This window comes from Malus sylvestris, chromosome 5 (genome assembly GCF_916048215.2).
Source record: "Malus sylvestris chromosome 5, drMalSylv7.2, whole genome shotgun sequence".
In the NCBI taxonomy this organism is placed as follows: Eukaryota; Viridiplantae; Streptophyta; class Magnoliopsida; order Rosales; family Rosaceae; genus Malus; species Malus sylvestris.
Window position 1 is genome coordinate 13,411,555 of NC_062264.1, and position 72,089 is coordinate 13,483,643.

The 72,089-nt window shown below is 37.5% G+C and overlaps 1 protein-coding gene and 4 long non-coding RNA genes across 35 annotated transcripts in view; 1 reads left to right on the plus strand and 4 right to left on the minus strand.

Annotated features, from left to right (window-relative positions):
- Positions 1 to 19,005: 19,005 nt before the first annotated feature.
- LOC126621614 (putative polyol transporter 1) lies at positions 19,006 to 21,708 on the minus strand. Its single transcript, XM_050290153.1, has 3 exons — positions 21,439 to 21,708; positions 20,834 to 21,180; positions 19,006 to 20,309 (listed from the first exon to the last, which is right to left on the minus strand). Exons 1-3 carry the CDS (start codon positions 21,599 to 21,601, stop codon positions 19,230 to 19,232), a joined length of 1,590 nt encoding a protein of 529 aa, XP_050146110.1. The 5' UTR covers positions 21,602 to 21,708; the 3' UTR covers positions 19,006 to 19,229.
- A 3,566-nt stretch (positions 21,709 to 25,274) lies between these two features.
- On the minus strand, positions 25,275 to 27,773 carry LOC126620867 (uncharacterized). The gene is made up of 4 exons (XR_007622704.1): positions 27,541 to 27,773; positions 27,164 to 27,457; positions 26,405 to 26,463; positions 25,275 to 25,517 (listed from the first exon to the last, which is right to left on the minus strand). It is a non-coding gene; the product is annotated as an uncharacterized LOC126620867 (long non-coding RNA).
- Positions 27,774 to 41,322: 13,549 nt separating this feature from the next.
- LOC126620866 (uncharacterized) lies at positions 41,323 to 43,735 on the minus strand. Its single transcript, XR_007622703.1, has 2 exons — positions 43,341 to 43,735; positions 41,323 to 41,856 (listed from the first exon to the last, which is right to left on the minus strand). It is a non-coding gene; the product is annotated as an uncharacterized LOC126620866 (long non-coding RNA).
- Positions 43,736 to 44,149: 414 nt separating this feature from the next.
- On the plus strand, positions 44,150 to 54,494 carry LOC126620748 (uncharacterized). 26 transcript variants are annotated; one of them, XR_007622640.1, is made up of 16 exons: positions 44,150 to 44,449; positions 45,112 to 45,267; positions 45,340 to 45,484; positions 45,636 to 45,758; positions 46,618 to 47,860; positions 47,970 to 48,092; positions 48,738 to 48,766; positions 49,068 to 49,179; positions 49,268 to 49,332; positions 49,426 to 49,498; positions 49,742 to 49,963; positions 50,706 to 50,775; positions 50,856 to 51,271; positions 51,667 to 51,724; positions 51,934 to 52,259; positions 54,007 to 54,494. It is a non-coding gene; the product is annotated as an uncharacterized LOC126620748 (long non-coding RNA). The 26 variants fall into 26 exon arrangements; XR_007622644.1 differs by having other exon boundaries at positions 49,268 to 49,320; XR_007622628.1 differs by adding an exon at positions 48,498 to 48,526 and having other exon boundaries at positions 49,268 to 49,963.
- Positions 54,495 to 69,944: 15,450 nt separating this feature from the next.
- LOC126620751 (uncharacterized) overlaps positions 69,945 to 72,089 on the minus strand; it is a 3,198-nt gene continuing 1,053 nt past the window's right edge. The window contains exons 2-5 of one of the 6 annotated variants that reach the window (XR_007622653.1): positions 71,875 to 71,953; positions 71,495 to 71,573; positions 71,007 to 71,038; positions 69,945 to 70,321 (exon numbers count right to left, since the gene is read on the minus strand). This is a non-coding gene — a long non-coding RNA (uncharacterized LOC126620751). Of the gene's footprint in view, positions 71,574 to 71,874; positions 71,954 to 72,089 lie in introns of all 6 variants that reach the window. The other 5 variants (XR_007622651.1, XR_007622652.1, XR_007622649.1 and 2 more) reach the window with 5 other exon arrangements.

A 72,089-nucleotide genomic window follows, 5' to 3' on the forward strand; every position in this document is an offset into this window, starting at 1 on the left:
GAGATGGAGATTTATGAAAGAAAGCTCCAGTGGTACATGACTCCACTTAAGACCCTCTTGTCCTACAGCTTCTTAAGGAAGTAAACAAGTTGAAGGCCGAACGCCAAGTTGAGATACCTGATTGGAACCAACCTAGGCCTGGCCCTTTTACAAGAAGGATCCTCAACACCCCCTCCAAGCAAAAACAAAGCAGAAGCTTGGCTTGCAACTCTATACTGGAAATGAAGACCCGATTGAACACCTTAACCTTTTTGAGTCCACCATGGCATATCGGATGCACACCGATGAAGAGTGATGTCTTCTCTTCCCCTCTACCCTCTCTGGTGGAGCTCTAAACTGGTATTGCCGTCTTCCACCTGAGACGCTAGACTCATTTGAGGAATTAAGGAAACTGTTTGTTTCTCAACACATTTTCCAGACCGATCGCTTGCACTCTGTGGATAACTTGTACACTATTTACCAGAAGCCAGACGAGTCATTACGTATGTATGTTGGCCGCTTAGCCATAAGTATTCTCGTTATGCCGAGGCAGACGACAAGACTGCCCTCAAAGCTTTCACGACAGGCTTACGTGACTGCTTCTTTAAGTACATGATCAATGCCAACACTTGGAAGACTTACTCTGAGGTGATGGCCCAGGCTTATAACCATGCCTCCGCCTAGGCAAGGACATATCAAGGGAAACCCTCCACAGCCACCCTTTATTAGCAAGTAAGGAGTGGAAGCCAGATCCAACCAAATAAGAAGACCTCGACCTTCTAAACGGCAGCGGTGCTTCATCCTGCCTTACTTAATACTTCGCTAAGTCAACAGACATATCAATCTCAGGGCAAAAGGAAAGATTTCCATCCTTACCAGTTCCATTTTAGTAAAAGGAGTAAGGGACACTATCGCGATAACCAAGGGTATCGCCACGATAATGCCCGCCCCCAGGCAGTTAACATAGTGGGCCAAGCACGTTTTAGGACAGGCCCTACCCCGAGGTATGAGACATACACACCTTTGAACGCCACATGCGTGGCCATTTACCCTAGCATAACATACCTGATACCGAAGCTAATGCTGAGGCAGTCGGGTTACAAGCCCATAAAGAGCATGGGCACGACGAGCATAACGGCCATGACAGCGAGAAGTGTATCACCCTTCGTGATCATATTGAAGCGTTAGCACGTGAACGAAAAATCGATCAATTTCTCCTTCACCCTCCAAGAGGTAACCATAACTAATGCCAGGTGAATGTGATATATTCCATAAATGATGGCATACCCATATCTAAATCTTTCAACAGTGCTATGAAAAATAGTGAACGAGCTTTAAGGTCTTGCCACCAAGTGTTTCAAGTGGAAGACATCAGGGAAGGCAAGTATCAAAAGCCTAACTAAGATCCAATATGTTTCTACCTTGAGGAAGAAAGAGGTATCATCTACCCTCACAATGACCCACTAATCGTGGAAGCTCACATAGCCAACTTTGAAGTACGACGAATCCTAGTAGACACGTGGGCTTCGGTCAATATCATGTTTGATGAAGCTTTCAGGGCACTTAATGTAGATGAACACTTGCTCGATCGATCGATTTCTCCTCTGATAAGTTTCTCCGGTGATATCGTGCAACATTTGGGGAGCATACACTTACCTTTCACCATTGGTACAGGCCCTTACATAACTACCATTACCACTAACTTCCTGGTGGTTGATTGTCCAACGACATACAATGTCATCTTCGGACGCACAGGCATCAATGATCTCAAGGCCATGGTATCCACAAATATGTTGTTGATGAAATTTCCAACCCCCTATGGAAATGGTTACATCATAGGAGATCAACTTAGTGCACGATCATGTTACAACACTTCGGTCAAGCAACAGCACTTGGCTGTTCCTAAGGAAACCCTTTCTATACATGACCAAGTCATAAAAACCAGCTTAGATAAAGCCAACTTGGATCTTCATGGTGGCAATAGTCAACCTAATGATCCTCGATATGACTCTTTCACCCAGCAAGCACAACCCGCTGAAGAGTTGGAGAAGGTCTCTATCTCAAAAGATTATCCGGATCGCATGGTGAAGAATGGCACCACCTTGTCACCACTTATTCGGTTGGCATTGATCTTTTTTTTGCAAGAGAACACTAAGGTCTTTGCCTGGTCATACGAGGACATGCCAGGCATCTTTCCCGATATCATCTATCATCGCTTAAGTATTGACCCCAAGACCAAGCCAGTGAGACAAAAGTGAAGATCTTATGACGCTGAACGATACGATGCAATGAAGGCAGAAGTTGAAAAACTCAAAGGCATAAGCTTCGTCCGTGAAGTCAATTATCCAACGTGGGTAGCAAATGTTGTCATTGTTAAGAAGAATCTGACCAAAGAAAGTCTCCTGCTCCAAAAGGTCTTGTGGAGAATGTGTGTCGATTACACCGACCTAAATAAGTATGCCCTAAGGATAGCTTTCCTCTTCCTCTCATAGACAGACTTATAGATTCTACGGCAGGGTGTAAACTATTGAGCTTCATGGATGCTTACTTAAGACACAACCAAATCCTCATGAACCCTCCAGACCAAGAACACATAGCCTTCACCACTGACAATGGACTATATTGCTATAAAGTCATGCCCTTCGGCCTAAAGAATGTAGGAGCGAGTTATCAGAGACTGGTCAATTCAATGTTCGCCGAACAGATTGGGAAAAGCATGGAAGTTTACGTTGATGATATGCTAATCAAAAGCAAACATGCTGACTAACACATCACCAACCTATCTGAAACTTTCACCATTCTGAAGAGGTATCGAATGAGGTTGAACCCCAATAAATGTGCCTTCGACATAGGCTCTGGCAAATTCTTAGGCTTCATGATAAGCCAACGAGGCATTGAGGCTAATCCTGAGAAGATCAAAGTAATCCTCGACATGAAAGAACCGGTAACTTCAAAATACATCCAAAACCTTACTGGCAAGGTGGCAGCCTTAACTAGGTTCATCTCTAAGGCCACAGACAAATGTGCTCATTTCTTCAAAGCACTTAAGGGAAGTAAGAAGTACATTACATGGACTGATGAATGTGTCGAGGCATTCAAGAACCTTAAAGACTACATGAGTAAAGCCCTTCTGCTCTCCAAACTTGAGGTTGGTGACACTCTCATTATCTATCTGTCGGTATCGGCTTTAGCAGTAAGTTCCGTTCTCATTTGAAATGATAATAATGTCAAACGGCCTGTCTACTACGCTAGCAAGTCCTTACAATATGCGGAGACACGATACTTAAACATTGAGAAATTGGCTCTAGCATTGGTCATGTCTGCTCGAAAACTTCGCCCTTATTTCCAAGCACACTCTATCATCGTTCTTACCAATCATCCTCTTCGACAGATACTCCAAAGTCCTGACACTTTCGGATGAATGATCAAATGGGCGATAGCATTGGGTGAGTTTAACATCTCTTACCAACCAAAGCCAGCTGAGAAGGGCCAAGCAGTGGCAGACTTCATTGCCGACTTCACATATCCTGTTGACATTGTTTCTACGCCTAAAGAAGTGGTTTCATTACCTTCGGAAGCTCAGAAAATAGAACCAATAGCCCCAGCATGGAGTCTATATGTTGATGGCTCGTCCAACTAATAGGGTTGTGGAGCAGGACTTATCCTCACGACCCCTAACAAAGTGGCGATGGAGTATGCTCTTCGTTTTAAATTTAAGGCATCGAACAATGAGGTCGAATATGAAACCCTTCTAGCAGGCTTACGTTTGGCCAAACTCCTTAGGGTTAAACGAATTAATATCTTCAGTAACTCCTAATTGGTGGTTAACCAGGTCACCAACAACTTTGACGCTAAAGATAGCTCCATGGTAGCATATCTGGCACAAACACAATTGTTGTTCAAGCATTTCCACTACCAGATCACCCAAATTCCTAGAGCGACAAACAGTCATGCAGATGTTTTGGCTCGCCTCTCCTCAGCAATGGAAGACAAGATTGGGAGAAAAATTCAGGTCGAATTGTTGGCAGCACCAAGCACCATGGCTGCGGAAGTGTGCAACTTACAACAGGGGGATAGTTGGATTACCCAGATTTATAGATTCCTTGCTCATGGCACCCTTCCAAATGACAAAGTCCAAGCTAAGCAGATTCGATACAAGGCTACCCGTTACTTGATCATTAATGATCAACTCTACAAGCGGGGTTTTAACCTACCATACCTAAGATGCCTTACACCCGCAGAGGTGGAAATTGTCATTCGGGAAATACATGAAAGAGTCTGCGGAGATCATGCTGGATCTCGATCCCTAACACACAAAGCTTTTCGCCAAGGATATTACTGGCCAACACTTTACCAAGATGCCATCAAAGTATCTCGCTCATGTGATAAGTGTCAACGCTACGTAACTATTCCTCACTCCCCTCCCAAGCCGTTCACTCTTACGATCAGCCTTTGGCCCTTCGCCTAATAGGGACTTGATTTGATCGGCCCAATGCTTGCAGGGAAGGGTAAGGTCCACTATGCAATCGTTGCAGTTAACTACTTCACAAAGTGGGCTAAAGTAGAAGACTTCGTATGGAAGAACATCCTTTGTAGATTCGCCTACAAGCAGCACATCTCCAACTAGTATGACTCAAGGATCAAACCTCGTTCTTTCAAAGTGGGGGACTGGGTATTGAAGAAAATATTACTCTGCAACAGAGTCCCGAGTGAAGGAACACTTAGTCCAAACTGGGATGGACCGTTTGAAGTTGTTGCCATCAGTCGCCCTGGCTTCTAGAAGCTTAGAAGCTCCGATGGCAAGACCCTTGGCCATCCATGAAACGCTGATCACTTGAAGTACTATTACAAGTAAACTCACATTATACAAGTGTTAAGCTTCAGCCGTTCGGCATCCTATGTAACGAAGACTATTTGGCATGAATTCAATAAAGAGGTGATTTAGATAACTCGGTCCTAATCCGCTTACATTCCTAGCAATGAAACACTTGGGTTCAAAGCTTCAACATCAATGCTTCCAACAGGAAACAAAGTCTAAGTATATGTCAACAAGACTATACAAATAAACGAACAGCTTCACAGTATATTCATTCAATCATACATTCTAACACATTCATACATACGCCAACTATGCTTCGAAATGGTTCAACATACTTTGTGTCATTTGACACTTGCTACAATGTGCCTCGACACCTTGCCCTTATTCTCACCAACAGGTGATGAAATGTGAAGAAGGAACTCATCTTCATGCCACTAACTAGGTGATGAAATTGTACAACCCGTACTCTCCTTCATGCCACCAACCAGGTGATGAAATGTACAACCCGTAGTCTAATATCATTTGGCAACTTGCCACTCATGCCACCAACCAGGTGAAAAATGAACTCATCTTCATGCCACTAACCCAAGTGATGAAATGTACAACCCGTACTCTCCTTCGTGCCACCAACCAGGTGATGAAATGTACAACCCGTACTATAATATCATTTGGCAACATGCCACTATGCCACCAACCAGGTGAAGAAGGAACTCATGTTTATGCCACCAACCAGGTGATGAAATGTACAACCCGTACTCTAATATCATTTGGCAACTTGCCATTCATGCCACCAACCAGGTGAAGATGGAACTCATCTTCGTGCCACCAACCAGGTGATGAAATGTGATGAAAGGTGATGAAGGAACTCACCTTCGTACCACCAACCAAGTAATGAAAGCAACTTACCATTCATTCCACCTCCCAGAAGACAAGTGGTACAACTTGTACATGTGAACTCCTAACATTCACAAACAATCAAAAACCTTTAAGCTTGATAACTCAACTAGGGGAGCACTTATGCCCAACAAGAGTTATAGTCACCAACAAAGTCTTATTGCAAGCTAACAACAACTTTTGTGCATGGCATACGAAGATTAAGCTATTCAGCCATCTTGCATCCTCTGTAACAATGCAAACACTACAACTCGTAGAAAGCTTCACACACTCTTGATCAAGACAGTGTAAAACAAAACCAATTTATGGTGCCAACAAGAGCTTCATCAAAGGAGTTCAACCACAATTCTCAAAAACTTCACACACTCTTGATCAAGACAGTGTGAACCAAAACCAATTTATGGTGCCAACAAGAGCTTCATCAAAGGAGTTCAACCACAATTCTCAAAAGCTTCACACATTCTTTATCAATATAGTGTGAAGCAAAACCAATTTATGATGCCAACAAGAGCTTCATCAATGGAGGGCAACCACAATTCTCAGAAGCTTCACACACTCTTAATCAAGACAGTGTGAAGCAAAACCAATTTATGGAGCCAACAAGAGCTTCATCAATAGAGTTCAACCATAATTCTCAAAAGCTTCACACACTCTTGATCAAGACAGTGTGTAGCAAAACCAATTTATGGTGCCAACAATAGCTTCATCAATGGAGGGCAACCACAATTCTCAAAAGCTTCACACACTCTTGATCAATACAGTGTAAAGCAAAACCAATTTATGGTGCCAACAAGAAATTCATCAAAGGAGTTCAACCATAATTCTCAAAAGCTTCACACACTCTTGATTAAGACAGTGTGAAGCAAAACCAATTTATGATGCCAACAAGAGCTTCATCAATGGAGGGCAACCATAATTCTCAAAAGCTTCACACACTCTTGATCAATACAGTGTGAAGCAAAACCAATTTATGGTGCCAACAAGAGCTTCATCAATGGAGTTCAACCACAATTCTCAAAAGCTTCACACACTCTTGATCAAGATAGTGTGAAGCAAAACCAATTTATGGTGCCAACAAGAGGCTTCATCAATGAAGGGCAACCACAATTCTCAAAAGCTTCACACACTCTTAATTAAGACAGTGTGAAGCAAAACCAATTTATAATGCTAATAAGAGTTTCATCAAAAGAGTTCAACCACAATTCTCAAAAGCTTCACACACTCTTGATTAAGACAGTGTGAAGCAAAACCAATTTATGGTGCCAACAAGAGCTTCATCAAAGGGGTTCAACCACAATTCTCAAAAGCTTCACACACTCTTGATCAATACAGTGTGAAGCAAAACCAATTTATGGTGCCAACAAGAGCTTTATCAATGGAGTTCAACCACAATTCTCAAAAGCTTCACCCATTCTTGATCAAGATAGTGTGAAGCAAAACCAATTTATGGTGCCAACAAGTGCTTCATCAATAGAGGGCAACCACAATTCTCAAAAGCTTCACACACTCTTGATCAAGACAGTGTGAAGCAAAACCAATTTATGGTGCCAACAAGAGCTTCATCAAAGGAGTTCAACCACAATCCTCAAAAGCTTCATACACTCTTGATCAAGACAGTGTGAAAAAAAACCAATTTATGGTGCCAACAAAAGCTTCATCAATGAAGGGCAACTACAACTCGTAGAAAGCTTCACACACTCTTGATCAAGACTGTTCGAAGCAAATTCATTTTATATGGTTCATCCAAACCTTCGACAACTACAAGGTGTGGCTTGCATCACAATCGCTTGCTCAACAGTGTAGAAGCAGAATTTGTATATGTTGTCTCTCCCACATTTTCAAATTTCTAGATTCCCACAAAAAAAAATTGAGAAATTCAACAAAGCTTTATCAATGGAGGACAACTATAAATTCTTAAAAGCTTCACACTATCTTGATCAAGATAGTGTGAAGCAAAATCAATTCATGATACCCAACAAAGATTCACCACAAAAACTTCACCAATAAAAGCTTCATCAATAGAGGACAACTACAAATTCTCAAAAGCTTCACACTATCTTGATCAAGATAGTGTGAAGCAAAATCAATTCATGGCACCCAACAAAAGCTTCAACTCCAAAGCTTCACCTACAAAGCTTCACCTACAAAGCTTCAACACAAAAGCTTCACCCACAAAAGCTTCACCCACAATAGCTTCACCCACAATAGCTTCACCTACAAAAGCTTCACCCACAAAAGCTTCACCCACCACAAAAGCTTCACCTACAAAACCTTCACCCATAAAAGCTTCACCCACCATAAAATCTTCACCTACAAAAGTTTCACCCATAAAAGCTTCACCAACAAAGGCTTCACCCACCACAAAAGCTTCATTTACAAAAGCTTCACTCATAAAAGCTTCACCAACAAAAGCTTCAAAGCTTCACCCACCACAAAAGCTTCACCTACAAAGCTTCAACACAAAAGCTTCACCTACAAAAGCTTCACACTATCTTAATCAAGATAGTGTGAAGCAAAATCAATTCATGGTACCCAACAAAGCTTCACCTACAAAGCTTAACCTATAAAGCTTAAATATATATATATATATATATATTCGAAAATTCGAAAATTCGAAAAAAAAAATTCAAAAAAAAAAAAATTGCCTAGGCCTCCTCTTCTTTGGGTCTAACAACTTTCATAACAAATATATGTGAAGAAGGAGTTTTAGGCTACCACTTAGAAAGGAAATGCCTCATTCGTCAACTCCCTCGACCGGAGACTTGGGGGACTCCTACCATATGCTACTGCACGTTGATACTCGGAAGTCTCATGACCACTCGGTGACTTGGATTTTTCAAGTCTCCAACCGAGAAGTTTTCCTCACTCGAGAAATTAAGGGAGCACTACCTCAACATATATGCTTCACTCTCAAAGCTTCAACATACAAGCTTCAACAAAAGAAAAAAATTCAAAAAACTTAGTGATGAAGGCCTTGGTGTATTTAACACAATACGTTGAAATGAAGCAAAGCTTGTTTATTAATATCTCCGATAAGTTAAAAATATGTACATATACATGAATCAAAATAAACAAACAAGATGGAGCCTTCACAAAGGTTGCTCAGGAGAAGTCTCAGCAGTCGGCAGAGCCCCAGAAAGAGGAGGCATCGGAGGGTGATTATTCGGAGCCTCAGTACTAAGCAGAACCCCATAAGGAGGAGGCACCGAAGGGTGACCATCAGATTCCTGCAGCTGGTCGAGCTTCCTCTTCATGTTTGTAGCATAGTCATGTGCGAGCCTGTGCAACTGTTTATTCTCATGCTTGAGCCTTCTGATCTCCTGTTTGAGACTTATCACTTCAGCCGCCAATGATTCAACTTGGCGGGTTCGAGCAAATAGGCGTTGGGCCATATTAGACACAGAACCTGTAGACTAAACCCTGAGAGCCAGAGAATCCTTAACAGCCAACTCATCAGACCGTTTGGAAAGTAGTCTGTTATCTTTGAAAGTGAGAAGGTTCATGGCCACCACCGCATTAGTCATATCATTCTTCATCACAGAGTCCCCAACGGTAAGATGACCAGTAAGGGAAAAGAAGGATGGGCGCCATATGTTGTCTTGAGAAGGCATGGCTGCCTCTTCACCAAAGTTCAAGTTAAAACGACGGTCGGATGGGCCAGACATTCTCAAAAATGATGAAGGAGAAATGAGGTGCAATAAATCTCTGAAGTACAAAAATAAGAGGAATATTCCTGCAAGCAATAACTTTCCAAGCGTACTTTTTGCGCATAATTGGTGCCCCTATAAAAGAAAGGGCAACAGGGTCGTTGGTTCAAAAATCAAAGTGGCACCACTCTCCGGATTTCGAGAAGTAGATTTTCCTGAGTAAAATATGTCAACAATCCCCACACGCAACATTAGCTCCTCAGGTACCACAGATAACTTTGCCAAAGATCTCTGACAAAGTTTATACACATAAATTTTGAAGGTCCAGCTACCCTACCATTACCCACAAGGGTAAAGGAACAACACCACTGCTTGATAACTGGAAAGTCCCTGTATGTGTCAACCTCCATGCTCCGTGGCAAAGAAGACTGGCAAAAATGCCCAACCTTTACTGACATCGAGAAAACACACCCAACAGGATTACTTGCTTAAAAGTCGAAGAGGCACCGCTCCCCGAATATCGTGAGCCAAACTCCCACTATGATTGATTTCTCAAAAATCGAAGAGACACCGCTATCCGACTCTCGAGAGCCAGACTCACAACAGGATTGTTTTCTCAAAAATCGAAGAGGCATCGCTCTTCGAATCTCGAAAGCCAGACTCCCAATAGGATTTCTTTCTCGAAAATCGAAGAGGCATTGTTCTCTGAATCTCGAAAGCCAGGTCCCCGACAGGATTGCTTGTTCAAAAATCGAAGAGGCACCGCTCTCTGAACTTCGAAAGCCAGATTTCCTTGGATAAAGCTTATCTACAATTTTCACATGCAACATCAGCTTTCCAGATACCATAGACCACTATTTCAAAGTGCTCTGACAAAGTTAAAACACGTGAATCTTGCAGCTCCTACTACATTGCTATGACCGAGAAGGTAAAGGAACATCGTTACTACTCTCTGTTGGGACAATTCCTATATATGTCGGCCTTCATCCTCCACAGCCAAGCAAACCTGTAAATAAAAAAATGCTCAACTTTTCTTCACATCCGAGAGGGCACTCTCAGCAGAGTCTCTCAAAATACTCAGATTATTTTCCCCCGATAATACCTCTGCAAACAAGCCACAATAGAGCCAGAGTATCTCATATCATCAGGGTTAAAAGCAAGAGTATCCCATATCATGCTTTTTCCTTGTCTTTTCCTTTGGCATTGTTCTTACCTGCAAGACAAGGAGAAAGAGAGCAATTAGTCAGCACTTGGAATCAAGCTTCGAGTCAGGAACTCCTTGCCTAATTACTTACCTGGCATTGCTCTCGAGTACTCATCTTCAACATATTATGCTTCTAGAAAAGATACCACATCTGCCTGAGGAACAGATAGGGCAAGTGAGAAGGATACAAGGAAGCATGTGAAGACAAACGCAACAGAACACGTGCCGATTCATCTATTACTTTGTCAACAGCAAAAGTATTCCATATCATCAAGGTCGAAAGCACTCTTGAATTGATGGACTTGTTTTGACCTTCAAATTCTTGAGTCGACCTTATACTCTAGAGGAAACCAGAAAACCCTCCAGCCCAGTTCAATAATAAGCCTGTGGAAAGTTACTTCTTCAAAAGCAAAAGTATCTCATATCATCTATTCTCCTTTTTCTTCTCTTTATCCTTCCTGTTGCCTGCAAGATAGGGAGAATGAGAATAATCGGTCAGAACTCAAAATCAAACTTCTGATCTAGGACTGGTTGTTGGGAGCTCTGATTGCTTACCTTGTCTGTCACCTCTTTCGGTGAATCTCCTAGTTCGGTGACTTAAGGGACTCCTACTACATGGTTTGTATCGCACTTGACCAAGCCTGAAACTACAAGTAAGCTTCAAGTGAAATTGATACATTACCTTATGCATCTCCACCAGTTAAGGATACTACCCATGGATTGAGGAAAAGTACTTTTAGAAAAGATGCCACATCTACCTATGAAATAGATAAGGCAAGTGAAAACAATACCACACTTCAGTACTTAGAAGTTTCGTGATTACTCAGCGGCTTGGATCTTGAAAGTCCCCAACCGAAGAGCTTCCCTCACTCAGGAACTTAGGGGAGCACTGTTTGTACCATACTTGACCAATCTCGAAACTACTAAGCACTGGTCAACGTTATACCGTCAAGGACCCAGAAGAGTTTCCCTCCAACTAGGAGGCCAATCACAGTGTGACACGTGTTGACATCAGACGTCAATCACAGCGCGACACGTGTCAAAATCAGAAGCCAATCACAACATGACACGTGTCAATGTTAGAACAAAGCTAGAAACTCTTCTATAAAATGAGATCATTCTCCCACAATATTTCCTAATGTCATTTGTACTAAATCATTCACTAGTACTCACTAAAGAAGAGTTTGAACCTATGTACTTGTGTAAACCCTTCACAATTAATGAGAACTCCTCTACTCCATGGACGTAGCCAATCTGGGTGAACCACGTACATCTTGTGTTTACTTCCCTATCCCTATCCATTTACATACTTATCCACACTAGTGACCGAAGCAATCTAGCGAAGGTCACAAACTTAACACTTTCTGTTGTACCAAAGTCGTCACTGATTTTGTGCATCAACAACATTCAAAGACGCAAGAACATGCTTGTAACCATTACAATATTCAAATCATAAACTATGAACAACAAAACCCAAAATGATTCATTAACTACTAGACCTAGGCTCTGATACCACTTGAAGGAAAATTTTGATTTTACTAAGTTCATTTGAGCAACATCCACACATGCAATTAACAACTAAAGGCGAAATAATACTTGTATGTAATCAAAAACAAAACTTTGCCCATTAAAATTCAAAGCCTAATAGTTGTGAACCAAGACTCAACTCAAATAAAAGAGAAAGGAGTTGAGATTTCTTATACCTTTGTTGAATAATCTTTGCATAAGCAAAGGTTAATCACCTGAGAAAGAGGGCCTTCATTCCTTACTTCTTGGCTCCATGGATTTTTTAGAGGAAGATGGAAGAATGAATTCTCCAAATTCCCAAGAAAGGGAACCTCTAAGTTTCCACACCAAGGAGAGACTTGAAGAAGAAATAAGTGACTTGGGGAGGATTTGATGCTAGTGAAATCCTCTCTAAGGGCCGGCCTCCAAGAGAAAATAGAGCCTTTTGTGTTTCTCTTTCCTCTCTTGAAAACCCTAATGAGGGATTGCGTTATCAGTTCCTTTTTATAGCCATTCACATTGAGTAGCATAATTGAAATTAAAACTAACTCTCCCTTACTCTCTATGGCCAGCCATGTGGGTTCATTGAGCTTTCATGCCCTTTCTGTTTTCAAGTTGTCATACAACTTGAGTTATTAGACTTGGCATTCGAAGCCCATTGGGCCTTGAGGCCCAAAACTAACCCGAGGTCTAAAACGAAGTTATTCGTTTGATTAATTAACATATTAATTAATCCTACTCATAAACAATTAAACCATTTAATTATCCTTACTCATCTCCGTTGTTTCTTCAATTTCTACCTTACACGATGTACGATCCATTAGGTTCTAATTAGCGAGGCAATTAGCGATTAGAACTCTTACTAATCGATTGTGAGTTGAAACTTACTTTCAATTCTCCCTTTAAAAAAGATTAGTGATTGCTAATATTCAGGGCTTCCACAAACCATGAGTGACACTTAGCAATATGTCATGGCTACCCAAGCTAAACAGAAGAGGTGGAGATCCTAATCAGTTTGGGATTACAATGCAATACGGTCATTCTCTAAACCAATACTCTTGATCACATTGTTTGGATGATAGTTTATTCATGTCTACTATCCAATGTCATCATCTTGTTATATGATTACCTTGAATATGATTTGGAACATACTTATCGTATTCATATGTTATGGCCATAGACTCTTAATCATATCATAGAGTATTCTCCTTCAATTGTTTGAATGTTAGAGATCCCTTATTGCACAATCACATGTCTCTACGATTAGGTAGCTTAACCCGAATGATGTCGTGGACACTGTCAACGAAATACCTTTAACCTAATCAAAGATTAAGTTCTTAACCATAAGACAACTATGGTGTCTTAGGTCAAATGATTACTTTGGATTATCCCAATCATGGGTTCTCATGTGACATGAGTATAAAAACTCTTCGTTGATCCTGTTCAATTGACTCATTCTCTATTGAGCACCTAGATACTTGTCTTGGTATCAATCACACCAATGACTCGAGACCAGTCATTCTCTCAGCAATAAGACATAACATGTACTGATTTTAATGGATCGTCAGTACCCAATTGGCAATCCTATGATCAAGAACATTTAGGATATATGTATGAAAGAGAATGGTCTCATAAATCTAACTTCTTTAGATCACATTCTCCTAATTACATATTCCTCGGACTTATTGTTTAAGCGTATAACATTTATATGAGATGACTTTAAACAATAATCTTTACCCTTATATTAAATTAGTTTAGTTTAACATGTGAAATTTCTGTAAAGTAACATCATATGATTAGATTTAGGGCACATTTCTAACAGGTCATTTGAAGAAGTTATGTTGGGATGATTGACTCATGGTCCATTGGTAACTATCCACTGAAGCAGAGCGCACACTCAAAAGCATAGTTAAGGACAAATGTGGGTCAATGACACGTGGCACTGGGTGGTAAGAAGCATCGGAGTGCCCATAACACTTGACGATCAAGTGAACAAGCTAAGATATTTGATGTGGATCATAACATGTTACTCTTATAGGTATCTTAGTCAAATCTAACTAGCCAACCTTCTTAGTCATGTCGGACTAGCCTTAGTCAGATTGAACTACTTTAGTAAAGTCGAACTACCTTAGTGAGATGTGACTACCTTAGTTAGCATATACTAGCCTTAGTTGAATCTGACTAGCCTTAGTTAGGTCAACAAAGTCAGATGAAGCCCGAATACCAAGTGAACTCAACCATTCGTGGTTAGACAGAAGCCTATTAAAGACATTACTTGTCTCCTAAGTAAGGAAACTCTAATTCAAGTCAAATTTGGATACCTTGAGGATTAGACAACATAAGCATGATCCTAGGATGATTGGATATCTTATCTTAGATTTTCTCCTAAATAGTCTCTGAATTTAATTAGAATCACTTTCTCTACAAGGACTTGCAAGATCTCTATAAATACTCTATCCTAGGTATTTATCTCACTAAGTCTTTTATAGGATCCTTAAGACATTATCTTCACCATTTCCACAATATTACAATAGACATATTTTCTCGATGCCTAATAGAGGCTTATCCTGCATATACACCTCCGTCTACGTGTGGACACATCCATGGAGAACTAATCTCCTTAACGCTCCGCCATAGGCTATTCGTCTAGGATGGTTCACAATATGCATACATCACACCATTCTTTCTTAGAACTACACATGTAGCTTGATTCTCCTTCTAGAAGATATGTAGGCAGTCCTATTCAGATTCAACCATACCACATCAACCTTATTCTCTCCTCACCGGAGATCATGGATCATTCTGACTAGATTTTGCCTTCATTCGCAGATGTGGTGAAATTTGGTTCCAACAAAGATCAACTTCTAGTGATCAAAGTGGGCCACTAGGGCTTCCAATAAGGACTTCGGGTCCTCGTCAGCTAAAAATTTGGTGTGTAAGGCTTCAAATGAAAATGAGAGCCTTAGTTTTCTACGACTCATTGGCAACATCATCTAAGATAGTGTTAGTTTTCTGGGACTCATTGGCAACATCATCTAAGATAGTGTCTAATAGCTTCCCCACCTTTAGGTGAATCTTGAGCCCATTTGAAGTAGTTGGTGGCAAAGATATCAAGAGCGGTGACGTCCAACTTGTTCAAGTTTGACATATTTTTTGTAGGAAAATAAGTGGATTAAAACTTTAGGTTTAATCAAAATGGGTGCACGTGTAAAACTGAATTAAAGGCTTGTTTGGCAAGAAAATTCTGGTAAATAAGAGCTTAAGGGTGTGAGCATTAGGCCAAGGATGTGAACTCATAGTGAGGCCGGGTTAGTGGGTCCAATTGGGGTTAGATTTTTTCACTTCTTGACTTAGAAAATTCGAAAGGCAAGTGATTTTTCAACTCAAAACAAATTAATTTAATTAATGTCGCTTGAATGATTGGAATATTATTCACATACTCGATTAGAATATGGAATTGAGCTTCTAATTGAAGCGAATTGGGCTTCTAATGGAAGCGAATTGAGCTTTCGACTGGAAATTAAAAAAAATTTGAGCATTTGACTAGAATACGAGTTTTGTATTCGACTAGAATACAGGTTTTTTATTTGATTGAGGTATGGATTGGGCTTTTCGACTAGAAACCCAATTTGAGAATACCACTAAAATGCACAAGTCCATACTTCTAAACATCGAGTTAGGCTTACTTCTGGAAGTCCACTAGTAACAAAGTTGCTATAGTTTTGCGGCAATGAAGATTGAGGCATCATTGGAGCCTTGATATGATATAGACATGTATCAAGAAAAGTTACAAACAACCATTTTCGATTTAATATGCATAAAATTAGATTAAGGTTTTCATGCATCATGGTGATTTTTCTTACCGTGAGGTTTCATAAAATTCCAAAAGAAAAACAAAACGATATATGATAAACATAAAAATCATAAAACAATAAGAAAATATCATATTCAGGTACATGCTTCATGAGTGTTTAAACAATAGGAGTTTGGCATGAACATAAGTAAAACGAAATACTTAACATCATAAAAATGACCATTATTTCAATGTTAGACAGTAGGGAAAGGACTGCAGCATAGAGGGTTTTGCGGCTACAGAGCTTGTGCGGGAGAAGAGGGCTTCTGGCGTCGACTTCTTCTGTTGCAATTGATTGTTTGAGACGACCAGAAGATGTGTCTAATTTTTTTTTTCTGCTAATGGCTGCAAAGCAAAAGATTTCTAGGGTTTTGGGATTATTTTCTAGTGGATGATTCATCTGAGAGTAAAAGTACTGATAACATGTTGTAAAGAAAAATAATTTGAGAGAGAATGAGGAACTCTTATTAGAGAATTTGAAAGTGTGTTATAATATGGGTGCATTGATAAATTGTATTTTGTTGCGGACATTTATGTTCATTCACTAATTGGTGTAAAATTTAAGCCATTCATTTATCAATGCAATAAGCTGGCAAATTGATTCTCCATATTAAATTAAGGGTATTTGAGTAATTTGACAAGATAAACACAATTTTTTTTAAGGAACGGTACGATATTTATTAATGAAATTGAAAATGTACAAAACTTAGGAAGACGGCGCATAATAGGCTTCAATAAAAACCTTATTGGAGATTTTAACTCGGTCGAAAGGATAAAGAGCGTCCCGCACTAGCAACTTAAAAGCCAACTATTCCCAATAAATACAAATGTAGCTTAACCACACTAAGTGGAATTTTCTTCGAGCAAAGTATCCATTAAAATGTTTGGTGGTTCATCAAACCATGACCCCTTAGATTGCCTTCCAATTCCTGGAGGAGCGAGTCTATGAGCCACATTATCAGCCTCTCGACAAACAAGCTTCAACTTGAGTTTAGTGAATCCATGGATAAAACTTCGTACCATTAATAATTGGCCCCAATGCTAAGCAATCTTCCTCCTGCTTTTGCATTGCAGCAAGTGTCACACTCGAGTTCCCTTCAAATGCCACATCTTTACCCTCTGGGTATAGTTGACGAACAATACCGGCTTCCTTGCATCCAGGAGCTCAGCTTGCAGCGGCGATGTGACATTTGCGCTTGCTGCAGAAAAGGCAGCCACAGAAGCACTAACATCATCGCGCACAATCACTCATATTCCTCATCTTCTCGTCCGCTCATCCCACGTCCTATCAAAATTGCGCTTAATCCAACCCGAGCTTGGCAAAGTCCATCTCTGCTTGAAGACTCCTTGCTTATGTTTCGTGGGCAAGTGCCACTGTTGGTAAGCCCGCAACCAACCCTCGGCACGCACCACCACCTCTCTTCGTGCCACTGGTCTTCCTTGCCATAAGACATTATTCCTTGTTTTCCATATACCAACACCATTTCGAACGTGTGTTTTGAAGACGTCTGTGCTAACTGAGAAATCCAATCCCGCAAGCTCCAGTTATATGAATTATTGACTCGCAGCCCCAAACTTGAAAACCAAATAGTCGCAGCCATAGAGCAGTCCCTCAGTACGTGTTCAATAGTTTCTGGTTGTCCTCCACGGAACAAAAAAAAATCTTGCTGAATTTATCTTTTTTTCACCAACTTTGTACGAGTTGGAAGAGCATCCAAGCATCCTCTCCATGCACAGATTTTCACCTTTCCCTGGTACACAAGCATTCCATAATTTCTTCCATAGAAACCACACCATTTTTTAAAATTGTGTGGTATGAAAAATGTGTTGGTGGGGCCTAGCTCTATTAAAGAAATGATACAAATGTGGTATGAAAAATGTGAGAAAATAGAATTACTCTTAAAAAGTTGAGATTCCACCATAAAATCAATTGGCAATATGGAGAGTAACCCAACCTCTTATAAGCCTATGCAATGTCCCTCTTCTGATCAATGTGAGATTCATTCTCAATACGCTTCCTCACATGTGGGGAATTTTCAAGCCGAACATGTGACAACACAACGGGGTGACGTAGAACACGTGTGGCCGTTTAGCTTCACATGTGAGACAACATGCTCTGATACCATGAAGAAAGTTGAGGTTCCACCATGAAACCAATTGAAAATATAGGAAGTAGCCCAACCTCTTCTAAGCATATGCAAGGTCCATCTTTTCTGATCAAAGTGGGATTCATTCTCAACACATTATAAAATTGCAGCAAATCCGGAAAAGAACCTTAATAAGAAAAGAGATTAGGGCAATTGAGGTATGGGTTTCATCACATCGACGGCAATTGTCAAAGGTAGCTTGGAAAGGATAACGAAGTTCAAAAATCGTTCAATGTGGGCTGGTTCGACGGCTTTTCACTTAGGGTTTTATATTTTATTTTGTAACAATTTAGGTGTAGCTTAGAATAGACACTAGTTTGGGTTTTTCATGAACTAATGTTGGATGTAAAAGGATAAAGATAGATAAATCAAATAATTACATCATAAGCAAGTAACTTGTAACTTAGTCGGTTAATAATATTTGACTTTTCACTGAAGTTCGGTGTTCGAATTCCCCTCATTAGATGAATTCATAATAGAGTATCCTATTGGTTGTCAAAAAAAAAAATTAAATAATGTAGTGTAGATAATTCTCTATACGGGATATAAAATATAATTTTTTTCACCAATAAACGAGTACAATGAGGCATGTAGTACCAATACCCCATTAAAAATGGTAAGAGTTACACATTCAATTACATAACATTCATAGCAATAGAACCTTAATAGCCGACTTAAATAGAAATGTATTACCTTAAAAACCAACAAGATACAAGGTATATTACTATCAGTAACCTTCATGAAATGAATTTTTTTTTAATAAATTGCTTGATTAGAAGCAAACGCTATCTTAAAAAATATGTAACAGTTAAGTGTCAATGTCACAGGTCCAGAGAATATGAAAGAATTATAAATATTCATGTGCATTTATCATTATTTCTTGGCAAATCCTGTTATAGGTTATCTGTGACCTACTATTCCATTTCAGAAAAATAAAAAAAAATAAAAATACTACAAACGGGAAGCAAATTAAAAGATTCTTTCATAAAATAAATATATCTAATACCGTCTTAAATTTATTTCCTTCATCATAGAAGATGTTCCCAAAAGAAAAAAACAAGAAGAAGAATTCTTTGTACGCAGCAGTTACACACACACAACTGACGTATCCGATACTTCATTCGACAAAAAAGCCAAATGCTACTACCAAACCCTAATAAATCTTTTGCCCTTATTATTCCTAGCGAACTTGGCCATTGTTGTTGTCGTCACCGTCGACTTGCTTCCTCTCCTTGAGCATTGCATTGGCTTTTCTCCACCTGTGGTATTTACCAAACAGGACCTCCATATCTTCTAGGGTTCTTCCCTGTGTTTCCGGCAGCATCGTATAAAAGAACACCCAAGCGGCAGCAGAAATTCCTGCGTAAAGAAAGAAGGCCCCGCCAATCGTGATGGCCTTGTACAATGAAATAAATGTCATAGAGACGACCCCACTTGTCACCCTATTACAAGCCACACCGATACTTACTCCTTGAGCGCGTAGTTTCAAGGGGAATATCTCGGAGCTATAGACCCACGTGATGGGCCCTAGTCCTATTGAGAAAAATGCCACATTGAAATATACCATGGCCATGCACAATCCGACGGCCCAGGGGACTGAACCCTTGTGATGATCGACGATTGTAAGGCCAACACCGAGAAACAAGAGGGAAAAGATCATTCCGCCCACGCTGGTCAGTAGCAACGGACGCCGTCCGAACTTGTCTAGGAAAAATGTGGCGACCAAGATAAAAACGGTCTTGGTGCCTCCAACAGCAATGGTGGCGAGTAGTTTGTGATTTGCGGAGGTGATACCTGCCTTGTCAAAGATCCTCGGGCTGTACAGAACGACAGTGTCTATACCGGACGCTTGTTCTAAGATGTGGATACCGATGGCTGCGATTAAGATATGGCGAACGGCTGGGGTAGGATGAAGGATCAGTTCTTTCCATACGCCTTCACCGCGGCTGCGTTTGGTGACCTGAACGATGTCCTCGTTTAAGTGTGGTGGGATTCCTGCGGCTTCTTTAATGTCGTCTAATCTGAGCTGACACTCCTCCTTGGACTCTGAAGTTCTTTGGAGGACCTTTCTGGCGTCTCCGAGTCGCCCTTGCATAACCAGCCACCTAGGAGACTCGGGCATGAATAGGACGCCGATGGTGAGAAAAATAGCTGGAACTCCGCCAACTCCGAGCATGAACCGCCAGCCCAAGTGAAGCGGGAGCTTGGCAAAGGCATAGTTGGCTATGTACCCCAGTAATATGCCAACATTGACAAACACCTACATATAAAGATTCAAGACAATTAACATAATTTGTCAAAAAAAAAAAAAAGACAATTAACATAAATTTTACGGTCCAAAAAAATTTATAAAATTCTTCACAAAATTTTTGGTTTTTGAAAATTAATCTGCAGCAAATAAATAGAGCAAATCAATTTCAAGCCTCATAGGCAAATTCATGATTTTTTTTTTTGCAACAAATTTAAGATATCTTTGAACATTTGAAAAATATCACCAGACAAAAAGCTATTCAGTCATGGGTACGAGTCAACACCCATAAAGATAACTCAAAAACAAATAAATAGAATATATTTTCCTTTAGGTGTGACATCAAAATTGTCAAAAAGTTTCTCATCCGCTGGCAAAGTTACAAATTCAAATCAAACAAAGGCTATGGATTTGGCATCATATTCATCAAAAGTACGTTGTTTCACATGAATCTTATGATAATCGTGCATTGTATAAGAAGATAAAATAACCATGTAAACAAAAAAAAAAAAAAAAAACCAACAATCGAAACAAACCTCTGGGAAAGATGTGAGGAAGCCACGGAATGACGCTGGAGAGATCTCGGCAGTGTAGACAGGAGCAATCATCATACCATAGCCAACACCGACTCCGGCAACAAATCGACCAACCATGAGGAAGGCGTAGTTGGTAGCGAATCCCATGAGGAGAGCTCCAACCAAGAAGATGACCCCAGCGAGGACAATGGTATACTTGCGGCCAATCCAGTCGGAGGTTCTCCCGGCCAAGGCGGAACCAAGGAGGGAGTAGATGTTTAGAGTACCCGCAAGCACTTCGACTTGAACGTCACTGATTTTAAGATTTTCTTTGATGAAGAGTGATGCCCCACTCATTACACCAATATCTGTAAATAAAATTAATAAACAATATAAAATCGTAAGAGAATTGAATCAATGTAAATTTAAAAACATATATATCGAGACGAGTGTATGATAATTATTTTGGAGGAGGAACAATATTTTGAAAAAGTTTATTTCCTAATTTTTTTTTTCATGTTTCTGAAATTAATACGTCATGCTCTCCAAACATTGATCACTTTTAAGAAATTTGGGAAGCTGATGAAACTGCAAGGAGAATTCCAATAAAAAAAATGGAGAATTACCAAAACCCAATAAGATTGAAGTTGTGCAAGCCAAAAGAGCACAGGCAATAGCAAACTTGCTAGTCTTGGGCTTCTTTGGATGATCAAAATCTTCAATGCTCGTGTTCTGCGATCGACCGGTGACGGCGTTCTCTTCCGCTGTCCGGGCAGCCATCTCGATCATGAGTGCAAGCTAGTGAGAAATAGAGAGAGATGAAGATAGAGCTCAGTCCCAAAGAGAGGAAGAGAGATAAATAGGTAGAGATGTCTATTGGAATTTGGAACTATGCAGTGTGTAGAAAACAATTAGAGCATAGAAATTAGTGTTAATTGCTTCTTATATTTATAATGGATGAATTGTACCCATTGGCCCATGGCAGGTAATGGTTTTTGGTCAGAATCCGTTTCCATTAGAGAAACCAATAGAGGATTAGGTTAGGATTTATCCAAATTAATCCAGATTTGGTTTCGGACTCATGAGTGGTAAGTTTGAATTGGATTAGCCAATCAGTTGATGACTCTCAAAACATCAAATTTTACATGGTAAGAAGAATCATGGTGATATTTAATTTTTTAAACCAACTCGACACGTGTCTATTGTCATTAATGCAAAATTTAAACTTTCCATTACGGTAATTAATATCAAATATGAATAAATTCATCAACTGTCCATTTTGAGGATATCCAATGAATTCCATTCTAAATTAATTCCCTTCTTGTTGTTGTTGACCAGCATTATCTCTGAAACCTCTGCTCAAATACATATTATTATTTTATCTTGAATTTTGTTTTTGCTCCACTCACTGTGGAAAGTGTACAAATCACGTGTGGACATAGACTCAAGTTTGAGTCGTGCTTTCCGTAATATATGTGGTATTAGAATACCGCTTCAATAAGAAACCCCCGCCCTCTCTTTTTGTTATCATGATACGTTAAATGAGTAATGATACATTTACAATCATTTTTACTATTTTTCTTATAGAAGATCCATCAACGCATGTGAGTCATATCTCTATTAAAGATATGATACAAAAAATTTATTAAGAATAACATTTTTATGTTAAATTTAAAATTCTCATGTTAACTGAGATTCCATTTACGTACACTATAATGAGACATGTCAAACTTATAATGGTGAGGTTCATCAACAATTATACTCTTGCATCCCTCTAGCACCCAAATTCTTAAATGTTAAAGAAAAAATAATAATAATTAGTGCAACGTGTTGGACCTACTATTGCTTCATTTGGGGTTGTATATTAATCCCTTGTGAGCGTTTCTAAGGCGCGCACACTTTGCGTGTCGATCTTGCGATTCAACAATTGTGAGCTGACAAGCTCACGAGTAGAACTGAATCTTTTTTATGCGGTGTATTCATTCTCTCCTCTTTTTTTCACCGGGTGTGTTTTTGTTGAAGAGAGAGATCAAGATAAGGGTTTAATTTGTGCTTGAGAAAGGAAAAAAGAGGCAGAAAGAGGTAGTTAATGAAGGGTATAAGGAGTCGATTTCAGGTGGATTAAAGCTCAGTCATCGTAATCCGATAATCCTTTACCTTTAAATATTTCTTGTTCGCTAGGTGTGCTTTTGTCAAAAAGAGAGGGGAGCTAAGGGTTGTGCGAGACCATGATTTTTTAAGGAAGCTGATATGTATACTATTACCTCATAAGCCTGGTCATGAACTCACCAGCTTCGAGCAGAACTAGATAAAACGGAGCAATGATGCCACCATCACCCTGTTCCGAGACAATAAGCAAAGTCTGAGCAACTCCGTTGGAATGACCATTGTTCCGCAAGACACGGGATTTGATCTGGATATAGTATAATCAGATTCCTCTTAAGTCTTGGAGTTCCTATTTTCTAGGAATTGGTGTGCACTGTATGTAATCACAACTCCTAAGAGGGAGTAGTATCAACTTCTAAATATCCTCTAGAATTCTCCCAGCTGATAATGAAGATTCTATTCTAAAAGTCTCTCTCCCAATGGTATAAATACACTTATCTAACTAATCATCAAGAGTCTTTGACCGACACACACCCCCTGGGTCTTAGGCTTGCTCACTGTTATTATCTGTTTGTACCTTGCTTGAATTTGTGCCTCCACCACCTGCGGCGGTGCGTCAATTTGGTTCCAAGAATTGGTGCTCTCGTTAAGAGGGAACTCCTATTTTTCTCAACCAGCTCACTCTACTGCTATGAAAACGTTTCCCAGATGATCACCCGGCCATCGTGCCATCGCTACATGTGACGAAGAAGTCTCCTTCATGGATCAAGTCTGGGACGGCGTATTGAAGATACCCGCGTCTGTGACAAACCTCCGGAGAAGTATGCGGGCCAAATAGCAGGAAAGACTCTTCAAGCTCTACGCATCAAACTTGATTGTCAGTTCGTACAGGAGCGTGTTGCTTTAGGAAACCATTAATTAGGTTCGATATTCACCCTATGTGGATCAACCGGAGGATTTATTCACCAAAGGTCTACTCAGGGCACATCATTCACAACTTGGACCTGAACTTGTTCATCCCTTGATGCCAAGTTTGCGGGGTGTGTTAAACAAGAGTCCACAATCATTTGAAAGACTCAAGTTTGCGGGGTGTGTTAAACAAGAGTCCAAAATCGTTTGAAAGACTATTTATTTATTCAAATTCAAGTATTTGTTAATGGAATATTTCTTTCTTTTTTTTCGGTCAATGTTGATGCAATATTTCAAATGTATTTTTCAACAGTTAGGACTGTTGCACTCAATGTCAAAGTATTATATAATTTATAAATGATAACGAAAAGAGACATGGGTTCCCCAAATCTCTCTCTATCTGTTTATCATACTTTCCCTCTTGCTGCTCAGTTTCTACAAAACCATTTCAAACAAAAAATTTGCCATAACAGGCGACGTTTCTTGGTTTTCCTTGAGAATGATGACCGGTGAGGAAGAAACATCAATTGATAGACATAGTACAATGTAGCCGAACAATAAATTTAGAGCTGCATCGATGGGATCCTTAATTGTAAAGAAAGAATAGTGGGAGAAATAGAAATAAAAGGGGAAGAAGATAAACTAAAGCATTTTATATTTTCATTTGTAGTTCCATTAGATGCATATAGAAGTTTAAATAAATAAAATGGTGCTTTAGATTTTGCCCCTTACAACTCATTATTTCTAGATAAAAACTCATCTATCTTTAAAGATCCAGTTTAAGCTCAAATTTAAAATTTGCAAACATATGGGACCACTATTGACCTATTAATACAATTTATTTACACTCATGCCACTCATACTTTATGGTCCCTTTTCCAAATTCCTAAATTTATGCCAAATTAAAAGTAGTAGAAAAAGTGAAATAAAATGTAAAAAGTGTTTGTATTAACCGTATCCATGTCAAACTAGAAAAGTAGTTTTTTTTTTGTGATATATTTTGTAGCAATTTTACCCATATTAATTGGTAGGTAAATTAGTTTGTTCCAATTATTTAAAAAAAAAATACTACACCTATATTATATATTTGGAATCAAATAACATTCCTCTAACTTGTAGGTAAATTATTTTCTATGTATTGTTATATATGTTAGACACATTTTGTTGTTGTATAAACATGAGTGGAACATAATATTGTTGATTTTATACATTAAACTGCATTCCATGTACAAGTACTTATGTTAGGCACGTTTTGTTATTGGTAGATACAATATTTTGTATCATTGTAAAGAAATATATTACATTACACCCATGGTATAATTGGTGTAGGTAAATTATTGGAAATTAATTTGTAGTTAGGTAATGAACATTTTGCATCATTAGAAATAAACATTTCAAATAGTAGGTAGGTAAATTAATTTGTTCTAATTATATAAAAAAAACAATATTACACTACACCTAGTTATATTTATTTTTTCCAAGTATTAAAAAAAAAATTATACTGACACACCCCGTCCCGAAGGAGGGCATGCTGGCCGTCACGTGAGAGTGACGTAACCATTTACACAGTTCGGAAGCTTTAAAAATACAATTACTAAGATGAAACACCCGAGGGTGAGTCCTACTTTTATGAATTCTGTCAGAACACCGTTGGATTCCTCGTGGCCACCAAAGCTCTGCTATCTAGAACCTGGAGGGGCGCAAAACAAAATTGAGTGGGTCAGTAAAACAAAGTTTTTCGAAAACCTTTCATTTAAAACATTTCTAACCCCTCGCTGTAAAACCTGTATACTTCCCCAGAAAAATAGTATATAAACATATATATATCATCAAAAGCTCAAATTACAATCCTTCAACGCTTTTCAGAAAGAATATGCCATGCCATGCCATGCCATATGCCAAAATATAATATGAATGCATCAATATAAATTACATGAAATAATAAATCAACCGGAGACCCTACAGTGGTCCTGTACGGCTGATTCTATAGCTCAATATCCCATCCAGCCGGAGTCACCAACTGTGACCTGTACAGCACTACACTGCACGTAAGTCGGAACTACCTATAGTAGTCTGTACGACTAAGATGGTGAAATAATACGCTCTAGTGCTTCTCATCAATCATCGGTGCGCATAATCTAAGGTCACCTACCAGTCGGAACCCCTCTAATGGTCTGTACGATTGGCATGTCGGAACCACCTCTAGTGGTCTGTACGACATCCACCTACTTGGATCTAAGGCGAGCGTGCGGTGTGGTGAATAATATAAGCACTAACACCATTATTGCAGGTTATGAGCTATCAACATAATATACATCATCAATGATTCACATGAATAACATAAAACTCACCTGATACTTACCTGTGCGTCCACAACACCAATTCACATATATATATATATATATATATATATATATATATATATATATATATATATATACATATATACATCAATATCAATTCATATAATTATAATATGCATCATGGCAATTGAAAACATACTTTCATATATATTCAATTTCTTGGGCAATTAATAGTATATAGGTAATACGAAAAAAACAAAAACTGCCCACTCACCTGGAGTTCGCCTTACAACTCCCTAGCACAATACATCAAGGCGTCATGACGATCGGCGCCTAAAACAATAATCAAATCCAACCTCAGAAATCATATCGATAGAATATATAACTTATATAAAACACGTCACTACGCAGTTCGATCCGGAAGATCTGCAACTCATATTTCAAATCCATAACTTCCAGACGTCCACAATATACCTCTAGGACAACATCCTAAAATTTCATTACCATCCAACGGTCGGATCTCCGTCAATTTCCAAAACCAAGTGACGGTTAACATTCTATTTTATGAACTTACAACTCCAATTCCGGAAGATCCGTAACTCGGATTCCCAATCCGTAAGTTCCTATAATCCTCAAATATTACGTATTACAACGTATCAAAGTTTGGTGATGATCCAACGGTCGGATCGTCAATTCATATTTTCACCTAACCACGAATCGTAACCAACTTAGGTTCAATTACTCAATTTACGTCCATCAATTATCAAAATTGAACCTAGAACCTTAAACACATGCTAAGAATGACATTGGCGGGCCATTGGCCATGCACCGCCGGGTTAATACTATATAAAAGTTATTTAAAGCATATAACCAACAATTCTCAATAACTTCTCATATGGTGCTCAATTTGGGTATATGAATATACCACAATGACCTACTCGACGTCACGGTCGTCGACAAATTTTTAAAATAATTTTTGGGCTTGTCATGTGCCCCCACAGGCCAAGAAGGGCACGGGTTCACGCGCCCCCACGCGCGTCTCCTACATTGGTTCGCCGGTTTCTGGGCAGTTTTTCAAATTGCTATAACTTTGTCATTTCTTCACCATTTTCAACGTTCTTTATATCAAAATGAAGATCTTGACGAGATGAACACATCCATACCTACCTCGACCCCTAACTCTCCGTGGTTTGGCCGGAAAACGCCTTGAAAGGCACGGGTTAAACTTGAACTTTTTGATCTCGATATTCTTACGTCCAAAAACCTCCAACGAACTACCCCAAGCCTCCTAAGGACCTCACGAAGCTTCCTACAAGCTTGAAAACTCCTAAAAATCAACCAATACAAAGTTGATAAATAGTGTCAAACTCGGTGCTTGTGATTTCGACATGAAAACGTTGAAGTTCTTACCTGAAATGGGTATGGATGAACTCGTATCGATGAGATGAAGACGATAGTGGTCTTTGTTTCCTCGATCTGTAAATATTTGAAGGTCAATGGGTGTCGTCCGTACGAGTTGCAGAGAGAGAGAAAAGCTGAGAGAGAAGAGAGAGAGGGTGCGGGGAAGGAGAGAGAGAAGAGGGTGGTTTGTGTGGGTGTGTACGTGTCCCGTATGTGATCCATCCAAATCAAACCATAACCCAACTTTCTTTAAGTCTCTAGTTCACTTAGGTACAACTTTAGTAAAATCATCCAAAAATCAACTTAATTAAGTCACACATACACACAACCCCACTTGACGACCAAGGGTAATTTCGTAACTTCACGTCCTCGGAAATGAAATTCCGGAACGGGCTGTGACATATACTACACCCAACCAAGCAACATTTATCTAACTTGTAGGTAAATTAATTTCCATGTATTGTTAGATATGTTAGGCACATTTTATTGTTGTATAAACATGGGTGTAACATGGTATTTTTAATACTCTGCAACAAACTACATTTCTTCTTAATATAGGTAAATTATTTTCCATGTATTAGTAAATATGTTAGGCACATTTTGTTGTTGGTATAAACATTTTTTTGCATCATTATAAAAAAGAGATATTATATTACACCCATGGTATAATTGTTGTAGGTAAATTAATGTGCATGTAGATAATGACATACTGTCACAGCCCGTCCCAAGAAACATTTATCGTTAATGTGAAAAAACTAGTTTACCCTTGGACATTAAAATGTGTAGTGTGCGATTTATTTTGAATTGGATTAATTAAGTTTTTCCTAAGTTTTTGAAACCGCTTAAGAACTAAGAAACTTTGGTTGTGATTGGGTTGTTGGCTAGTTTTGGATCACACATCACTCATCCATCCTCTCTTCCTCCCTGTGCTCTCTCTCTCACACTCAAACTCTCTCTCTCTCTTCGAACTCGTACGGACTCACACAATCAAACCCAAAACAACACGGATCGAAGGTTCTGAGGTCTCCAGTGTGTTCTTAGGATCCTTACGAGTCGAGTGGTACCCATCTTCAGCAAGGAAACATTCGAGAAACCCTAGTTTGAAAAGGAGCCGTGGGTGTACAATACACCAAACCAGTTCGTGGAGGTTTCAAGGTGTTCTAAGGCTCAAAAGGTAATCTCCTAGTCCTCTTGGTTGTTTTGGCATAAATTGGAACGATTTTGGATGTTAGAAAACCCCGAAAATGGACCTTCGACTTGGGTACTATTCATCAACTTTTAAACCCTTGAGTTTTTGTGAATTTTAGGACCACAGTGAGCTCAAAGAGGTCCTCACGATGCTCGGAGTGCATTGTTGGTAGGATTTGAGTCACGGGAAGCTCAAAAACGGAGTTTTGCAGTGGTCGCCGGAGTTTGAGGACTTCTCTAACGTGATTTCACGTGATTTGAGGCGTGAAAGAGGTATAACACGATTCATTTTGGTGGAAATTGCATGAAAAATAGTGAATAAATGAGCGAGATTAAAGAGTTTGAAAAATTGCCCAGTTTCCAGTGTCGGTGATGGTTGCCGGAGCTGGAGGTAAGAGGTGAAGGAATATTCCATCAAGTATGACGGAATATTCTCTTGCCGTTAGTTAGATTTAACGGTAACAGTTAGAACTTAACGGAATATTCCTGACGGCGTTAACTGACACCGTCAGTATGCCTAGCACATGGCAGCGTGTGGGTGGCGCGTCTGGCCGTGCCATTGTTGGCGCGTGAGGCTTCCAAAATTTTTTCTAAAAATATTGGGATGATCTTGAGGTTGTGTAGGTCACTGTGGTGTATTCATATACCCATTTTGAGCAATGTATGAGAAGTTATTAGTTAGTTTTGCCTATGTGCTTTAAAATAACGTTTTTGTAGTTAATTCGCATATAGGTGAGACTTATCCCGAGGACAAGCGAATCCACGGGCGACTCGGGGGTTACGACCCGTTGACATACCAGTGAGTGGGATTTTGTTTTCAGTATATATTGGATCCAACTTAAGTGCATAGTCTTGTCGTACAGACCTTAATTATGGTTTCGACTCGTAGGTGACTAGCGATTTATGGCCCGGCTATTATGAGAGAGTAAAATTGAGCATAACTATATTACACCCAATCTTGTAGTACAGACCTGTTTTGTGGTTTCTACTTATGTGCAGTATATTGCCGTATAGGTCATTGCAGTGACTCCGGCTAGATTGACTTAGAACTATGAATTCAGCCGTACAGAGTACCACATGGGTTTCAGCTAACATATCATATTTCTATGAATTTATTATTACCTGAATTGCTTACTTTGTTATATATTGGCATGGCATATATTTGAATATGATTATGTGAAGCATGAATTGAATTGATATGATTTCATATATATATATATATATATATATATATATATGTGTGTGTGTGTGTGTATATATATATATATATTATGTATGTGCTTATATTCTGATTCTGGGAAAAATTATACATGTTTTACAGCGAGGGGTTAGATATGTTGATAAAGAAAATGATTTTGTAAAACATTTGTTTTTGCCTACTCACGTTTTCTGTTTTGCCCCCCTCCAGGTTTTAAGTAAACTTGTTGTTGATGGCTTGAGGACGTCGGCGATTCTGACCTATCTAAATAATAGTAGGACATTCCTAGTACTGTATAATTAGTACTTGTCCTACTAGACTACACCTAGACTTAATATGCTCTGCTTATGAGTGTTTACTGTTGTAACTAACTCCTATCACTTCCTGTTTAGTAATGCACTCTAGTAATTTGGTTTTTAATTATTCGTATAATTCTTATCTTTATTGCTTCCGCACTGTGCACATGGCTACATCACTTTCACGTAACGGCCAGCATGACTTGATCTCGGTCGGGGTGTGTCGGTTTTGTATCAGAGCCTAGGCTTATCAGTCCTGTATAATTCTTGAATATTCTAATCCTTGTGATGTCTTATGTCAGAACTATGCCGCCTCGGAGATAGCCCCGTCAATCAGCTGAATCTAGTTTTCCTGATATTGCTCAATTAGGGGAAGCTATAGTTTCTGCCATTCAGACAGCATTCTATACTCCCAGATGACACCTCTTGAGACAGTTCATAATCTGAAGTTGACTCACTTCATTGGAAATAAAGATCATGAGGGGGCAGAAAAATGGCTGAATCATGTGGAAAAAACCTTTCAGGTGATGCAGAGTCAGGGGAATCTTTCTTCTGATAAGTGGATTGAGACTACTACCTAGTTTTTGGGAGAACAGCCTGCATCCTAGTGGAGACAGAGTCTTACCAGTTGACCCCAGCATAGATTGTGGACTGGGGAGTGTTTAAGGAGCTATTTCGGAAAAAGTTCATTCCTCCTGCATATATCGATAGTAAGAAACAGGAGTTTACTCATCTGAGGCAAGGAAATATGTCTGTTAATGAGTATTACAGGATGTTTACTAATCTGTCGAGATATGATCCCGAGGTTGCTGCTAATCCGATAGAAATGCTTCGCCGTTTTAGTTTGGGTACCAAGAAGAAATGACGTTCCATAGCGACATCGACTCACTGTGCCTCTTACCAGGAGTTTTATGAGATTCTTCTGAGGATTGAGGCCTCAGAGAACATGCCTAGTGAAAGTGAGGATGAGGAAGGAAAAAATGGGGGCCAGAGACGAGATGACAAAGGAAAATGGCAAGCATTTCAAGGACCTCGCAAGACCCAGAACTTTAAGAGGAGTGGTGGCAGTTCCAGCTCTTCTAGCGGATGATTGAGTACTAATATGCAGAGGAGAGGTGGTAGATTTACTGGAGGCTCTAGGTTCCAGAGGCAAAGAGATTTTGATGGTTCAGGTGGATCTGGTGCTCCCTTATGCCACAAGTATAATAATCGGCATTTTGGGGAGTGTAGGAGAGACAGCAATGGATGTTTTACTTGTGCACAGATGGGTCATAGGGCTGCCCAATGTCCTCAGAGTCAGCAGAGACCCCAGCAGTCTTCTTTCCCACCACCTGCACCGACCTAGCAAGCTTCAGGATCTGGTGGCTATACTCAGACTGGACGAGGAGGTGCCTACCACTATCAGGGTGACGCCGCTCCCTACACCTCAAGACAGCATCAATATTCTCAAGACCCTTAGTATCAGGGAGGATTTATGTCTTATCAGCCACATTCAGCTGGTGGATCTCAGTAGTACCAAGGGGGACATCCCCAACAAGGAGAGATTGCTGCTAGTAGTGCAAGATCTTCGAGGCAGTCAGGTCAGCAAAGGCAGGGATGTGGTATTCATGCCAACAGAGGTCGCAGTGGACGACAGCAGAATCAAGGGCGTATCTATAACATGTCACTGCAAGATGCCCAGAATAATCCAGATTTAATTATGGGTACGTTATCTATTCTTGGTCATTTTGCTAGAGTATCGATTGATTGTGGTGCTACATATTTTGTTATTTCTCATACATTTGCTCAAGTGACACAACCTCATCCTACACCTCTAGGATATAATTTAGAATTTTCTATGCCTAGAGGGGATAGATGTTTTGTGGATCGGGTATATCCAGGATGTCCAGTGATAGTAGAGGATATTATTATGCCGACTAATCTTATGCCGTTGGATATTATGGATTTTGATGTGATTTTGGGCACTAATTGGTTGCACTATAATCGTGCCAAGATAGATTGTTATGGGAAGACAGTCACATTTCGTTGTCCTGGATTACCTGAAGTTACATTTGTAAGAGAACCTAGTGGGATGAGGCATGGTATTATTTTAGCCATGAAAGCAAAGAGACTGTTGTTGAAAGGTTGTCAAAGATATTTGGCTCATGTGGTAAAGAGACTATTGTTGAAAGGTTGTCAGGGATATTTGGCTCATGTGGTGTTGAATGATGATGCTCCTAGTAGTGTGGAGGATGTTCATGTGGTTAGATATTTTCCGGATGTATTCCCTGAGGATTTGCCTGGATTGCCGCCAGATAGAGAGGTGGAGTTTGTTATTGATCTGCTTCCAGGTACAAATCCCATATCCTTAACTCCTTATAGAATGGCTCATGCTGAATTAAGGGAATTGAAAGTTCAATTACAAGAGTTAGTGGATAAAGGTTTTATTCAGTCGAGCACTTCACCTTGGGGAGTTCCAATTTTATTTGTGAGGAAGAAAGATGGAACTTTGAGGTTGTGCATTGATTATAGGCAACTGAATCGAGTAACCATTAAGAACCGTTATCCATTGCCTCATATAGACGACTTATTTGATCAACTCAGAGGTGCCTGCATATTTTCTAAGATTGACTTGAGGTCGGGATACTATCAATTGAAGATTAAAAATGAAGATGTCCCTAAAACCGCATTCAGGACTAGATATGGTCATTATGAGTTTCGTGTGATGTCATTTGGGTTAACTAATACACCAGCAGCTTTTATGGATTTGATGAATTGAGTATTCCAGCCATATTTGGACAGGTTTATTGTTGTCGTCATTGACGATATTCTGGTATACTCTAAGGCTAAGGCTGAGCATGCTAGACATCTAAAGTTGGTGTTGAGCAGTTTGAGGGAACACTAACTATATACTAAGTTTAGCAAATGTGAATTATGTTTGAATTAAGTGGCATTTTTGGGACATGTCATTTCTGCTCAAGGCATTCAAGTGGATTCTTATAAAGTGGCAGCTATGGAGAATTGGGAGCAACCTCGAACCGTCACCGAGGTACGGAGTTTTCTTGGTTTAGCAGGCTATTATAGATGGTTCGTTAAGGATTTTTAGTGATTGCTTTGCCATTGACGAGGTTGACGCAAAAGGATGCTAAGTTTGAGTGGGATAATAAATATGAGCAAAGTTTCCAGCAGTTAAAGTACTATCTTACTCATGCTCCTATTATAGCGCTTCCAAATGATAGCGGTAATTATGAGGTTTATAGTGATGCTTCTCTGAATGGTTTGGGTTGTGTATTAATGCAACATGGTAGGGTGATTGCTTATGCTTCGAGACAGTTGAAACCTCATGAGAAGAATTACCCTACACATGATTTGGAATTAGCAGCTATCATCTTTGCCTTGAAGATTTGGAGACATTATCTTTATGGTGAGAAATGTAAGATCTTTACATATCATAAGAGTCTTCAGTATTTGTTTACTCAGAGAGATCTTAATCTTCAACAGCGGAGGTGGATTGAGTTACTTAGTGACTATGATTATACGATTGAGTATCATCTTGGTCGTGCAAATGTAGTGGCAGATGCACTTAGTAGGAAGACTCCAGCCAGACTCAGTGCCATCTATGATTATCATGTTCCTCTTCTAGAAGATTTGAGGTCCATTGGAGTGGAGTTAGGAGTGGAAGATCGAGAAGAAGCTTTGCTTGCTAATTTTCAAGTTAGGCCAATTTTAATTGATCGTGTGCTCAAGGCTTAGATGAATGATGAGGAGACACAAGAAATACTCCAAGCAAGGAACCAAGGCAAAAAGAAAGATTTTGGAATTCGAGAAACTGATGGCATGCTTATGCAGGAAAGCAGAATGTATGTGCCGAATAATGCAAAGTTAAAGAAAGAAATTTTGGATGAAGCGCATATTTTGTCATATGCGATGCATCTAGAAGGCACTAAAATGTATCATACCATTAGACCATTTTATTATTGGCCGAGTATGAAAAGAGAAATTGCCGAATATGTGAGTAGGTGTGCCATTTGCCAACAGGTTAAAGCTGAAAGGAAGAAGCCTTTTGGGTTGATGCAGCCACTTCCCGTTCCACAATGGAAATGGGAAAATATTACTATGGATTTTGTGTACAAGCTTCCTCGCACACAGAATGGTTATGACGACATTTGGGTGGTAGTTGATCGGCTTACGAAGTCAACGCATTTTATTCCAATGAGAGAGAAGTATTCGTTAAGCTAATTAGCTAAGTTATTTATATCGTAGATTGTGAAGTATCATGGTGTGCCAGTTAATATTATCTCAAATCGGGATCCTAGATTTACTTCCAAGTTCTGGATAGCATTCTAGGAAGCTCTTGGTACGAGATTGCTTTATAGCACGGCATATCACCCTCAGACAGATGGACAATCTGAGAAAACTATTCAGACATTAGAGGATATGTTAAGATCTTCAGTGCTGCAGTTTGGAGATAGTTGGCATGATTGTTTGGATTTGATGGAGTTCGCCTACAACAACAGTTACCATTCGAGTATTGGGATGGCACCATTTGAGGCACTATATGGGAAATCTTGTCGTACGCTTGGTCAGAGGATGGCAAAAGAGTTTTAGTGGGCCCTGAGATTATGGATGTGACTACTCAAAATGTTCAGGTAATTAAGTCTAACCTAAAAATGGCCCAAGATCGACAAAAGAGCTTAGCAGACAAGCATGCCACTGATCGAAAGTATAATGAAGATGATTAGGTATTTCTAAAGCTATCACCTTGGAAAAGTGTTGTACGATTTGGAAAGAAAGGAAAGTTGAGTCCTAGGTACATTGGACCATACATGATCACCGAGCGAGTCGGTGAGGTTGCTTACAGGCTTGAGTTGCCTCCAGAGTTGTCCAAGGTGCACAATGTATTTCATGTTTCGATGTTTCGACATTATGTTTCGGATCCTTCACATGTGATTCCTCCTCAAACTTTGGAAATTAATCCGGATTTGACTTATGATGAGGAACCAGTGACTCTGTTGGATTGGAAGAATAAGGAATTGAGGAACAAGACCATGTGCTTAGTGAAAGTATTATGGAGAAATCATTCAGTAGAAGAAGCTACTTGGGAGACAAAGGATCGGATGAGAGAGATATATCCACGCTTGTTTTATGATTATTAGTGGATGTAATTGTTATGCATAATTTCGAGGACGAAATTTTATAAGGTGGGAAAATTGTCACAACCTGTCCCGAGAAACATTTATCGTTAATGTGAAAATACTAGTTTACCCTTGGACGTTAAAATGTGTAGTGTGTGCTTTATTTTGAATTGGATTAATTAAGTTTTTCCTAAGTTTTTAGAACCACTTAGGAACTTAGAAACTTTGGTTGTGATTGGGTTGTTGGCTAGTTTTGGATCACACAGCACTCCTCCATTTTCTCTCTTCCTCCCTGTGCTCTATCTCTCTCACAATCTAACTCTCTCTCTCTTTTCGAACTCGTACGGACTCACACAATCAAACCCAAAACAACACGGATCGAAGGTTCTGAGGTTTCCAGTGTGTTCCTAGGATCCTTACGAGTCGAGTGGTACCCATCTTTAGCAAGGAAACCTTCGAGAAACCCTAATTTGAAAGGGAGCCGTGGGTGTACAATACACCAAACCAATTCGTGGAGGTTTCAAAGTGTTCTAAGGCTCAAAAGGTAATCTCTTAGTCCTTTTGGTTGTTTTGGTATAAATTGGAACGATTTTGAACGTTAGAAAACCCCGAAAAATGGACCTTCGACTTGGGTACTATTCATCAACTTTTAAACCCTTGAGTTTTTGTGAATTTTAGGACCACAGTGAGCTCAAGGAGGTCCCCACAATGCTCAGAGTGCATCGTTGGTAGGATTTAAGTCACGGGAATCTCGAAAACGAAGTTTTACAAAGGTCGCAGGAGTTCGAGGACTTCTCCGACGTGATTTCACGTGATTTGAGGCATGAAAGAGGTATAACACGATTCTTTACCTCATAAACTTCATTTTGGTGGAAATTGCATGAAAAATAGTGAAGAAATGAGCGAGATTAAAGAGTTTGAAAAATTGCCCAGTTTTTTATGCCGACGACGGTGGCCGAAGCTGGAGGTAGGAAGTGAAGGAATATTCCATCAAGTATGACAGAATATTTTCACGCCGTTAGTTAGATTTAACGGTAACAGTTAGAAGTTAACGGAATATTCCTGACGGCGTTAACTGACGCCGTCAGTATGCCTGGCACATGGCCTTGTGTGGGGGGCGCGTCTAGCCATGCCATTGTCGGTGTGTGAGGCTTTCAATTTTTTTTCTAAAAATATGGGGATGATCTTGAGGTTGTGTAGGTCACTGTAGTGTATTCATATACCCATTTTGAGCAATGTATGAGAAGTTATTAGTTAGTTTTGCCTATGTGCTTTAAAATAACGTTTTTATAGTTAATTCGCATATATGTGAGACTTATCCTGAGGACGAGCGTATCCACGGGCGACTCGGGGGTTACGATCCGTTGACATACCAATGAGTGGGCTTTTGTTTTCAGTATATATTTATATACTTGATATATTTCCCAGAAATGCATTTTTTTAGGAAAGTATGCTTTGAAATTATATGTCAAATGCTTTTATATTCTGAATACGCATTTCATGGTATATAAATGTGGTGATGTGGAGGCATAGGTGAGTTCAGGTAAGTTATGTTTGGCTATGTGAATCATCGATGATGTGGTATGTGATGGATTGATGTTGAGCTCATAAAACTACACCTAGGGTGATTGTGATTTAGCCAGAGATATGAAGTACATACCTGTTCATTTATGTCACCTCCCGCACTATATGCTCATATTGGATCCAACTTAAGTGCACAGTCTTGTCGTACAGACCTTAATTATGGTTTCGACTGTTAGGTGACTTACGATTTATGGCCTGGCTATTATGAGAGATTAAAATTGAGCATAACTATATTACATCCAATCTTGTAGTACATACATTTTTAGTGGTTCCGACTTATATGTAGTATATCGCCGTATAGGTCATTGTAGTGACTCCGGCTAGATTGACTTAGAGTTATGAATTCAGCCGTACAGACACCACAGGGTTTCCGACTAACATATCATATTTCTATGAATTTATTCTTACCTGAATTGCTTACTCTGTTATATATTGGCATGACATATATTTGAATATGATTATGTGAAGCATGAATTGAATTGATATGATTTCATATATATATATATATATATATATATATATATTATGTATATGCTCATATTCTGATTCTGGGAAAAATTAAACATGTTTTACAGCGAAGAGTTAGATATGTTGATAAAGAAAATGATTTTGTAAAACATTTGTTTTTACCCACTCACGTTTTCTGTTTTGTTCCCCTCCAGGTTTTAAGTAAGCTTATTGTTGGTGGCTTGAGGACGTCGGCGGTTCTGACCTATCTAAATAATAGTAGGACTTTCCTGGTATTGTATAATTAGTACTTGTCCTATTGGACTGCATCTAGACTTAATATGCTCTGCTTAGGAGTGTTTACTGTTGTAACTAACTCTTATCACTTCTTGTTTAGTAGTGCACTCTAGCTATTCAGTTTTTAATTATTCGTATAATTCTTATCTTTATTGCTTCCGCACTGTACACATGGCTGCGTCACTCTCACGTGACGGCCAATATGCCTTGATATCGGTCGGGGTGTGTCAAGTACAAATTTCTAATATATTAAAAAAAGGATAAATTCAAAAGTATTCAAGAGTAGGGTGAAAAAAACTGAATCAAATAGTTTTATGAAAATTCAAATCCTTTCTAAAAAATTAATATGCAATAAATTTTTAACATTAATGTCTTTTTTTTTTCTTGTTGCAAAATCATTTACTCTCTCCTTACAATTAATTGTCTACATCAAATATGTAATAGGGGTATTTTAGGCATGTAAAAAATGTAAAATGTGTGAAGTAATATGAAATTAATGAATTTGCTTATGTGGATCCTAGTAATTAGGTTTCCTATGAGTAAAAAAGTTATGTAGGGTTTGATATGAAGAAAATTGAGTTGGAAGGGCTAAAATTATATTTTTAGTAAATAAAATGATAACTAGGATTTAGTGGCCTCGATGGGCTTAACATTAGTAGTGGGTCAAATAAGTAATAGTCACATCTAATGGCCCAATTGATCCTCACATGCATTTTCCTCATTTGGATTCTATTGTTCTTCTGCATTTGCCCAACTTAGAGTTGCATTTTACAAATTTTATGATTATTTGTTTCAAAAATCATTTGTCAATTTGTTGAAAAAGTTGAAGGTTATGAACTATGAGCTCTCATTTGGCTTTAATACTCGGTGAGTAAGTTATGCTAGTCTCAAAATTTTGTGACTTTTTTTTTTGGAACAAACGATAGTATCTACACTAAAGCGGTGGGCAAGTGGGCTAAGCCTTTACATTGGACCAGCCGTAATAATGTGGGTTAGCCATAAAACTTTGTGACTATTAAATCGTCTATAAGCACCAACGGTGGGCTCGACCAAAAGTCATTCTAAAAATATACTTTATGGACACTTAACATTTAGTTTAATATAAGGACAAAAATTATTGTTTAAAGTAGTCTCATGGAATGTTATACGCTAAAACTAAAACAATAAGTCCAAGGAATATGTAATAGTGATTATGCAATCTAAGGAAATTACATTCATGAGACCTTTTGTTTTCATAAACGTATCATTTTCGTTCATGACCATAAAATTGCTAATTGAGCATTGACAATCCAGTAAGATCAAGTACATACTATATCTTCTCTCTTTAGAGAGTGACTAGTCTCGAGTTATTAGTGTGAAAAACAACAACGCATGTATGTAGTTTCTCAATAAAGAGTGAGTTCACTAAATCGGACAAAACAGTTCCCATACTCATGCTATATGAGAACTTACTAGTTGGGATAAAGCAAAGTAGTCATTTGATCTGAGATGCTACATTTGCCTTATGGATACATCTTTGATCATATCATGCTTCATAACCTAAGGTTCATTCCGCACATTGTTAGGATCACTGATTTATTCATAGAGGCGTGTGAGTGTACAATAAAAGATCTCTGACCTTCAACTATCGATGAAGAATACTCTATGATATGTTTCAAGAGTCTATAGTTAGAGTGCATGAATATGATTTAAGAAGTATGTTCTAGATCGCTTTCATGGGAATCACATAGATAGTAGATATGAATAAACTATCAACCAAACAATGTGATCAAGAGTATTAATTTGAAAAATTACTGTATTACATTGTAATTTCAATTAAATAGGTTATCCACCTCTTCTGCTGAGCTTGGATAGTCGTGACATACTATTAAGTGTCACTCATGGCTTGTGGAAGCCCTAAGGATTAGCACTCGCTAATCTTCATTAAAGGAAGAATTAAAAAATAGTTTCAGTTCATAATCAATTAGTAAGAGCTCTAATCACACATTGCCTCATTATTAAGAACCTAATGAATTGTACAGAAATAAAAGTTAAATAATTAAATGAAAAGGTTCTTATTGGCCCTTAAGTTAGTTTCGGGCTTCATAGCCTAGTGGGCCCTTGATCCATCAAGCATAACAAGTTAAATGGTTTCACTTAAAACTACAAGCCCAAAAGTCCAACGAACACTAGTGTGAGACCGGCTCTATAGTGAGAGAATGCCACGCTTTGTAATACCCTGTATTTAACAAAAAAATATAAGTGTGTCTTTGTGTATATATATGTGGGTGAGCAATTATCTTAATTCAAATGTAATGATTTTCTTTGGGTTTCTGTATGTTTATACCATAACTCGTATTTTTTATATGTAAACTAGTCTCAGCGTAAAATCCTTTTTGCTACAAAATTATTTCAAAACAAGTTAATATTAATTTCACATTCATACTTAATCAGAGATGTTTTCATTTGAATTGAAGAACTAAGATTAAAACGAGATAATATGACAGTCATGACTAGAGTTTGGCTTGATTTTCTCACAAAGATAAGATGGCATTTAGACAACCATAGAGAATAAAGATAAGGGGTTAGTTACTACTCTAGATAGGTTGAGGTGGGTTTATTTAATTTTTAGAGTATGGATGAGGCCTTTGGGTACCAAGAGGATCCTCCAATCACATTCATTCATTCATCGTACATCGTGCGGTCATAAATTATTGTAAATTTTTTTTTATTTAAAATTGAATATAAACAGTACCTGACAAAAACTATCCGCACGATGTACGATGAATGAATGTGATTAGAGGATCCCCAGGATCCTCTCTCCTTTTGGTATTTGCCCACATGCATTGTAATGATTATAATCTTGTTCGGTTACCATTACTTCCAATGCTTGATGTCCAAGTGTAGCAAAAGATATGAAAAGTGGCATTGAATGCTTAATTGGAGATTTCATTTTTTTCTCCAAGTGAACCATGGGACGAATAGGAGACCAAGAAAACAACAGTAACACCACCCCAACAAAAAGAAGAAGAGCCATTCTCCCACCATAACTATGGTATATGTTCACCATACACCTAATAATTTGTCACCTTTTTTACCTAATTCTAGTTAACTTTCACATTAAATGTTACTTTTTCAATTTTGAAAAAAAATTAACGAAGGTTAAGTCAAAGGACATGTGACATGACAATGATTATACACCATAAATTATGGTGAGCATACACTATAGATTATGATGGTGAGCAAAAATGCTTTCATTTGTAAATCCTCCATACATAGTGAAATAGAAAGACAAACACCATCTCAGTGGCTGTAAACACTACAAGAAAACATGGATTAGGTGATGAAATTTTTTGTGGCGCGCAAAAATTTATCACATTTGGGTAAAATAAGTGACGCTTTTTTTAGAAACTGTCACATAATAATTTTCACTGGACACTAAAATACTTTGCGTCACATAAACTTCTGAATTTGCCACAAACTATTGGGCAGAAAATTTTACCGCCGAATGAAATGTTAATATGTGACCAAACTTTAAAATTCATTACATAACAAAAAAGAAGGCCAGGTTTATGCCATTGGTCACATATAGTATTAAAATAAAAAATAAAAATATACTGAAGAAATTGTATTATTGATATATATATATACTAGAAATTGAGCCCGCGCGATGCCGCGGGTTTTAAAATTATGTTAAATGTGTGAAATATATTAAAACATATTCTCAACCATATCAAAATTCATATACATCCTAATGTTCAACAAAGAACCAAAACAGTTTACAAACATGGTACTTGGCCCTCAATATGCAGAGAGCCCATTCCCCATCTTCATTTTGCAAAAACAATTCATCAGTCAATTTATTCATTTTTCTATACCGAAATTAAAGCTTTCTTAAAAAGCATTAATTTCATGAAAAGCATTCTTACCTGATGATTATAGAGATATCTGCACATCATAACAGCATTTAGACCTCCAGTAATTGAAAGTGCAATGATCTATTGCAATTGGTAAGTAATACTTAGTCACTCAACAATTACGAAATGGACCAAATAATAAAGAAAAAACCAATCTTGGTTAATTCATTTAACTAAGAAGAAAGGCTGTGGAGTTCCGAAATGAATATCCAGCCATCTTTTGAAATGTCAAAACTTACCTGGAAATGCCGGATTAGATGGGTCTCAACCAAGTACGAAGCGAATCCAAAATGGGCACAAATTTTCTGAAATAAAAAACAAAAGCACATGAGATACTAAAAAAAGCCATAAAAAAAAAAAAGGGAAATCAAAACCTTGTGTGGCAACAAACATGCAGAACTTACCTTGAAAACCCAGATCAAAGCAACCAAAAACCCAAAAAAATTATCGAAATCAAACCAAAAAACCAAATAAATTAACAACCCTGACTACTAATCGAAGAACAACATATGCAAGCCATAATCAACCATTACACATATTTTGACAACAATGTAGGAAATCAGTGTATCACAAAGTGAAAGCAATCTCACATTTGCCACACTTCTTATTAGTAGAGCTAAACTACAAAAGCAGTCAACAATTTATGCCATGAACAACTGAGGATCAAATACATCTACTCTACAATATAAACAAAAATTTGGAGGGACAGTTTGTATGCTTTCCTATTTCTCTCTGCGGTAATTTTTCATGTGTGGCTTTGTGCATTCACACATGCACATTTGCCCACATTTCTTTGCTGTTTTTTTTGTTACTATTTGTCTTTCCTGAATTTATTAAGCAAAACGTTAAATTATTCATGTGTGAATAGGTGGGTCTAGAGTCTGAAATGGTGGGGGAAGCATCTAGATAAAACGTGGGGCTAAAACGGTGTGGGAACGAAGAGTGAGCCTGATTCCAACAGATACAAAGTAGTGGCAACAACCTCTATTAATAACCCCTATTAAGTCAATGAGTAGCCAACCTCTATTTGTGCAGTTATATTTGGAACATCCTAGTTTATCTGAACCAAATCCTTGAAAGGGGAACACAGTTGTTCATATGCAAGCATGTCCGCTTAGCTGGTATTGGCTTTACCTAATTTACTTTTTAAGTCCAATGTGATAGAAAATCCATGTTTGTCTTGATTTTACATGAAAAATACGATGCATGTCCCCTGAACATACTGCTCAAGAAGCAAATTTTGCTTGCTTGCAGCATTTAGTATATAAACCACAATAAGCAATTTACTGATCATAAAAGATAACTACGGAATGAAAAAATATAAAAATTTCAATCTCAAATTGTCTGCTGATCTTAAAAACAAAATCCATGCAACTGAACCTAACTAATACACAACTCGGCTGAGCCCAAGATTTCAATTTACTGGACATAAAAGCAAAAGGTCACATAATTTTATTAAGATTTATTTTCCTACGTTTTCTAGGCCCATATTACCAGTGAACGCCTATTTTTCAACTAAATAGGGAATTTTCCCACGAAACTGAAAGCTAGGAACTTAGAACAATGAAATCAAACTTCAATTAAACCAATTTACAACCAGATGAGATGGAAAATTAGCTAATTAATTAATTAATGATTTAATCAAGAACAAACCAAGATATCTACAACCCAAATTAAACACAAAATCAAGGTCCTTTCAGAAACATAAGCTTAAGAAGACGAAATCTGAAACCTTTCAAAAGCGCAGAAATAGAGAGAAAAATATTGGGGGAAAAGTTGGGAAATTTACCAAAGGGGTTTAGGTGGAGGCATCTAGAGGAGACGATCGGCAAGGCAGATTGAAGCTCGAAAAGGCTGAGCTTGGACTCTGCGGCAGTGGCGAGATCTAGGGTTTTTCCACAGAGAGAGGGAAACCTAGATTGGGAAAATAGGGAGAGAAATAGACCTTGATTCAAAGAAAAATGGTGAAGCCCTAAATCGAGCTGCTTGGTGCAGAGAAGAGTGAGGCAAGGAGGGAGACGGGGAGAGCAAGAGTCAAGCAGAGAAAAAGTGGGTCTACAGTCTGAAATGGTGGGGAAGCATCTAGAGAAGACGTGATCTAAAACGGTGTGGGAACGAAATGCGAACCTGAAATAACAAAAAAGAAGCAGAGGTGAAAATGGAATGACACTGTCAATGAATAGTTTTTTTTTATGTTGGGTTTTAGTATATGTATAATATCTCTATATACTAAAACTCAGTAGGGAGGTACTGTGGATGACCAGTGGGCGGACGATTTTGCCCCTGGCTTTTTCATCCGATTGTTCTTCTCTTTGGTTTTTGGGGCAGCGAAATGCCGCTTTTGCCCACTGCTTCCACGCGTCGGATCCTCTATTTGGAACCAGGATCCTCTCCTGAGCAGTTTCCTAGGGATCCTGCAATCTTGTCCGTTCATTTTATATCGTGCGGTCAGTTTTCGTTAGATACTATTCATATTTGAATTTTAAAATTTAAATTTTAAATAATTTCTGACCGCACGATATACAATGAACGGACATGATTGCGGATCCTAAGATCTCGGGAGAGGATCCTCCTCCCTCTATTTGGACTGTGTTCTCAATTTTTCTTTTGCTTTCCGTTGCGTTCTCACATCTTTCTCACAGTTCTCTCTTTTGCTGTTCTCGGGCTTACTAAATCTCGCATTCGATTCCAACAAGTGCGATCAATCTTGCCCCTCAATTCGCTTCATAATCCTTCTTTTTCCACGTCTCTGCGCCCATTCGCCTGAACGAAAACCCGGATACATTGCTTCCTCTTAAATCAAACCCTAATTTTGTCCCCAAACGAATTGGAACACAGTCAAACTCGATTTCTAAATCGAGTTGCGCCGATTCTAGGGATCTAATCTGGCGTTTCCAGGTGAGTTTTGCATGTTTATTAGCGTGTAGGATTTGGGTTAATAAATTTCATTCTCTGTCAACCTCTATCTGCTCATTTCAACTTTTTTAGTTGGGAAATTGAAATATTGAACTGGATAATTGGAAGATTTGGGTTTCTTTGAACTTCGTAGTCTAAAAAGTGTTTTGGGTTTAAGTTTTATTAATTGGTTAGCGAAAATGGGGCACCAGTTCTTCAAAGGCTTATTTGAATTGGTGCTGTGATATATGGTATAGGGTAATCAGGGTTTATGGGTTTCTGTGTAATCAGGGTTTCTGGGTGCTGTGATACATAGTTAGGGTAATCAGTAGTAATATACGTAAAGGGGGTTTCTGGGTTTCCATCAAAATATAAAATTGAAGTAGAACACCAGGAATACAAGTAAAGGAATGTTCTTGACTGAATGAAGTTTTGTTCTGGGCTGAGATTACAAGTGGAAAGCAAATGGCTTTCGACCATTTAGGGTTTTATGAACTGACCTAAGGAGTAAAGCTAAATAGTTAATTCTCCTGCAATTTTTGTTTCTAGGTTCCTTCAAAATTTATTAGTATTTTTGTACGAAATCTGCTCTTTTCAGCCAGCGGGCATTGTTGTTCCATGTTAAGCACCAAAGGAACGCAATTGAATTGTCTTCCATTTTAAAGGTATTATAAAAAATGTATTATCAAAGATGTCCCATCCTTGAGCGGATACAATGTTGGTTATCAAAGATGTCCCCTCCGATTCATGAATCCCCATATGGAAGAGGACTTGGGCTGATGCCCCATCTAGCATTAGCGAGGACCTCCTCATAACCTCAGGTACATTCTATCTGCTTTAAATTTGTGATTTCAGTTTAAACCCTAACCGCTGCATTTTCTAGCAATTTACAGTGAATAGGCAAGCTCAATTCGGGCCAAATTCTGTCAAATTAGGCAGTAATTAGCCATTCGCTCCCAACCCTCCCTCCCGTGTGTTATAGCAGTTTCAGATCAAAGCTCCATCCTCCTTGCTTCATTTGTAATACACACAGAGAAGGTATTGCAATCTCTTCTCTCTTTATCTATTTATATTGTTTATTCAAATGGTTTGGTGCTATGATTCCTCTGTTTGTGTGCTATGATTCCTCTGTTTGTGTATCATGCTATAGATTCTTGATTTATGGTAATTCATTTCTTTTGCAATAAAGGGCAGCAAATGCTTTTATACTTCTGCCAGATTCTGTCCGTTGGGTGATGAGTCCATCAGGATCGGTCGTAACTTTCCCTAATGGAATGGGCTTACCAGTTATATTTGACTCGAAGCCTTGCAGGTAAGAGCATTTGAAAATTCTATTTACTTATTTCTATGATTATAGGTATTTTTTTTTCCCAAATCTAGATACAGCTTCTTTTGCTGTCACACGTGATGTGACTCTTCGGTCTTCACTAATGTCATTCCATATAATTAAATAACGTTAAACACTCCTACCTGTTAATTTTCTTATTTTTTTTCAATTATTCTAGAAAAAATTTGAGACCAAAATTGTTCGCTTTTTTATACAACCTCATTACTTGCAGAATCTGGTTTGGTCAACCTTTAATCCTTATCATTGGAATAAGTTAGGTAAAGGTCACCAAATCATACTATTTTCATTGCTATTTATTTCCTTGCTGAACACGATGAAACAAATTCTCTTCATTTGCAGTCTTGCATTTAAAATTTGCATGTCAGTTTATGGTAAATAATATTCAATTTTCATTGTCTTCGATTCTACTGAGTTGCTGTTTTATCATCTATTTATAAAACCCATTTAGACTCGCAATTTTTTTGCATGGTAAAACTTAAACTGAAGCATTATGTATATCCAAAATTGAACAAGAAACTTTAAGTTAAATTAGATGGACACCCAATACTAGGGGTGATGTTACCAGCATTGTAACCATATCAGTAGTCGATTTTATAAATAAAGTGAAATACAAGACTAACCCAACAGGTATCATAAAATAATGTGAAACTACTTTTTTCTTTCTCTCGGTACCTCAAGATATCATTCCTCACTTGGCCAAAAACGATAGATTATCCCTTATGATGTGCTTTCCATGTTTGAATATTTTGTTCATTCAGTTTCAAGCGTTTTCTTTTTGTGTATAAGACTATCTTAGTGACTCATTGTTTTTTCTTTCCTCTAGGTGGTACAATAGTTCTATCCGATGATGGTCGCTATTTTTCAAAGGATGCTGTGTAATTTCAAGTTTGAAAACTGCTGGCTTTCAATCTTTTTAAACAAGTTACCTTTGTAAGGTATCAAAACTCTGATTTTTCTATAGCAAATAAAATTCCTTCCTTCACTATGGTAATTTTGTTTAGATTAATTAATGTTACACTGATGCTAACTCAAGTTTATACACTGCTAGAAAGTCAATTTGTACTCCTGCAGCAACACATCGGGCATTACTAGCTAGTATATATACTAAAAGAGAAAAAAAGCCTAAAACACTGTTCATAAGCACAGTGTTCTTCCGTTTTTGCCCTTCTTGATTTTCTGTTATTTCATGTATGCCCCTGATATCCACGTTTCCTCTGCATCTATGAGATGTCGACGCGTTGCATGGTTTCAGAAGTTCTCGAGCCTTCCTTTTTTGATTTTGATTTCGATCTCTGCCTCACAAAAGATCTTCGTGCTCTGATGGCTCTCCGATCTCCAGTTTTATGCTTCTCTCTCTCTCTCTCTCTCTCTCTCTCTCTCTCTCTCTCTTTCTCCCTTTCTTGCTAAAAACCATGATTAGCAACCTGAGGTGAGAAACTCAGTTTTCTCTTCATTCCTGCTCGACTTGATTCAAACAAAAAATCTCTTGCACGAAATCAATTTTCTCCTCATCACGGATTTCGACTGCATGCACACCTATCAAGCCCTAGAATCCAACCAAACTCACTCCCTTCAAGCCCGTTTCTGCTCTTCCACTCGCTGCCCAGAAAATCAAGTTCTCAAGGTTCGATGTTTCATCAATTTCCTCCCCCTCAAAAATTATTTTGGTCTTTCGTGCATACTGATGTTTTTATTTCTATTAAATTTGGTTGTGTGATTAGTGATTTTTGTTCTTAATTTTACTAAAAATTTTGAGTTTTTCTTTCTGTTGTTTCTATGGTTTTTTGTTCTGCATATTTCAATTACTCTCTCTTGCAGCGGAACCACCACGACCACTAGGGGCCACTGCCGCGTTAAATTATGGGCTTCAATCGTTGTCTAAAACGTTCTGTACTCATGGCAAGTTATTCTAGGTTTTATTCCATATTCAGATCATCCCCAATTTCGAAAGTTTAGGGAATTGGTTCATTTCCGTGTTGCATGTTTAACATTCTTCTGTGTGATGCTGAGTTGAGGCTATACGAACTGGAATCGTTGAGGGTAGGCTTGAATTTGGCCGAATTTGGGTAAGAACCGTTAAAATCTAATCCTAATTTTCTATAAAATTCCCTGTATATTTATTATTTGTTTCCAACAGCAGGTAATCAGGAGTTTTATTTGATCTTCTCTATGCAGAACCAGAAAGACCTTGGACAGATCCCACCAGAGCACTCTGTTACCCCTTTGTTACATGATTTTGTATATCCGCTATATGCTATCTCCCGAATGCTTATCCACCTACTGCCTATTACCTTGGAGGTAAAACTTTCATTATATTGTGCATTAAGTTTATAACTAACTTTATATTTTGTTTTCTTCCTATAGAAGGCACCCTTCTCAACAGCAAAAGTCAATTAGTTTTAACAACTATGAAAGCTCTTAAAAAATCATATCAAGGGTTGTAACAACATTGATAGCCAGTAGAAAAATAAGAACAATTTCTTTCTTCATAATAATTATTACCATAAATCATTGGTCTACAATATTTCTTTTCTTTTGCAATTATTGCTTTCTTTGCTTGAATGAATTTGTACTTTTTTCCCTTTGCAAATATGAATCTTTGCCATTTGTAAATGTTTTTATGCATAATTTACAAAGTTTATTTTCTGGAAATTCTGTAGTCTATGCATATTCGTTGAATAATATGTGACGATTCCATTACAGCACCGCAGGGCATGCGGCTTCTGGAACCGGTGAGAAATTGCAGCTCCCCTGGGCTCGATCCATTTTGGATTTGGGGGGTCTAATTTGGAGGAAAAGAAAAGAAATAAAATTTGGGTTTTGGATTGATGTGGTGTTTAATTTTATTTAATTTTTATTCTTGCATGTTTGATTTGTTTTGAATTTTTTCATGTTTGATTTTTTTTTTTTTTAAATTTTCACTGTTTGTTTTGTTCATTGCAGGCTTACAATGTTTGATTAATTTCTATGGGGTGAGTTGTTAATTTTTCCTCTATTTATTCATGTTGTTTTATGAATGCTTAAATATTCTGTATCTAATCTTATTAACTCTTTGAGTGTATTTTTAACAATGGTTGTCACTATTTTTTCCTGTTAATTTTTAAGTCTCTGTGTTTTTCACTGCAAACTTTGGATATCGATCTGTTTTGTTGGTGGTTTGATGTGTTTTGTGTTGTGTTTTTCAGTCATTTGACTCAATTCATATGATTAATTCACATGGTTTTCATGCCATATTGGTTGAATTTATTATAACTATATTTGATTTTGTTGCAGCGATATCCTCATATAAAAAAGAAGTGGAAGCTTTACAGGACATTAACCAATCAGTTGAGATATTAGTTCGTTTACTTTCTGCCGTCTCTGGTTGGAGTGAGAAAATGTTTAGGTACTTTATAGTTTTGAATTTGTAGTTAGGAAGATTTAACAATACCTTTTTTTGTTTGCTTTACTTTGTTACGTCTTGATAAATGCAGGTTCAGCAACAGGTTGCTGAAATTATCACTTATATAGCCTCCACTGCAAAATAGTAGTACTTTTGGTTTGCTTACTGTGTCTCCTTCACTGTTTCTATTTTGTGGATGTACAAATAGATGTCAACCCTAGCATTTAATGGTGTTGTTCACTTTGATAGGTATATGTGAACGGCTCGCAGATATCAGACCCTTAAAAATGCCATGAAGTGCCTTACGGCTTTCTCCTAATCCGTAGGTCCATGATTTGTTTTTGAAAGTGGAAGTTCTGGTGTGATATTTTTATTTCTCATCATCTTCAGTGCAAAAGTTTGTGTGCAAGTTTTTTTTTGTAGTTTTATCCTGAGTAAAGGTTGCTAATCTTTTATTGATGAGTGTGTGCTATTTGGTCTCCAATGATTGTTTATATTTACCAAGGGTATAATGAGAGGAAAATCCCATTCCAATAACTTGGAATGAACCTCTACCAAATTGTAGGGAATCCAATTAAGATGCTTAAGTCTCTGGGTGGAACTCCCACACCTGGGACTTGCAGCCATGTTTCCCTTAAGCAATAGGGACGGGATGCACGAGATGCAGCAGTTGGAAACATGGCTGCAAGTCTCAGGTGTGGGAGTTCCACCCAGAGACTGGAACACCAGAAGAGGTTCAGCAAATTGAAGATGCCCACAAGGATTTCTGAAACAACCGTTTCGAAAGGTGGCACAGCTCAGACCACATGAAAATTCCTGTTCTTTCATTTGGGTTTTTCTTAATTTTTCAATTTATTGGTACTTTTTTCTCAAGAAAGTGAATATACTGCATATGGGTGGGAAAAGGGTATTTATTTATTTAGTTACTGAAATTTGAATGTAGACTGTTCAAATTATGGTTGCGGTGTTCTGGATCATTGAATTATGTATAAAATCAGTCAGAACTGTGCTCAATTTGATAATGTTGAACAATTTGGTCGGGTTTTCACACAGTATTGTAGGATTGTGTAGTGTTAGGCATTGCAAGTCTGAATGATGTTTTCCATTCGTGTGATCTGTGTTGAGATACTGTGCAATCCACTTGAGCTCTTTGAGTGTTTTTGTATGAGACTTATAGTTGTCAGAGAGTTTAACCATCCTTTGAATTAGTGTCCTCGATCATGCCTAATTTGTTAAACCCTTTCCAATATAAGCAAAGAATTTTAATGGTTTCAGGCCAAATCATGAGTTTTTGACGTTAACATGTTTTGTAACACTACTTTCCATGTAATCCAGAAGATGAAAACACAGAGAATCTGTATATCATGGTTAAATTTTATGAATAAGTCTTGACATTCCAAATGACTGCTGCATTTTCATTTCGGAACTTCATAGCCTTAGTAAAATGAATTAACCAAGATTGTTTTTTTCTTTATTGTTTGGTCCATTTGGTAAGTGACTGACTAAGTATTACTTACCAATTGCAACAGATCATTGCACTTTCAACTACTGGATGTCTGAATGCTGTGTTATGGTGCATATATCTCTTATAATCATTAGGTAAGAATGGTTTTCATGAATTAATGCTTTTTAAGAAAGCTTTCATTTCGGTATAGAAAAATGAATAAATTCATTTGCAGAATGAAGATGGGGATGGCGTCTGCATATTGAGGGGCCAAATAGCATGATTGTGGACTGTTTTGGTTCTTTATTGAACATTAGGATGTAAATAAATTTTGACATGGATTGCACATTTAACATAGTTTTAAAACCCGCAGCATCGCGCGGGTTCAATTTCTAGTAATATCAAAACCCCAAGGTGTAAAACCTATTTCACTTAGTTCTCTGTTCTCACCCATTCCGGCCGTCTTCAGCTCCTCTTTGCTTACTCTCTCACCCCAACTCCAACGACCAACCACTGGTGGTTGCCAGCGACAGCGACAACCACTCTCCTTCGTCTTCCTTTCTTGGCCACTCTCCTCTCTCTAACATAACGGGACCCAAATTAGGGAAAGAGAGATTCGGTTTTCTATCGAGTTCTTCAGGCGACAACAAGGTACTTATTTGTTTCCCTACATTTCTTTAATTGTCTTTTGGATTTTCCTCTTCAGTTCGTTATTTGGTTGCCAAGCTTAGACACCCAGTTATCAATTTCCTTTATCTTTCGAAAATCAATGAATAATGGGTGAAACTGTACAGTTTTAACCAGATCCACAGAATGTGAAACTTTAATTTTAATTTGCTACTATTTCATTGCCTTGGATTTTTGTCACTGTTAGTGGCGACCAAAAAAAGCAATGAGCGGATGGACATGGGAAGTACAGAACTTTCTGGATGAATGTTAAGAGTGTATGATCACCTTCATACGCTCAAACCCAATCTGATAGGATTGAAGTTTCTTTTCAAATTTTTTCTATCGTTTTTTTTCTAAATTTGGTTTTGAATTTGCAGGTTCTTGCCTCCAGCAGCCCTCTGCCCGCACATCCGCACTCAGTAGCCTCTAATTTGGGTAAATTTTGGTTTTGATTTTTCTAGATCTATATGTATTTGTGCCTGGCTGTTTAATTCTATGATTGAGGATTTTTAACTAGATTTATTATTATATATGGAGGATTTTTAATCAATTTTTCTATTTGCTTTTTATTTTCCGTATTTTTCTTTTTACTGTGAATTGTAGGATGAAATTATTTTTCTAGAATGCTTCTGTTTTTCATGCAGGATGAAAACATACATAATTGTTTTAGTTACCACTTCATACTCTGCAGTCAACCATGATCGGTGTTATTGAAATCTACTCCCTCATTGGGTCCGCCATGGCCGGAAAAACTTCCGACTGGGTCGGCCGCCGCTACACCATAGTCATCTCCGGAGCGATTTTCTTCATCGGAGCGATTCTCATGGGGTTCTCCACCAACTACACCTTCCTCATGTGCGGCCGCTTTGTCGCCGGCATCGGAGTCGGCTACGCCCTCACGATTGCTCCCGTCTACAGCGCCGAGGTCTCTCCGACGTCGTCTCGCGGCTTCCTCACGTCTTTCCCAGAGGTTAGCTAGGCTGCCCCATTTAATATTTGACTTAACTTTCCAATTATGCCCTTTGGAGTGGTTAGAATAATTTTTCCTTTCTTAACGTCAAAGTTTTGTGTTTTGTGTTTTGTGTTTGGTTTTTGGTGTTGAATCCTAGATGACCATATGTACACATGTTTTTATTTTTTATACAATGATATTGAATATTAGAAAAGGTGATTTAGGCTTAGTCATTGAGTCTGTCATTCTTTTTTTTTTCTTTTTTTTATTTTTTTATTTTTATAAAGCAGTATTATCTAGACCTAGCATTTTGGACCCAACCCGTTAACCCGACCCGACCCAACCTGTTAATATTTGTATTTGGATGGATGCTTAACGGGTCGGGTAACAACCCGTTAAATAACGGGTCACTTTGGGTCAACCCGTTAGACCCGTTAGACCCGTTAGACCCGTTAGGACCCGTTAATACTCGTTAGTTGAGGATATTTTAGTAATTTTAGTAAAGTCTTAACACTCGTTAACGGGTCGGGTTCGGGTGATCCGTTAGCTTAACGGGTTGGGTTCGGGTGACCCTTTAACTTAACGGGTCGGGTTCAACCCGACCCGTTTACAGGTTTATATATGTGTGTTCTTACTTTGTCCACTCCTTTTTGTCTCATACCCGACCCGTTTACAGGTTTATATATATGTGTTCTTACTTTGTCCACTCCTTTTTGTCTCATATATATATTTTTTTTTTGTGCATAATTGTTCATGTGTCACAAATCATTGAGGCAGATTTTTTAATTATCAATTTTGGCGTGCTGTGAAAAAGAAAGATAACAATATATACGGTGATATGTGACATTTGAGAATAATTCGTAGGCAAGGGGTCCATCGGAAAAGAGGACCATATAATCCAACACTTATCCTACAATACTAGTTGTGTATGGTTCAATTTTAGTAGGTTCAGTCTAACTTGTCCTAACTTAATTCAACTCGTTATTCGATACCTAACCTCAAATCTAAATTATTAATTCCTATTGGATTAGGTGTAGAGTTTCTACTTATGTGTCTCGGTTCGAAACTCTCCTTTTCTCTCAATTAATGTAATAGTTTCAAACTCTTCCCTCACTCCATAATAATAGTAATTTTTTCTTTTTTAAGGACATGATAGAATGCATGTGAGGTAAGTTTTTTTGAGGTCGTGATTTAGAAAGGGAAAAATGTTGTGTGGTGCTATCTAATTTGGAGTGCAACTTCAACTTTCTTCATGTAAGAGAAAGAAAAAAGAAACAAAGAAGCAATAATGAGTGATGGATTGCCCTAGCATTCTTAGTCAACCAATTGTCTCAAGTTCAAACCCTTCTCCCTTCACTAGCGTAGATTAGTAGCGTTTTGTAATATACTTCAATATTTTTCTTTCTTGTGTTTTTTGGGAATCTACATTTGGATCCTTTCGGATGTTTGGCTAACTCATTTTTTATATTAATTTTCAATTACAGGTTGGTACTTGGTACTTCCAACCCTTTTGTTAGCTCATATGGGTAATTGCCTTTTGTTGTGATGGATTTTTGTTTGAGATTTTAGTTGGGATTCTTGTTTCTTACTAAGTCTACTTGTTTTGCTTTATATATAAATTAGTCGTCATTTGGGATTTGAATATTTGGGTCTCACTGTTTTTTAGGAATGGTCTCTGTGTTCGGTTAGGTCCACTAATATGGAAAAAAAGGTCCAACTAGCTTGGCTAGCAAATAACTTGTGTGAATCCATTTGTCTTTTGCAGGTTAATCATGGTATTTCCATGTGCTGTTACAAATATATACCGGTAAAGTGGTTTAATAACTTAAATAGGTGTTAATATGTATACCTTTTGGTCAAGTGTACTGTAGAAGGGATATATCTTGTGTATCAACACTTTTTTTCTTGCTATAATGTTTTCTGTAAGTTATGCACTTGAACAACATTTGGGTTACCTAACCGTTTTGTTCGAGTGAAACACTTCTTGATATGTCTACTGGAATGGATTACAAAATGAAAAGTGGTGATGCAGCTGGAGCTTTAAAGATTGAACCTATTCAAAGGGCTAGTTTCTTCTACGTTGCCTATTATTCATGCTACAGATTTTGTAGCAGACAACTCCTATTCAATATTTTTAGTTATGATATTATCTTGTGCAAGCTACAATTGGGATATATTGTAGGTTACTGTGGACATGTTACTGTAAAAACTACCCATATTTGAATTATAAGAATTTTTTTTCATTGAGTTTCATAGTATGTACTTGCCATATACAGAATTATATTAAGCTGAAATGCTAGTTTAATTGCTAAAATGATAAAATGTAAAAGAATAAATGGATTAAAATATAGTATAAACAATTTAAAGAAGCATGTGACGATGTACCTATTCATCACATAATTTTAGGATTTCTGACGCTTATAACGTAATAAATTGAGTCAAGATTGGCATTTGGGCTTGAAAATATGTGAGGAATCGGGCGTCACGTATGCTAAAAACAGGTGACGAATCACAAATTCATCACATATACTATCGGTGATGCCACATAGGTGACGAGCCTTGTGACGACTGAAATTAGTCACATATACTATTATGTGACGAATTTGTAGTATTCAGTGATGCTTTGCCATTGTCACTGAAGTCCTGTTTTCTTGTAGTGAAGCGAAATGGGTTTACTAAAAGAATAGTTAGAATTTAATATAAGAAAATGGTTATTATCATCTAAAGGAGGACGGCAAAGGAAGCAAATGGAAATGGTAATAGTAATATTTCTCAATTATACTGTTGGATATTATTGATATTTTATTTACTGATACTATGATATATTTTGGTTACTAACTATTTTGATTAGGGTTGTAGATTGTATAATGTTACATTGTATATACATAAGCATTCATGCAAAGGCAAAGCAAGAAAAAATGTTGAATTGTGTAAAGTGTTTGAGTTGTGAGGATATTCAAAGGCTGGAGAATGCCTTGAATATGAAATAATGAACCTTTTTATGTCAGCCGTCGGGGGAAGAGCTTGAATATACAATTGGTTGATTATGAAATAATGAAACCTTGTTTATGTCAAGGGGAATGGCTTGGGTATATAAATGAGTGTCGGGGGAGTGCCTATATAATAAAGTGAAAGTTGATAATTAAATTATAAAATTTGCACTTAAGGGATGAACGGCTCATATTCTAAGATATTCAGAGCCAAGTGGTATAAGCATGGTATGGGACGTGCAGGCTTGGGTAGCTTAGATATGTGTCACCGGGATTAGAAGGGAGTGAATACATTCATCCATCTCATTTTACATATATGCATTTGAAAAAATTGTTGCATTCTAACTATTATTTACTTGGTACTTTTTGTTGTGAATTAATATATGCACTAATGTTATTCCACTGCTTATTCAATAAACTTTATGTAGTAAACTCAAGCGTTTATTATGTAAAAGTTACTAACCAGTGTTATACGATGTATTATGTTTTTGCTACAAATTATTATTTTATTGTAATTTTTCCTCATCGTGTCTTGGTTATAGAATTTATTTCTATAGCTAAAATATACTTATACCCTAACTTGTGAATACTCCTTATTCGCCAGTCGCAGTGTGACAGTTTTTTTCTTTAGTCACTTAAAGGAAAGGGACTATATAAAGGGTGTTAGGCCATCTTGAACCAAAGAGTCCAGAGAGCCAGAGGGTCGAAAATAGCCCGAAAACCGTCTCCAATCGAAGGTCAGGCCAAAGGGGTCGTGGGCCCTACTGGACAAAAAGGGCTAAAGGGCTAACCGGCTGGCCTAAATGAGCTAGCCAATCAGTCCACTGGCTAGCCCAATTTCATTTTTTTTTGTTCATTTCCATTTGCCTAGCCCTTTTTTTTTTGTTTTTTTTTCCCATTTGCCCAGCCCACTTTAGGGTTTAGGGCTTAGGTTTTTGTTTTTGTCCCAGCCCATTTTTTGTTTTTTATGCCTAGCCCACTTTATTATTTTTTTTTTTGAAGGTTTTTATTATTTTATTATTTTTTATTTCTAATTTTTTCTTACACAATTTCTCACATATTTTCACCATTCCATACTATCTTACCTTATTTTATTTCAATTCTTCACATTCCATACTATAGCTCTTTGACCATCTGTTGGAGACAGTTTTTTGTGACAGGGCTAAAACAAGCCCTATGGCCTCGGTTGGAGATGGTAAGAAATATGGCCATGTATTGTTCATTAAAATATTAATTTCTTGGAGGGCCAGAGGGCTAAAACGAGCCATCTGGCTAGCCTTCGGTTGGAGACGACGTTATAACTCTAGCCCTTTCTCTAGGGTTTTGTTAGGAGAAATTGGAGAAGCATCACTCTCCATTTTCTCTGTACAAGGCCGGCAACATAGGTTGGTGTTGCTAGCACCAAACTCATCCCTATGTCACTCATCTCCTTTTCACATATATCATTGGTGTGAAGAAATTAGAGGTTTCCTTTTTGAGAACTTTTGAGATTCTATTCCATCATCCAAATTTACGGGAGTCAAGTAGCAAAGGGTAGCAAAGGAATGAAGGTACTCTTCTGGGTGAATAGCCTTTGCTTACGCAAAGAGGTTTCTACAAAGGAATAACAAATGGGAAATTTTATTTAGACCCATTTATCCTCTTTCTACACCAAACTTATTATTTTTTATTTTGAAATTCCAAATGTGCCCAATAATTCTCTTTCTACACCCAATAAGAACAAAAAGAAAATAATAATAATTTAGCAATAGGCAACTCTAGCCATCCTATCTCTTCAAACCTCAACCACCCAGTTTCTAACCTCCCCAACTCCCCACCACCACCTCCCTTACCACCCACAAAAATATGGAAATTAGAACATTATTCCCAACAACCCCCGATTAAAAAACCCAAAAGAAACATGTCAATATATTTTTTTTCTTTTTTTGGAAAAATTAATGGTATTATTAATATATGGTCCAACACAATTAGATTCGACATGTCGACAATTTCGGCATAATTCGGACATGTTAGAAGGATTGCATGGAAGATAGAGCTATTGTGTGGCCGGCGAAAGATCGGGAAAGGGACATTGATGGCTATCTTTGGGGGTTTCATTGTGGGTGATAAGAAGATGGAGGTGGGGGGTTGGGGAGGGGTAGAAATTGGCGGTGGTTAAGGTTTGTAGTGATAGCATGGCCCCAAATTTCTAGTGTTGGAATTTTATATTTTTGTTCGTTTTCATTATGGGTGTAGAAAGAAAATTGTTGGGCAGATTCAGAATTTCAAGATTAAAAACTATAAGTTAGGTATAAAAAGAGAATAAATGGGTCTGTATAAAATTTTCCATAACAAATTCATCTCTTTTCTTGTAGAGTTGAGTCTTGGTTTATGAGGTGAAAATTAACTCGACACACAAATTAAACCCTATTATTGATAATTGTAGTAAAGATGTAAGTAGGGATTAACTGGGGCTGCTAATCAATGCAAATAAGACTCAAAAACACTAAACTAGACTCTATAGATTCAAAACTGACTTAAAATACTCCAAACAGCAACAAACAATCAAAAGGACTCAATTCTAGACCTAACAAGTGATTTGGACGAAAATAAAACTTAACTTGACTCAAAATACTAAAAGAAAACAGGTTTTGACTCTAAAAACAATACTTAAGAAAAAGGGATTTTGTTTTGACAAAATTAAAACTTAAAAACAAAAACTTGTAAAACAAACTTTAAAAACTCGAAATTGAATGAAATAGAATAGGTGAAAGCTTAGTTAGAGGGTTCCTTCTCCACACATAAAACATATGCATACGAATCGATTTCTAGTTATTCTTTCGATAAACCATGAATGACAATGCCTCGAATTAATTAGATTGCACCAATTGATTCTCAGATTTCCCTAGATTCATTGAATTGAATGGATAACGCATCACAACCAAATTATTCTTATTAAGTCCCCTAACTATGGAATGCGCATGATAGAGACACATATCAAAGATCATTAAGTTCAATGGAAACCATAAGCATTGACGAGACATTCATAACTATGAAAAGCATGTTACTCTTGCCTAGGATTTACTTAACACAATCGTGACTAGCTACTTTTACTACTCATGAATATAAGTTCATAACGATTAGGTGAAATTCCCCTATATTCTAGCATCAAATTCATGCATGCAAACTAAGTATGCATCCTCAATTCACATACATAAACAAGTTTTGATAATGCAGATAAGCAAATCACACTCAAGACTTTAGAAACAATAACTGGATGTAATCAATTCATATAAAGCATATAATCATGGCTTCGAATTCACCTACAACTAAAAAGAGATTAGTTCCTCATGTCTTTAAAAACATAAAACCAAATTAAAAGCAACATTGAAACAAATCTAAGGATAGAAAGAACCAAGAACGTCCCAGCAGCTCCAATGGCAGATTTCGAACTCTCCATTGGATTGCAAGCCACGACACAAGCTTCTCCTTCTCCTTCCTCCATGCAAGTGCACCTATAAAACTCTTTGAAATCTCTCAATTATATCTGAATGTATGTGGGTGCGTGGGTGGTTTGATTTATGCGGCAGGGATGTGTATTTATAGGATGAAATACATGGCACAATCCTTAAGGATTTGGATTGCACAATCCTTGAGGAATAGAACTAGGGTTTGGCAGAAATCCAAAGGGAAAAGGATTAAGGTTTCCAATAGATTCTAAGGCTTCTAGAACATAAAAGGGCGCTAGATTTGTAGGGCCTTCTAGAGGGAATAATGCGGCACAAATTTAGGGGTTCTACAAGAGCAAGGGTGCGGCATAAATGTAGGGAAATGATAGGCCTTCTAGAAATCAAGTTTTTAGGTCCCCTTGCAGCTAGATTTAAGGTACAAACTAATTTAGATAAGATAAGATAGGATAAAGCTAGATTAGGCAAGGATAAGATAAGATAAGGTTTTGGATAATGTTTCCTCTTTTAAGCTGATTCCTTTATCTTCTTTGTCTTGGATTTATTTTCTTCATCTTTTTAGCACATTCCTAGCCTCTTGAACTTCAAATTCGTCCATCCATCTTGCTCCATTCATAAGCTATCCATTTGATGCCCAAAACTACCTCAAAATGCTCCAAATTGCACTTTTTTGCCAACTTTGTCATTTGGATCTACAAACACACGAAAATAGCTTAAAACATTATAATCAACACAAACAAACTAAGAAAATGCAAGAAAACAAGCTAACTAAGTCATATAAATATACTCCTATCAAATTCCCCCACACTTAGCTTTTGCTAGTCCTCGAGCAAAACGAAACGCACAAAACAAAACAAAGTAAACAAAACACACTCTAATCTTTCCAACATTTGCCTCAGGGATTTCCAACTCACATGACATGTTAAAAATCATCATTCCCACAGATTTAGTCATCTTCACACTTAAGCACACACTTAAGCACATACTTAATCATAGTCACCACTTACTAGTTCACATTTAACCAATTAAAACGATGTTTTGAATGTAGTAACATGCCTTAGAGAATTTGCTCAATTCCTTACAAGATACTCTCTATTTTCACACACATTTTTTGACTACACACCCTACACTAGTTATATGTGAGAGGATTGAGGTAAACATGTAGACGAACACTCACATATATGTATAACAAAGAAAGCATTTTCTGGAGTTATTAAACATGCTTAGATATGATCTCATGAATGGAATGCTACTACTTAGACGCGAGAACTAGTGACACCATATGCTTATACCAATATTCAAACTCCATAAATGAAAACATACAACACTCAAGATTGAAGTCAAGGGTTGTAATGGGGCTAGGGTATTGGCTAACAAAGATAGGTAAAGATAAACAAACGTTCTTAAAGCAATAGTAAGCAAAACAATGAAATCAACTTAGAATTCACTTTTGAATACAGCAAATAACTTGAAACATTAAGGGGATTTCGTACAACTTAGGGTCATATTCAAACTTTTTGGACCCTTTCTTCAACAACCAATACTTGTGAGCTCATTCTCACTTATTTCACAACTTTTTCTCTCTTTTTCCACTTTTTCTTCTTTTTCACGTCTTTTTTTCTTTTGTTTTTTTTTTCTTTCTACTCGTGTACATAACCTTCCCCCACACTTGATTTCTGCAATATCTTTGATCAAAAGGAATTCCCTCTAAGTCATGCTTCACTATCCTTTAAGAACAAGGGTATGGGAAGTCCTAATTTAGGCTATGTAAGGATAATGTGGCTAACAAAGAAAATAAGCTAAATAAGGCTCAAATGGGTTAAACCTACAAAACAAATGCATGGGATGAAAGCTTTTTTGCTCTGGTGGTAACTACTAAACAACTTCATCTTGTTATATGTTATGTACTCAATTTTTAAGCTTTGAATGAAACAGGCATGAGTTCTAGTATTTGGAACTAAAGTGATAAAACGCATTCAAATAATAACCAAGCAAAGAATAATGAGATCATGCAACGAATTTAGAAAACAAGAATGCACAGATTAATCACTCTCCAGTTTTAGGCTCAAGTCTCTCAGGGTTGTAGCATTAGTTTGAGTTCCTTCCTTCAAGCGTGTTACAAAAACTGTTTTTTCCTTTGTGATTACATGTGAATTCGTAAACGACAACTACAACCAAGCATTAACCAAAGGGCATATCAAACTTCCACCCATGTTTGTAACTTTCTTTAACAGTCATGCAATCAAAAACCAAATCCTCATCATTGTGTTGGAAGGTACCCTAAGACACAAACACACAAAAACAACTCAAAAACGACTCTTTTTGGGTTTTTCAAAACTTTTTCTACTTTTTTTTCAAATTTTCGTATTTTCTGTCAAAGACACACTAAAACACTGCAAAACACTCTAAAAACACTTAAAAACAATGAAAAACAACACTAGTTATGCTAGGTGGTAAAATCCTACGAATTTGCAATAAAAACACTTTGTTTACCCCCGCACACTTAAACCAAACATTGTCCACAATGTTTTAAACATAATTGCACACATAGACAAGCAAACGACACAAATAACAAACCTGGCAAAGTAAAAGCAATAAAGAGTAGAGTTTAAGAACGCAAATCTGGTTATGAAGCCGGAGGTTCCTAGTTCTTCTTTATTCGCATGGGTTGCCTCTCAAGAAGTGCTTGTTTTAACATCTTCCAGCTAGACGATACCTCATTTTAAGCTGCAATAGGGCCAACGGCATGGAGGGGTACATTCTCCACGACATGTTCCTCAAAAGCTGCGTAATATGGATTTAAACGATATCCATTTACTTTGAATTCTTGTTGCGTCTTCAAACTTTGAATTTGAACTGCACCATGAGGAAAAACATTAGTAACAACGAAAGGACCAATCCACTTGGAATGCAACTTACCCGGAAACAAACGAAGGCGGGAATTGAAGAGGAGCATTTTCTACCCTATAGAGAACGTCTTGCTACGAATCATCTTGTCATGGAATGCCTTCGTCTTCTCCTTGTAAATGCAAGCGTTTTCATAAGCTTCGTTCCTAATTTCCTCAAGCTCATTCAATTGAAGCTTTCTATGAAGACCTGCGACATCAATGTCCATATTGAATGTTTTGACGGCCCAATGTGCACGATGCTCTAACTCAACAGGAAGATGACATGGTTTCCCATAGATGAGCTGAAATGGTGACATCTCAATCGTTGTTTTGTAGGCAGTACGATACGCCCACAATGCATCATTCAAACACAAGCTCCAATCTTTACGAGTTGGCCCAACGGTCTTCTCCAAAATCTGCTTGATTTCCCTATTCGAAACCTCGGCTTGCCCACTCGTTTGAGGATGGTAAGGTGTTGAAACCTTATGCGTGACATTATACTTCTTGAGCAGCGTCTCAATGGTTCGATTGCAAAAATAGGAGCCTCCATCACTTATAAGTACCCGCGGCATTCCAAACCTTGCAAATATGTTAGTTTTAACAAAATCTGCAACCACTTGAGAATCATTAGTACGGGTGGCTTTTGCTTCCACCCATTTCAAAACATAATCAACCGCAAGTAAAATATAATTGAAACCATGAGATGAAGGAAAAGGACCATAAAATCAATTCCCTAAACATCAAAAATTTCGACACAAAAGATGGGGGTTTGCAGCATTTGATTTTTTGAACCTATATTGCCCATTCTTTGACATCTATCATAAGTCATACAAAACGTTCTAGCATCTTTAAAGATCGTAGGCCAATAAAAACCACATTCTAACACCTTAAGTGCTGTTCTTTGAGTGCCAAAGTGTCCCCCACATGCATAAGTGTGACAAAAGGTTAAAATTGAATTGAACTCAGAATGATGCACACACCTACGTAGAATCTGATCAGGGCAATTTTTCCACAAATAAGGGTCATCCCAAACATAAAAACGTGCATCTTTCTTCAATTTATCACCTTGTTGCTTGTTTAGGGTGCTTGGAACTTGTTTAGTGACCAAATAGTTAACTAAATCGGCATACCATGTCACACTTACCTCAATAGACAGCAACTGCTCATCAGGGAATGTTTCTGGGATAGGCATGGCATCTTCATCATGTACCAAATGGCTCAAGTGGTCAGCCACCACGTTTTCACTTCCTTTCTTGTCTCGGATTTCGATATCGAATTCTTGGAGAAGAAGCATCCAGCAAATAAGCCTTGGTTTGGCCTCCTTCTTTGTAAGCAAGTACTTCAACGCTGGATGGTCAGTGTAAATAATAACTTTAGTACCAAGTAAATATGAACGAAACTTATTTAAAGCAAACACAACAACAAGAAGTTCTTTTTCAATGTTAGAGTAGTTTAATTGAGCATCATTCAAGGTCCGAGATGCATAATAGATGACATGTGGTTGTTTGTCCTTTCTTTGTCCCAAAACAGCGCCGCCTAATGCATAATCGGAAGCATCACACATAAGCTCGAAAGGAATGCTCCAATCTGGTGGCATAATGATGGGGGTCGAAGTTAGCATCTCTTTGAGGTGTTTGAACACCTTCTCACATTCCTCGTAGAATTCAAAGGGCATATCCTTTTGGAAAAGTCGGCACAAGGGTGTTGAAATCTTTGAAAAATCCTTGATGAATCGCCTATAGAATCCTGCATGTCCGAGAAAAGAACGAACCACTCTAACTGAAGTAGGAGAGGGTAAGTAGCGTACAAGATCTATTTTCAATTTATCAACCTCTATTCCCCTTTCAGAAACGATATGCCCTAAAACTATGCCTTGTTTTACCATAAAGTGACATTTTTCCCAATTTAAAACAAGGTTAGTTTCAACGCATCGTTTTAAGATTAATGTGAGATTTTCCAAACAACCATCAAACGAATCACCAAAGACACTAAAATCATCTATGAATACCTCAATAATCTTCTCAACAAAATCTGAAAAGATACTTACCAAGCATCTTTGAAAAGTGGCAGGTGCATTGCATAAACTGAATGGCATGCGACGATAAGCAAAAGTACCAAAGGGGCACATGAAAGTGGTCTTTTCTTGGTCGTCCGGAGCTATGACAATCTGATTATATCCCGAATAACTATCAAGAAAACAATAAAAAGAATGACCGGCTAACCTTTCAAGCATTTGATCAATGAACGGCAAGGGAAAGTGATCATTCCTTGTTGTGTTGTTAAGCTTCCTATAATCGTTGCACACTCTCCAACCTATTTGGATACGGGTTGGCACAAGCTCATTCTTGGCATTCTTCACCACAGTGACTCTGGACTTCTTTGGAACAACTTGAACCGGTGAAACCCAACGGCTATCCGAAATTGGATAAATCACTCCACAATCGAGAAGCTTGATAATCTCCTTCTTCACAACTTCCATCATTGGAGGGTTGAGTCGGTGTTGAGCCTCTCGAGTTGGTTTAGCTCCCTTCTGTAGAAGTATGAGATGCATGTATGTTGTAGGGCTAATCCCCTTAATATCGGCCAAGGTCCATCAAATGACTGTTTTGTGCTTTTTCAACACCCGAATCAACTTCTCTTCCTCTATTGCCGTGAGTGATGAAGAGACAATGATGGGCAACGTCTCTTCATCTCCCAAAAAGATGAACTTTAAATTATCCGACAATGGTTTAAGTTCAAGAACGGGGGCCTGAATCACTAAAGGTAACAACGTATTAGTAGAAACCGGAATTGGAATTGAGGTTGGAGGATTACCATGATGTTGTGGTAGTGATTCAAAAGCAGCCACAATCTCGGCATGTGCTACATTAGGTATGGCCAGATTGGGCTTCAATCCAATTCCTTATGCAATTGTTGTTTCGAGGGGATCTTCTTCCAACAAGTCAAGATAATCCTGCGCCAATTCATCAAATACATCAATAGAAAAACAAGAATGATCATCTTTAGGAAATTTAATAGCTTCAGAAATGTTAAAATCAATAATCTCCCCATCAAATTCCATTGTTAACGTCCCCTTGAACACATCTATCTTGGTGCGTGTTGTTTTCATGAAGGGTCTCCTAAGTAGGATCGGCAATGGGGTAACATTGGGTGAATCCTCCATCTTTAAAACATAGAAATTTGCTGGGAATATCAAGTTATCTACCTGCACCAAAACATCTTCCAAAAATCATTTTGGATATGCATTAAAATGATTGGCTAATTGAATTATGACACAATCATTTTTAAGCTCTCCTAAGTTCATAGATGCATAAATTGAGTATGGCATGACATTAATTGAAGCTCCTAAGTCTAACATAGCATGTTCAAACTTAGTATTGCCAATAACACAAGGAATTGTAAAACTACCCGGATCTTTGCATTTAGGGGGTAATTTCCTTTGCAAAATAGCAGAAACATTATCATTTACCTAGACAACCTCTTTGTTTGAATTCTCCTCCTTGTTGTACAAAGCTCTTTCAAAAACTTAGCATACCTTGGAACTTGATTTATTGCATCAAGGAGAGGTATATTGACTTGCACTTTCCTAAACGTCTCCAGAATGTCTTTCTCGTTCTTTTCCTTCTTTGTTTGCCTAAACTTGCTAGGAAAGGACGCATTTAGTGGAATAGAACTAGAAAAATTCGAATTAGGACTTACCCTGGTCGAATTAGATGGTTTGGAATTGGAAGATGGCTACGGCAAGGGTTGCTCCACCCTTGCCGTGGGTTTGGCTTGTTCCTCCTCCTCAATCAGCAACTTTTCATCCTCTTTTTGACTTGATTTGGATGGTTGTGGGTCAGTTAGAACTTGCTTGCCACTCTTCAACGTGATCGCTTTGGTAGTTTCAAATCCTCCATTCGGATTCACAATGGTTGAACTAGGCAGTTTGCCTTGTTCTTGAAACTATCCCATGAACTCCGCCATCTGCCCCATTTGTTTCTTTAAATCGTTCACCTCTTTAGCTTGATTTAGCATTGCTTTGTTTTGAATTTCTTGTCCCTGAGATAAAGAGGTGAGTAATTTAATAACCGTATCATTATCAAAAGACATACCTGAATTTGTTGGGGCAAATTATGTTTGGGATTGATTTGGTGCGAATGACCTTTGATAAAAGCCCAGAGTTTGCTGCCTAAATCCACTTTGTTGTTGAGGTTGTTGAGGCTCTCTCCACTTGAAGTTTGGGTGATCTTTCCAGCCCGGATTGTAAGTGTTGGAGTATGGATCGTTGCGTGGCTGATTTTGGCTCCCAAAACCCACAGCATTAGCAGATTCCCACCCTCCATTCTCAATCAATTGAGGGCATTGGTCATTGAGATGTCCTTGCATAGAACACACGCCACAAACACTTGGTTCCGTTATCTTCATCCCTTCGGCCATCTGAGATATAATAGAAGTGAGGTTAGTTAATTGTGATTGAATGTCGGACATAGAACTTACCTCATTGACTTGCTGCCGTGGGGGGTCTCTTTGTCCAAGTCCTTCGTATTGTTGTGCATTTAACGCTTGGTTGGCAATTAGGGTCTTTGCAGCCATTGGTGTTTTTTCAACCAATGCACCTCCCGCTGAAGCATCTAGCATTTGTCGCTCAATTGGAAGAAGTCCTTCGTAAAAGTATTGAAGTAGAAGTTCTTCTTTCATTTGATGTTAAGGACATGAGGCGACAAGAGCCTTAAAACGCTCATAGTATGCTAGAAATGACTCTCCTTGGCTTTGTTGAATGCCACTAATCTTCTTTCTCAAGAGAATGACTCTCGAAGTGGGGAAAAACTTCTCTAAAAATGCCCTTTTCATGCTTTCCCAAAAAGCGACCGTTCCGGGTGCTAATTCATAAAGCCAATCTTTAGCCTTTTCCAGAAGAGAAAATGGAAAGGCCTTCATCATCAAAATGTTCCCATCGACATTGATGGGTGTCATGCTCGAACAAACCACTTCGAACTCCTTAATATGCTTGTTTGGATCTTCCATGGACAGCCCATGGTATTTGGGAATGTGATGCAACAAGCTTGACTTCAATTCAAACTCATTGGTCTTGCCTTGAGCAGCCATGGGGTATTGAATGCAAAGGGGTGCGGCATTGGCCAACCCCAAGGCCGAGAGTTCTTTGATTGTACGATTGTCCGCTGCCATGACTTTTTCTTCTTCTTCAAATTCAGATTCGGCCTCTAAACTTGAACTAGGTTTACTAGGTTCTGGATGCCTCCTATTTCTTCTCAAATCTCGTTCAAAATCGTCATTAAAGTCCAAGATATGTTCACAAACCGGTTGAGAACTCCAAGTCATAAACTAGTACCTAAACAAAGAAAACAAAACAAAATCAGAAAACAAAGTAACAAGGAACACATAACACACGGCAAAAACAAGGGATTAGCAATTTTGCTAATCCCCGGCAACGGTGCCAAAATTTGATGTGAAAATTAACTCAACACACAAATTAAACCCTATTATTGACAATTGTAATAAAGATGTAAGTAGGGATCGTTCTAAACTAAGGATTAACTAGGGCTGCTAATTAATGCAAATAAGACTAAAAAACACTAAACTAGACTTTATAGATTCAAAACTGACTTAAAATACTCAAAACAGCAACAAACAATCACAAGGACTCAATTCTAGACCTAGCAAGTGATTTGGACGAAAATAAAACTTAACTTGACTCAAAATACTAAAAGAAAACAGGTTTTGACTCTAAAACAATACTTAGGAAAAAGGGATTTTGTTTTGACGAAATTAAAACTTAAAAACAGAAACTTGTAAAACAAACTTTAAAAACTCGAAATTGAATGAAATAAAATGGGTGAAAGGGTAGTTAGAGAATTTCTTCTCCACACATAAAACATATGCATACGAATCGATTTCCAGTTATTCTTTCGATAAACCATGAATGACAATGCTCCAAATTAATTAGATTGCACCAATTGATTCTCAGATTTCCCTAGATTCATTGAATTGAATGGATAACGCATAACAACCAAATTATTCTTATCAAGTCCCTAACTATGGAATACGCATGATAGAGACACATATCAAAGATCATTAAGTTCAATGGAAACCATAAGCATTGACGAAGAATTTATAACTATGAAAAGCATGTTACTCTTGTCTAGGATTTCCTTAACACAATCGTGACTAGCGATTTTTACTACTCATGAATATAAGTTTATAACGATTAGGTGAAATTCCCTTATACTTTAGCATCAAATTCATGCATGCAAACTAAATATGCATCCTCAATTAACATACATAAACAAGTTTTGATAACGCAGATAAGCAAATCACACTCAAGACTTTAGAAACAATAACTGGATGTAATCAATTCATATAAAACATATAACCATAGCTTCGAATTCACCTCCAACTAAAAAGAGATTAGTTCCTCATGTCTTTAAAAACATAAAACCAAATTAAAAGCAACATTGAAACAAATCTAAGGATAAAAAAAATCAAGAACGTCCCAACAGCTCCAATGGCAGATTTCGAACTCTCCCTTGGATTGCAAGCCACGGCACAAGCTTCTCCTTCTCCTTCCTCCACGCAAGTGCACCTATAAAACTCTCTGAAATCTCTCAATTATATCTGAATGTATGTGGGTGCGTGGGTGGTTTGATTTATGCGGCAGTGATGTGTATTTATAGACTGAAATACATGGCACAATCCCTAAGGATTTGGATTGCACAATCGTTGAGGAATAGAACTAGGGTTTGGCAGAAATCCAAAAGGAAAATGATTAAGGTTTCCAGCAGAATCTAAGGCTTCTAGAACATAAAGGGACGCCAGATTTGTAGGGCCTTCTAGAGGGAATAATGCGGCACAAATTTAGGGGTTCTAAAAGAGCAAGGGTGCGGCATAAATGTAGGGAAATGATAGGCCTTCTAGAAATCAAATTTTTAGGTCCCTTTGCAGCTAGATTTAAGGCACAAACTGATTTAGATAAGATATGATAGGATAAAGCTAGATTAGGCAAGGATAAGATAAGGTTGGATAAGATAGGTTGGATAAGGTTTTGGATAATATTTCCCCTTTTGAGTTGATTCCTTATCTTCTTTGTCTTAGATTTATTTTCTTCATCTTTTCAGCACATTCCTAGCCTCTTGAACTTCAAATTCGTCCATCCATCTTGCTCTATTCATAAGATATCCATTTGATGCCCAAAACTGCGTCAAAAAGCTTCAAATTGCACTTTCTTGTCAACTTTGTGATTTGAACCTACAAATACACGAAAATAACTTAAAACACTATAATAAACACAAACAAACTAAGAAAATGCAAGAAAACAAGCTAACTAAGTCGCATAAATATGCTCTTATCAGTTTACCACTATTAGACTTTGAATTTCTTAATTAAGGATTTGTTATTTGAGTGCATATGAACCAACTTTCTTCTTTTAATTATTAAATGCTCTATGTATGTTGCTCAAACGATATTAGATAAACAAATTTTTTCCTTCAAGAATCAAAGTCATCTATCTGGCGACGCAAGGAGACCTAAAGATGGATATAGTTGAAGGAAGAAGTTTCAAGAAGAAAGAGTTTGCTGGAATAGTTGAATTGGTCTCCAAGTTCGCTCCAAGGTTATCCGTATTTCTCACCTTCTCTTTTACCTGTGAAACTGTTTTGGTCAAATCAGCCAACTAGGCCTATGAGGTTGAATAAGGTTTTGTTTTATTAAGCTTTCGTCGTTGCAAATTTTATATTGAAACCCAAACGTAAGTCCTAATTTGACTAAATATATATATATATATATATATATATATATATATATATATATATATATATATATATATAATGTTTTAATAACATACTAGAGTACACGTATGTACTGTGCTCTAGCTTTTAGAACAAAACGTGTGCAACTCATGTGTCTATAAGAAACTAGTTTTTGAAGAACAAGGATCCTCTCCGAATCCTCTTTTTGAAGATCCAAAAGATCAATCAATCTTGTCCGTTCATCATATATCGTACAATCAGTTTTCGTTATGTATTATTTATATTTAATTAAAAATTTAAAATTACATAATGTACGATAAATAAATATTATTAATTAAACTCCCGGAGCCGGAGAGAATCCTTATTCGTTTTTGAAAGCATAACGTACGTACACCGCCGGTACACACCTGTATTGTAGAATTTTATTAGATTTTAACTTTTTGGTGCAAGGAGAAGGAAAAAGTTGTAGTTTATTTTTTGACGAAAGAAATTAATTTCCGCTTAATGTTTAGGAAAGGACTAGAATTTGTACCCGCACGTTGCTGCGGGATTGAAAACTATACGAAAGATTATGCAATTTCAATCTTCATAGATAATGTTTGAGTCAAAAACTGAGTTATACACAACCTCATCATGAACGAAACAAATTTAAATATCAAACGAGAAACCAATTTTGTCTATTAAAAATATTACAAAGTTCTTTGGATACGAAAAAACACAAATTGCTTCCTGTCCAAAAACATTAATGGGAAATGTTGTTTACTGCAACACTAAAAGTTGTCCTCTGCTATGTTGGTCTTGAAGCATCCCAGGCAAGGGAAAAAATATTGAAATAAATTTATACAGTAGAATTATATCATGAACAAAATAAGGATTAAGTGTGTTTACCTAGTGTTTTTGTGTGTAGAAAGAAGGCTGATTTTGCACAAAATGGAGATTGACCTTCTCGGGCAATTCTATAGGACGCAATCAAACTTTTGTGCGTTTCCAACTTGCCATGCAACCAAGTTTCTACAAAAACAGATCGAATTCAAGAAAGTAAAATAGACCAAGGCATAAGAGATTATAAGAAAAAGTATAGAAAATATAAACCACATGGACCACTTATTATACTACTTTGTATTCCGAATACACCTAAAAATATATCGATATATCGATTTCTAGTGAATGGTTCGTTTCCAATTAATTCCACTCTAGTTTCTTTCTAACCCTTCAACTTATCCTTGATTTTTTTTTTTGTAACGGCGTCATAATTAAGTTAGCTTCCATCAAATCCTTCAACCAATCCCACCCATACCTCTCTAACCCTTCATAATCCCAATTTTACTCTCTTAAACCCTTTAACCTAACCCTGACTTTGTTTTTACAGCTTAGTTTCATTTAAAAGCTTATTTTCTCTACAAAATCATAATAGTTTGTGTCTTAAATCACATTTTAAACTCTTGATAACATTAATTTCCATCTCAAATCAGAATGAACCTCCAACGTTAGAAATATGAGTAAAAACAATGTTTAGTAAAAGAATTTGCCAAACTAATTAAGAACTGTTAATCAAACTGTAAAAGCAACATAATTTTTCCCAACTTCAAATAGAGAACCAACAGCGAGAATCCAAATTGGAAATGGAATAGACCAAACAGACCATGAAGATTACACAATCAGAAGATGATATATTTGACGAAGAAGAGTTCATTACATAGTGTGATGGCAACTGATGAGCAGCAGAAACTGAGAAGAGCGAAGAACTTGGCCTCAGATTTTCTCCAGAATAATTGAAAAAATAAATAAACTTAACATGTGGGAATGATGCTGTTATTTTCTCCAGACAATAAACATCATCTCTTAAAATATTAAAAATACTGTATGTGCATTTCAATCATATTTCTATTCACATCATAAACGTAAACCTCAAAACACAACTCATGAAACAACTTTTCTTACTAAACCCTAGAACACATTTAAAAAAATTTAAAATAGTTCTCATTTTTTGTTTTCTTTGCTATATTCATTCATGCGTTTCTTAAATTTAAATTCAGTTTATAAATTTTCACATCAATCTTTAGAAAGTAATTTTTTTATGTAATCATTTAAAATATGCTGTATAAAACATACTTATTGCTTCCACTTAAGAAAACTGATAACACAAAATGAATTAAACTGGGAGGTTAAAGTAAGTTCTCTTACCAAATAACTGAAGCCAAATTAACACAGAAGCATATCAACGTTGCATCGTCACAGGTACACCATTAGCAACGTTTCTTTACTGATTCAAACATAAACATGAATTAATTAAAAGCGTTAAAAAATGAAATAACACTTCAATCAAACGCATAAACAAAAGAAAATGATTTTAAATAGTTCTCATTTTTTGTTTTCTTTGCTAAATTCATTCATGCGTTTCTTAAATTTAAATTCAGTTTATAAATTTTCACACCAATCTTTAGAAACTAATTTTTTATGTAATTATTTAAAATATGCCGTATAAAACATACTTATTGCTTCCACTTAAGAAAACTGATAACACAAAATGAATTAAAGTGGCGGGTTAAAGTAAGTTTTCTTACCAAATAACTGAAGCCAAATTGACACAGAAGCATATCAACGTTGCATCATCACAGGTACATCATTAGCAACGCTTTTTTTCTGATTCAAACATAAACATGAATCAATTAAAAATGTTAAAAAATGAAATAACACTTCAATCAAATGCATAAACAAAAGCAAACGTTAAGCATTGGAAAATGACATTGAGAAAAAAGCTATGTTAAATATTGTAGGT

Coding starts and splice junctions, on each gene's coding strand:
- LOC126621614 (XM_050290153.1), bottom strand. CDS start 21,601: ATGATCGAGATGGCTGCCCGGACAGCGGAAGAGAACGCCGTCACCGGT. Junction 21,181..21,438: donor TTCAATCTTATTGGGTTTTG/GTAATTCTCCAT, acceptor TTTTATTTACAG/ATATTGGTGTAATGAGTGGG. Junction 20,310..20,833: donor TCCTCACATCTTTCCCAGAG/GTTTGTTTCGAT, acceptor CTTTATATGTAG/GTGTTTGTCAATGTTGGCAT.